Raw genomic sequence first — 72,089 nt, 5'->3', positions numbered from 1 at the left:
ATTTATCAAGGCGGCATTGACATATTTCAATCATTTTCTTAGATATGGGGGGTGGTCCACATTAGACGCCTGGTCCACATTACCCGAAGTTACTCTAAAACCTGAGTAGAAAAAATCTTCTTTTTAACTATACTTTCTCCAGGTGTGGGAATCATTGAACAGCTTAGAGACTCTGTACAATCGATTTTGTTTTTCGTTGCGATAATTTTGGCCGGCCAATTGTGATTAAAACACTTTGATTGTACAACGGAAATTGTAAACTGCAACAGGTTTTCAAGAAAACTTTTATCTCAATATATAAGGGCGCCCAATTCCTTTCGTTATATTTTGTTGGTAGATATCAGAATCTAATTATATAAAATAACAGTTAATTTGGATTTAAAAATATGTCCTATATCCCTATAATGACGAAAATATTATGGCACAGTTATATGAAGGCTAAACCTAAAGGTAGACCAGATTTGCCATTTGAAATATTCACCAGACACCCCAGATTTTCAGATTGTATACGAATAAAATTCTATGCCGATTTACCATTACCTTTTGTCTTTTAAAATCACTATAAAGCTCACAAAATTTAATTTTTGGTACATTTTGCTGAATTTTAATTTGAAATTTAGTATTTGAAAATTCTACAGGAACCCTCAATTTTTAATATTTTTAGAATTTCAAGGACGTTTTTCAACCGAATGGGATGTTATTGTCTCCTTTTGTTTCTCATTGAGTGGAAAATCTTTCTTACTTTAAAATAAAAAAAATTCGGTCCACGATCGCTGTTAGTCCCCAATTCAGTCATATCTTTCATCATTGTTGACTATAATATGATGTATTGTGTTCCGATTTATTTAATATTACAGAGTTGCCCATATTCGATGGACCCATGCTTTTTAAATCAAAGAAAAAATAAAAATTTGGCGGTTGGCAATGTTAATCATTTAATTTGTTCCAAGTAGATTTGTTTACATCAATTTTTGAATATGATATCTCTCAAATGGCCGCCTCTGGCGTTGATGACATATTGTGCCCTTTTTGCTGCATTTTCCATCGTTTTTGCCAACATTTCGGCCGGAATAGCGGCTATTTCTTCACGAATGTTGTCCTTGAGCTCTTCTACTGTCCTTGGCTTGTTAACGTAAACCTTTGACTTCAAATAATCCCACAAGAAGAAGTCAGGTGGCATCAAATCGGGCGAACGCGGTGGCCAGTCCAAATCACCACTTATCGACATCAAATGGCCCGGAAACAAATTTTTCAGAAAATCGATTGTTATGTGACTTGTGTGCGGTGGAGCGCCGTCTTGTTGAAACCAGAACTGCCTCATACGCTTTCGACGAATAATTGGCATTACAAAATTGGTCATCATGTCGCGATAACGCTCCTGATTGATGGTAACAGCATGGACATTTTCATTTTGGAAGAAATACGGCCCAATGACAGTTTTCGCACTAACGCCGCACCAAACTGTGACTTTTTCGTCATGAAGAGGCACTTATTGAATCTCCTGAGGATTTTCAGTGGCGTAAAAATGGCAATTTTGCTTATTTACGTTCCCATTCAATGTGAAATGAGCTTCATCGGACATGTTCCAATGTTTGTTCCAAAATTGCTCGTCATCTTCGGCCATTTCGATGACTCTTTGGGCCCATTCCAATCGACGAGGCTTGTCCGCAGGCAACATTCTTTGCGTCAATTGAATTTTGTACGGGAAAAAATGCAAGTCAATGCGAATAATCCGTTATAAAGTGGACCGAGCCATGCCCAACCGCTGAGAACGGCGTTTTTGGGATGTTCTTGGGGACCTCTCGTACGGCAGCGATATTCTCGGCCGATCGCCTAGGTCGACTTTTATATGGCCTCTTCGGATTAGAAAGAGCCTTACCAGTCGAAAATTGTTCGTATAAACGCTTAATGGTGTTCTTAGAAGGCGCACTTCTCACATTTTTTAATGTTTTAAATGCACGTTGAGTTTTCACAATTGACTTCTTCTGTTGAATGTAAATTTCAACTATTTCAGAGCGCTCGCGTGGCGTGTATTGGTTCATGGTAAAAATTTGCTTGGACTGACGCTTCAAACGCGGTATGTCATTAAGCGATGTGACATCTCTGTCAAAAGTTATGGCGTTGCCAGATGGGTCCGCCGAATATGGGCAACCTTGTATAAATATCGACCTTGGGTGTTACCTCCATATTAAGGTCCTGTAATTTTATAGCCATTTTGATGGGCTTAGGCGCATTTTTCAACCAAAGTGAATGCCAAGTTAATGCCAGTTTATAACGATATTGGTTATTTTTCATAGAACCGACTTGACTGCCTGTAGATTTTCCTGGCAGCTATATGAAACCCTTCACCACTTTGGGTATACCCAACAGATGTATCCAGCAGACATCGCATTTTTTAAAGACCATTAACATGGAATTGGATGAACTAAAATATGTGATCTTTATCTAAATGTGAACCGACTTAGATCAATCCGTAAACATGTCATTCCGCAACCTGTACTAAATTTTTAATTGGGGCAGATATAGATTCGTTTGTTTAAATTATGTAAATTCATTTGAAGCAAATCTCTATGGGAGCACAATTTTGAGGAATCGGCCTATCTTTGGGTCTATGGGAGCTATTATATCCATGAAAAACAACGCACAGTGCCACCATTGCGGCCAAAAATGGTCAGAACCAAGTAGGGGAGACTGGGGCACCTTCGGCAATCGCGTTTTCGATATGAAGCTCTCACCGTACATCACTAGTTTCGATACATAGGTATCGAATATCGAATTAAATAACTGACACAAAGTTTGAAGTTTCTAGCTTATAAGCTTATTTAGATACGTGGGGTTATGTATTTTTATAGGTGTTTCTGTAATATTTCAATTCCATTTCGTAAGTATTTCGTATATAAAACTTTTAAAATTTTTAAGACAATATTATTAAAAAGTGGTTAACTACGATGTGTATTATTATAGAAATATTTAAAAATATAATGTTTTTACAAAACTGATCGAAAAAAATGAAAAAAACTATAAAAGTCCATTCGGGGTACATTCGGCATATTAAAGTGGGGCACATTCGGCCATATACAGATTGTGCAAAATTATTTCCTTAAAATGTTTTTGAGTTTGTCTTTAAAACTAATCCTTTAATATAGGTTGAAATTGCATATATAAGATCGAACGTGCTTGTATTTACCAAAATGCGATAGAAAACCCCTATTTCTGATGGTGTGTGCGACCTTGTGATGTAAACGTCCGCCGCTAGAAATTAAAGCCCTATAATTCAAACATTGTGTGGCGTATTAAAACCAAATAGAGCCTTTAGAGGATCAGAATGTCAACCAGACTGATAGCGATGGCAATTACCCGGCTATGGCTATGGTGCCGAATGTGCCCCATCAAATGCCGAAGCTACCCCGTGATGGGGCACATTCGGCGAATTTGACTTTTTTTACAAAACTGTAAAATTTTTTAACTAATACAATGTTTTTATATCTTTTTGGTACTATTTTTTATAATTAAGTGTCAGAGGACAATAATCAGCCATAAAGTTGCTATATATGTTGAATAAGTACTGAGATATAGAGCTCTAAAAAAAAAGTGCCGAAGGTGCCCCAGTCTCCCCTACTTCCGTGCAAAGACAAAACTCTGCCTAGGTTCAAATCTGATAATGGTTTGCAAACTGATATTCCCAAAAGAACCATGTGTCTATCTCGTTTCCCTTTGCCTGTAAAAAAACTTATGCACAAAGACATAATACCCTGTACCACAGTGTGGTGAAGAGTATAAAACGTAATAATTTGGGGCGGTTTATGGGCTGGTGGTATCATTGGACAGTACATCTCCAAAGATGCTACGAATAGTAACGTAATTGTGAATGGGGATCGCTACCATGAAATGATACCAAAATTGGACTAAGCGTATATGGACCGCATTATCGATTTAAATAAAGATTTTATGAACTTTTCAGAATTTAATTATACCCCACACAACGATGTTGTGAGGATAAGGGTAGCTTTGTGCAGCCCAAGAAATTGAAACGCCGCGAATGTTGATCCTATATGATCATATCTATACATATCACGACTGAGTCGATCTAGACGTATGTGTCACTCCGTCCGTCTGTCCATTATAAATAGTAAACACAATACAGATCACTGTTATGGACCAACCGCTTCGAAATTTTGCTTGTAGGACCGGTCCTGACCAAAGAAGACCCCTATTTCTTATAATGATCGGTTTGTTTTTAGAGTATAAAACTTTAAATTTATCACTTTTTCAGGTCGTTCTAGAGAACCACACCACACTAGAGTGGGGAAATATAGCGCTGATCGCTAGGAAACTTTGCATGAGGTTCAAATTATGGTCAAATAAGACGCCTATAATTGTTGATGATGATCAGATGGTATTTCTGGGGTGAAATAGACCGAAATTTGTTTGTTTGTTTTCTGATCGCTAGACGCCACAATTATAAGTCGAACATCGCACAAATTTTCCATAGGGAAGGCAATCTGACCAACTTATTCCAATGGGATGAACCAACACTTTTTTATTTAAAGCAACAAAATTTCAATCTTATGGAGTAACTTTTTACTTCAGGAAAACATGATTCTGAATTATACCACAGAAGAGCTGAATGATACTAACGACTAGATTTTCAAAAACGGTGTCAAAGGTCTATTTTTTTGTTCTGTGATGCTCAATTGCAGAGCAACTATTTTTGTTCTCGGATATAAAAAAAACCTATTTGCGGAAACTGACATTTTTTGGAGAAAAGGTTCAAGTAAGCGTTTATTATCCTTGAAGGAGTTTATGTTGAATAAAATGCGTTTACTACGATAGCCCGGAAACTGTTCTCAACTATTGTGAAACCTTTGGATAAGGTCTGGCATGGTTCAAACAAGTGGTACATACGGTGAGAAAATGACAATGTGTGGATGTATGTGTGAGACTAGAACACAAAGCTAAATCGGCCCACACGTAAAACATCTACGTTCGATCGGTGTGAATCCAAGACATGTTTTGCGTGTGTGTGCACCGTCCAATCGACGACTTGTGGAATATCTGCCATAGGATTTAAATCTGTACATATTGAATGCTTTTCCTATACAAATCAAAAGTTCTTGACGATTCTTTCTACAGAAGACCCTCCGTTTGTTATACCCTACACAACTATGTTGTCAGGGTATTATAGCTTTGTGTAGCCCCAAGAGTTTGTAACGCCGCGAAATATTGATCCTAGACCCACCATTAAGTATACCGATCGTCATATCTCGACTAGCTGAGTCGATCTATACATGTGTGTCCGTCCGTCCGTCTGTCCATTATAATTTGTAAACACGATACAGGCCACAGTTATGGACCAATCTTCACGAAATTGTTCATGTAGGATGGGGTCTGACTAATGAAGACCCCTATTGTTTTTGGTAAAGATCGGTTAATATTTAGGGGATGAAATGGATCAAATACCTAATTTTTGTCGGGTTTTCTGGTCGCTCCAGAGGCCGCAATTATGGTCCAAACATCTCGAATCTTTCCATGGATAAGGCGATCGGACCAAAGAATAAGCATACTTGTGTTGATAATACCCTGACTATGTTGTCCTAGACCCACCTTTTTTACATGGATTTTACATGGATAATGCGATCGGACCAGAGAATAAGCATACTTGTTTTGATAAAGATCGGTCAATATTTAGCGGGTCAAATGGACCCTGAATTTTGTGTTAAAAATTCCAAAATTTGTATTCTATGGCGTATATATTTACTCCTGGAAGACATAGACCCGAGAAGATGATAATATATCCAAGAGGAGTTGCTGACCTTTAAACTGATATCAATTATATTGCCGTAGGTAATCGGATGCGGGAGTTACACTTAAACATTTACAGGTGCTTACGTATTCATATATTATTTAGTAGCCTTTTACCACACTGAAGGGCGGAAATATAGCGCTTATCGCTTTGAAATGTTCCATGAGATTCCAGTTATGGTCAAGGCCAACGTCTTAAATGTTAGGTGATGATCAGATACTAATTTTTCGGCTGAAGTGGACCAAAAACTTAATTATTTGTACTTTTCGAATCGAAAGCCGAACATCACAACACAACCCACGGTGAAGGGAATCTGGGCAAGTATTTAGAGGGGCTGTACTGATTATTAGTAACATTTGTTGACCTCTAGCCAGTCCAATGCGTGCAAATATCGCGGCCGAACATCACAACACAACCCACGGTGAAGGGAATCTGGACAAGTATTTAGAGGGCCTGTACTGATTATTAGTAACATTTGTTGACCTCTAGCCAGTCAAATGTGTGCAAATATTGCCCAATATGAGAATATAGAACCATAGAAAGTTAGATTTTCATGGAAGTTGTGTAGGGTATCATATGGTCGGCCCCATCCGACTATACTGCTCCGCTCACTGGTTTCCTATCTGTAAAAGGAAAAAGTCTTCTATCCTTAAAAGTCCTTTAGTGTTATTCTATCAATATGTAATTTAAATGGAAATAGTTAATATCTATCAAAGGCAAAAGAAAATAATATGAAATCCAAATTCGAATATTAGCCAATTCTTTGCCAATCGTTACAGACCTTCAGTAAAATTAATGAAAAAATAAAAAAAAAATATTTGTTTTTTTTTGTTTTCAATTTGTTTTTGTTTCTTTTTTATTATTTTTCAATTTGTTTTTTTTTTTTATATGCATGTGAATCATGTTAACGACATCACAACACTTTCGAGATTTCCTTATACACAGAGTTAATTATTTTTTTTTTGTTTTTTTCTTCATATTTTTTTTAATACTAAAATTCATATACATACTTTTGTTTCTACGAATAAAGTCCATTTCATTTTGCTTAAGTTTTCCTTATTTGGTTTCTTGGTTGGTTTGTTTGTTTTGTGCTTTGCTTTGGTTTTTTAACTAAGTTTTTTGTTTTTGGTTTTCCTTGTGCCACTAACAATAAAGTATTTTGTTCTTTTTCAAATTTAATTTATATAATGATAATAATAATTGTAATAATAATAATAATAGGTGGAGCTTAAAAACTAAAAAATGATTTGGTTTTTTGGGCATGTTTTCTTTTCAAATGAGTGAATGAGTGTTTTATCTTATAATAATGTGTAGGTATGTATGTGTGTTTTTATAGTTCAATTAATTAATTTTTTTAGTTTGTTTGACATTCAATTACAGTGTTTTTTATTATAATTTAATATTATTATTATTTTTTATTTATTAAAGGTACCTAATTTACACAGTAGTTCTTTTCCATTTTTCTTTAGCGTTATACTAAAAGTTTTTTTATTTTTTTTAGTTTGGGGTGGAAATAAACAAAGAAAAGAAATAGAAATAAAAATAGAAAGAAAAGGAGAATATACATCATATAACTAAGTTAAAAAGGTAATTATATTTTAAATTAGTTAACAAGTTAGAAAAATTGCATATAGCTGGTGGGGTGGATTGTGTGATAAGTTTATATACAATATTATTTTTAAAAATTTACAGAATTACAATTATAGAATTTAAGCCGTGTTCACGAGTAAATTTTGTGCATCGTTGTCGTTGAAATAAGTCAATTTTGAAAAATTTTGAAAATGATGTGAGGTTAGTGAGAAAATGTTTATATGAAATGGGTATATAATGTGGGTTCCAAGATGATTGGTAGTCATAAAAATGTATGACTACCAAATACGAAAAATGTTCGACTGGTAAGGCTCTTTCTAATCCGAAGAGGCCATATAACCAAGGCGATCAGTGCTGAGAGGTCGCCAAGAACATCCCATAAACGCCGTTCTCAGCAGTTGGGCATGGTTCGGTCCACTTTACAACGGATTAATCGCATTGATTTGCATTTGTTCCCGCACAAAATTCACTTGACGCAAAGAATGTTGCCTGCGGACAAGCCTCGTCGATTGGAATGGGCCCAAAGAGTCATCGAAATGGCCGAAGATAACGAGCAATTTTGGAACAAAATTATCATGTCCGATGAAGCCCATTTCACATTGAATGGGACCGTAAATAAGCAAAATTGCCGTTTTTACGCCACTGAAAATCCTCAGGAGATTCAAGAAGTGCCTCTTCATGACGAAAAAGTCACAGTTTGGTGCGACGTTAGTGAGAAAACAGTCATTGGGCCGATTTTCTTCCAAATAAAAATTGTCATGCTGTTACCATCAATCAGGAGCGTTATCGCGACATGATGACCAATTTTGTGATGCCAATTATTCTTGGATTTTTTTTTTTAAAAACATGGGTCCGTCGAATATGGGCAACCCTGTATATTTGTTGAAAGTCAGTTATTTATTAAAGGTACCTTGTTGAAATATTTCAATTAATTTCTTAATATCGTCTATCAAAGACTAGATGAGGGTCTTTCATTTTAGACGACTTCATACAGGAATTCTATCTGTAGCAGCTCTGAGTATGGTATTCTTTCTATAATACATTTAGATGATCTTCTGTCAAAAGCACCTCTTCTTCTACCCTCCACCTCCGTTTGCAATGCTTCGAAATATTCATCTGAGACCCCACGAATTATATACTATTGGTCAGATTTAGCTATGTTAAAGTCAGGGTAGAGCTCGCAATACTGAAGACAAAACTTTGAAATTGGACACACAAATTGTGATTACTCCTAGCTTGTTTAGTACTGGAAATGGTATATATCTGTACAATTTTTTAGAGTAGCCCAAATATAACGATACTGACAATATTTGAGGTTTTGGAGCTTTTGCGAATTTGATGTTTGGTGTGTTGGGTTCATACTAGGTATACAATTTTCAAACAAAAACTTTTCACTATTGGTCCATTTTTCAGGGTGGCTATCATAGAGTGGTACCTCCCAATATACATTATTTTTAAGCTTTTGGGAACATTTTTCCACTGAATTGGTTCCAATTTAGTATTAGGGTTCTCATAGAGAGGAAAATATTCCTAACAAAAATTATTAAATTACTTGTTACCATATAAATCTTGTTTTCATTTATAGAAACTATATCAAATATATAGGTTTAGTAAAAATTCTGTTTTCTTTTGTTTCTATATAAAACCCATATATCTATAAAAGACCTGAGATCGTCTATCTCCTTCATGAGATCCTCTATACATACAAATAAGACCTATTGTAAGTCTATTATTTGTCTCTTGTTCTTAATACCACTTATAGAATATCTGTTGGAAGTTCTTTATCTATTGGAGACCTATATAAAGTCTTCGTTTTGTATAAGACTTCTTCAAAGACTTTTACAAGACCTGGAGAAGATATTTTATCCGTAGAAACTCTTCTATATATTAATGGGGTATTATTGTTATTTTTGATAGTCTTCTATATATATTAGTGGTCTTCTAACTATAGAGGAAGGACCTGTTGAGATTATTCTTTTATAAAATAATTATTGGCTGTATTCTATCAATAGAAAATCTTTTGCGGATCTTCTATCTACACAAGATCTATTGGATTTCTTTGATGGATGAAAGACTTCTTAAAGGTTTTCTATTAAAATAATTCCCACTTCAAATTTTCCTTCTATAGAGCTAAAGAGAACTATTGTTGAGCCCTGTAGGAACCGACATTAGGTCTGAATGTAAAATATTGTCAATAGAGTGAAATTTCCGGACCTTAGCCAATGTTTTTTTTTATCGCAAAGAATATAATGTTTAATACTGACCCTCGATTTTTTCATTGTCTGAAGGACTTAGCCAAATTTATTAACAAAATTGAACTTTTTCATATGTCAGATACCACCTCCTAAAAATTGTGTTAAAAATAAGACTACAAATTGCGGTTCACCTTATAAATTGTATCTGTGCGATCGTTGCATTTTAGTATTTTAGCATTTTAGGAAGAATCAGCTAAAATTTGGGATTTTGTTCAGGTTCAATACCTGGTGTATATCAAATATAATGAATCCGCCTGTTTTTCGGTAGCCTGAGGTGTGGACAAGGTGTACCTTGTTTATATCTACATCTTTTTTAAACTGTTAATTCCGTTAAAATATATACCAAAACAATCCTTAATAATCTTAATCTACTTTAACTTGGTATAATGTTAGAAAGTATATCCTTATTAAAGTGTTAAAAACGGGACCACTAGTTGGTATATTGGACCACAATTTTAGGTCGAATTACGCTGCTATTTTAATGATGCCGCCAGATTTTTATAGTCTTAAGCTCTTCGCCGTTCGCTATCTTACATGATTATTATTATGAGTCTCGTGTTAGTTTCATTATTCATCGGTTTATTTTAACTAAATAGATGATTGGCCTGCTGTAACCTGTCTCAGCTGATGGTGCTGCCATCTATCACTGCCTAGAAACAATGCATCATTGAATTTTGTACAGCATATTTAGTTTTGACATTTTCCTCTAGGTGGTGCTATCTTCTGGCATTCCTATTTTGTATTGTACGGATGAATTTCATTTGGAGGGGAATGTAAGACTCTTACAAATTTTTGAAAACCACGTTGAACGAATTGATCCTCCTCCACTATACACTGTGCTACGCCACCCCTAGTATAAAGATATCCTTCGATTTTTGTATAGTCTTAACCCAAAAATGTTCATCTAAATGAACTGCGCTAAAGAGGTATAAAAATAAGACCACGTGTTGGGAAGTCCTCTTAAACTAAACATATACGATTTTCTGTATTATCATACTTTGATGTACAATTTCCGATATTGAATTATTGTGGGTTCATGAAGAAAATGCGTTATATGGTTGCTTGCGTTCATTGCAGGTTAATTTTAAAATTATATGACTTCAGTCAATCAAATGAGTATTATTTTTGTAAAACATATCCTCCTTTTGAACCATAGAAAATACCAATAAGATGAGATTTTTGGCCTCCAAATATTCTACAAAAATATCGCTCAGATTTTAAATTGTGTCCTCAAAATCGATTTTCTTATGATTTCATAGACCTTTCCCACTTTCACTCGTTCATTGCTCAGAAAGGCTTATAGCTACGAATACTACTCAATACCCAATATTCACCATTAAAAGTCCTCATTATGCCCAACACATTAATAACATTTTTTCAGTCTTTAAATATAAACAGTTCAGTTCCTGATATTTAAATCGAACTTTTATGTTAGATTCTGATTGTAATTGTATGAATTGTTAGTTAAATCAATTCTGAGTTTTGTCATTTACCACTCTCCTCTCAACATAAACTATAGAAGGTCAGTTAAAATGGACTTAAATAAATAATGACGTACTTTATATTCAAATTGTTTTTATAATTTTTACTCTAAAAATTTTCAAAATTTTCTTTAATATTTAAAATCGATTTATCAGATGTTCCACCTCCCAGCCACTATATGCATTTTTTTGTTTACTTGTTATTTGGTTTTTATAATACAAATTATTATAAATATATAATAATAATAATAAAAAATTTAAAGAAATTTTTCAATATAAATTTTAAATAGTTTCATAGTATCGTTTGTTTTTGTTTTAATTTTTTTTCTTTTGTTGTAAGGCAGTGATTGTATTGATTTTTTGTCTCCATCTTTCTCTAAGTTTCTTGATTTTGCTACGGCTTCTTGATGTTGTTGTTGTTGTTGATGATGTTAATAAAAAAAGTAAAATCCTTTTGCACAAAGTTGTCCTGATGATAATGGTGTTGTTCTTGTTGTTGTTAAAAAAGAAAACACAAAAACTCATAAAACTTATTTTTTTGGTTGTAAAGTAATTTTCTTTGTCTCTACTTCGTCTCGTCTTCCTTGTGGTTGTTGTTGTTTTTGTGTTCGTCTTTTTTTGTTGGTTTTTATAATAAAGTATTTTTGCTCCTTAATACTGATTTGTTGTTTTAAAGTATAATTATTTTACGCTATAAAGAGTTGGTTTTTTGGGGTTTTTTGTTTGTTTGGTTTTCAAGCATTTAGAAAAATTTTGGTTTTGTGGGGAGAATTTCCCTTCCCCCTTAATTTCATCCTGCTGGTCTTCTTCTTGTTCTTATTGTAGTACCAATAATTGCTATTGTGTGTGTGTTTTTTTGTTTTCATTAGTATACAGTAGAGTTGTCTATTTCCATTTTCCACATAACTCCCCGAGATCACTTGCTGTGCTCATGTGTCCTCGCTCTCTCATTTTTTCTCTTTTTAATTAATTTTTTTTATATAGTAGTACCTAGAATTACTAATAAAACAATTCTTCGTCTTTCCATGCTGGCCTCGTTGCTGGCATCACATCACACTGTGGTCTCCCGATCGACATGTATATATTCGACCGGCTGCAGCCCGTGTCAGGAAGACGGATCAATAAAGAGCGAGTCTTTTTTGAAATCCTTTTTCAAAGTACCACCATTAATAATAGATTTTTGTAATACAGTTTTCTTACGTTTTCTCAGTAAGCCAAATATGCAGAATATCAGGCAGGCGGTTATCGCCGCCGCTATACAGCCCAACGCTGCAAATACACCGCCAGGCAGTTCGAGCAGTTTTCGTGCTGTACCACATTCCTCTTCGGATTCATCGAAACCTGAGGGGCAATTGTGATGACCTGGAAAGAGGAAATAGAAGAAAACAACGCAATTAGAAAAAAATTTAACCATATTACAGATTTTTTCAATAAGATGTGTTATTTTGGAATTCTAGCACAATTGTATGCTAGTTGGTTATATAGGCTGAGATAAAATTCAACAATCGAACAACTCGGGTTTTGCTCTCAAAATTATTTCTCATATCTCAACATAGTTTTCAACACACACACGCACACTCCCATCACCATCATTAATTTGCACAATTACAATGCCAACCAACCAGCCTCTCAATGCAATTCATTAAAATCTACTTTTGTGGTTGTGGCAATGCAATGCCAATTCGAAATGTAAAATTTTCATTCTCAATGCCGACGAAAATTTTTATTATTGTCATTCATCGGATTATGTAAATAGAAATATTTTGCAATTCTTAATTTCTTTTCTCACCCATTCGTTCATTCGCTCACTCGTTCGTTTCCTCCCTTTTATTTATATCGCATAGAGAATATTTCCCATTTTGTCGGTTTGAAATATATTTCCACCACAAAGCACAAACTAATTAAAATTAATCTGGAAAGCCACCTTACTTTCGAAATTTCATATATATCTTGCTCAACAAAAATCCTATTATAGCAAGCAGTTTTCAAGTTATTAGATTTGAAGTGTAGTGGTGTTACCTCGTACGTATACGTATATTTATTGTAGTAGGCTTTCATATATAAAAGTGGGAGTAGGCATGGTTGTTTGGGTCTGTTTGTTTTTTCTTACTGAAAGGCAGAGTAATAAGAAGATTTCCGCTGTAGTAACAGGAAAAAGTAAAATTGACATTTAAATTATGTATAGCTTCAGCAAGTGGTAAAATTAATCTGTCGCGGAGGATGAGGATTTATTTTAACAACTTTGGGGAAATATGGAAATAAAAAACGTTAGTAGGTGAATTTTTCAATGAAAAAATAAATGTCATATACTATGGTGGTATCTGTAGTAAAGAAATAAAAAAAATCAATTGGAAAAAGCGTTAAGTTCGGCCGGGCCGAACTTTGCATACCCTACACCATAGGTATACTGACATACCAAAAAGTGGATCTATAGTGATAATTCTACATGTATAATGGTTTACATCAAATACAAAATTTTTATGGGGGATATTTCCCCGTCAAAACGTGGTCTGATACTAACGGAGGACTACTGCTAAAAGGGGCGAATATTAATAATTTTTTGGGTGGGAGAGTTACCACATACGGCACATACGAATTCGGTTAAAACCCCGCTCAATAAGCCCAAATACCGAAAATAATGCCGAAATGATGGGGATACTTTATATGGCGCTACCCGAAAAAATTACCTATATTTATAATTTTTAGTAGGGAGATTTATTACCCAATAAGATCAAAACCCCCAAAATACTGAAAATTGCGGGGTACCCTTACATACGTACCCACAATAAGAGCTCAAAGTACTAAATTACAGCGAATTCGGTTGGAAAAATACTCCAAAAATCCACAAAACACTTAAAATTAGTGGGTACCGTTATATGGGGGGCTATCGTATAATTTTGTATAATTTTTAGTGGAAAATTTTGGTACCCAATAAGAACCCAATGTACCAAATTTCAGCGAATTCGGTTGAAAAAACACTCAAGAATCACAAAATACCGAATATTGGGGGTTCCTAAATGTGGACCGATATAACCCATGTTCGAACATGTCCTGCCTGCAGACAAAAGACAACTCTATGCAAAAATTTGACAATCTATCTCAATTCGGCTAGAGTGATTACAATAGACAGACGAACATGCTTAAATTGCCATGGAGTTTTACGCTGATCAAGAATATATTAGGTTGGGGAAAAATAAATCCATTATACGGAGAGATTTCTCATAAAGTATCGATCAAACAAATTCAGATTTATGCTTGTTGGAAGGCTGATATTTCGCAGTAAAAAACCCAGTAAGGAAAGTTCAAAAGTCGGACGGGGCCGACTATATGATACCCTTCACAAGAAATGATAATGTGTACAACATCCTGTGGATGATGGATGACTATTGACATGGTCTCGGATAAAAAACAAATGTGATCTACATAGATATTTGAACCAATAAAAACCATACACATGACATTCTGAAATCTATTAAAAAATTGCATGTCAATTGGGCAGACTTGATTTTGGTGTAACATTTGTATGAAGACCGGCAAAATTTTGTATGGGAGATATATGTAACTTTGAACAAATTTCAAACCAGTAACGAAAGTAGTAAAGTCGGACGGGGCCGACTATATGATATCCTTCACCACTGTGGGCATATTCAACAGATGAATCCTAACAGACGTCGAATTTTTGAAGGACCTGTAAAATGAAATTGGATCCATAAACATGTTATTATGCAACATATACTAAATTTTTCACTTGGTCAGATACAGGGTTGCTTCAAGCTAGGTTATATTCAGTATGCTGTGCCAAATTTCAGTACGCTGTGCCAAATTTTCTGTAAATCCAAAGATATACAGGGACTTTGGAGACCCATTTACCTTAAATCGGAGGAAAATATATATGCAAATCCAAGGATATATAGGGACTTTTACTTTAAATCGGACGAAACTATATATGGGAGCTATATCTAAATCTGAACCGATTTTCTCGAAACTTGACACACATCATTCTGCACCTAATTCTATACTCTGTGCCAATTTTCATGCAAATCGAATGATATGTAGGGACTTTGGTGCACCATTTACCTTAAATCGGACGAAACTATATATGGGAGCTATATCTAAATCTGAACCGATTTTCTCGAAACTTGACACAAATCATTCTGGACCTAATTCAGTACTCTGTGCCAAATTTCGTGCAAATCGAAAGATATATATGGGAGCTATATCATTCTGGACCTAATTCAGTACTCTGTGCCAAATTTCGTGCAAATCGAAAGATATATATGGGAGCTATATCTATTTTTCCCAATTTCAATATGGTTCGTCCTTGGGCCAAATAAGTGACTTGTGCCAAATTTCATCCAAATCGAATCATAAATGCTACCTGTACTGTGTTTACAATTTAACATCTACAGACGGACGGACGGACAGACATGCATAAATCGACTCAGAAAGTGATTCTATGCTTATTCTCAAAAGGAACCATGTGTCTATCTCGTTTCCTTTTGCCTGTTACAAACATATGCACAAAGACATAATACCCTGTACCACAGTGTGGTGAAGGGTATAAAAAACTTCACACACATCAAACTGGACTTAATTCAGTATGCTGCGCAAAATTTTGTCTCAATCGGACAAATATTGGGAGTTTGGTGCACCATCGGTGCAAATTGGGCGAAAATATATATGGACCTTTATCTAAATCTAGACCGATTTCAAGACAAACTTCATAGATGCCAAACTGGACTGAATTCAGTGCAAAATTTTGTTTAAATCGGACCATTATTGGGAGTTTGGTGCACCATTTACATAAAATCGGACGAAACTATATATGGGAGCTATATATAAATCTGGACCGATTTGAACAAAACTTCACAGATGTCAAACTAGACTAAATTCCGCACTCTGTGTAAAATTTGATCCCAACCGGGCAAACATTTTCAGTTTGGTACACCATTTACCAAAAATCGGAACTATATATGGGAGATATATCTAAATCTGAACCGATTACAACAAAACTTGACACATATCAATCTAGACCTAATTCAATACTCTGAGCTAAATTTTGTCTAAATCGGGCCAATATTGGCAGTGTAAAATTGAAATTGAAGAAAATCGGTTCAGATTTAGATATAGCTCCCATATATATGCACCATATATGCGTCCGTCCGTCTGTTATAATCACGATATCTTCTAAAGGAATTGAGATAGGGAGATGAAATTTTCCATAGAGTTTTTTTTGTCTGCAGGCAGGTCAAGTTCGAAGATGGGATATATCGGTCCACGTTTAGGCATAGCTCCCATATAACAGTACCCCCCAATATTCGGTATTTTTGGGGTTCTGAGCACGTTTTTCAACCGAATACGCTGAAATTTTGTACATTGAGTTCTTATTGGGTTCCAAATGTCTCCACAAAAAATTATAAATATAGGTCCACTTTTTCTGGTTGCACCCATATAACGGTACCTTCTAATTTTCAGTATTTTTGGGGTTTTGATCGTATTTTTCCACCGAATTGGCTGTAATTTAGTATTTAGAGTTCTTAATAGAAACCAAATATCTCCACGAAAAATTATAAATATACGTCCATTTTTTCGGATAGCCCCCATATAAGGGTACCCCCTAATTTTCGGTATTTTGGGGGTTTTGAGTGCGCTTTTCAATCGAATTTGCTGCAATTTGGTATTATGAAGTCGTATATGGTAACAAATCTCTCTACCAAAAATTTTAAATATTCGCCCCCTTTTTGGGGTCCTCCCCATATAACCCCCTTTTTTAGTTAAATAGTTATATGATTTGTTCCGTGTTTGGGTTTGGTTCTAAGGCTCTGTTGTAATCATTTCATCTGCGTAAGATACGAAAAAAACTAGAACATTAACCTAATATATATATGAACCGTAACACGCATTTAGGCCTAGCCCCTGTGTGGGGTCTAGGACCAATATTTAAAACCATAATCGGTTTGTAGAAATGTCGGTATAGGTACACTTTTTGGTATGATCCCTATATTTTTTTCAAGTACCTGTCAGTATATGTATGGTGGACCAAATCCAAGGTTTGGCATGCAATTTTTCAATATATCAGAATGGTATGTGTATAGTTTTTTCATTGGTTCAAATATCTATGTAGATCACACATTTAATTTCGCCCGATTCCAATACAATGGTTCTCCATAGATGCAATGTTTGTTCTATCTACAGGATATTGTATATATTAGCATCTCTTGTATGTATCCAAAGTGGTGAAGGGTATAATATAGTCGGCCCCGTCCGACTTTTGAACTTTCCTTACCGGGTTTTGTTTCCTTACCGGGTTTTGTGCATTCAGTTGTGAGTTACAGGGTGTTAAAAATGGAAGCGAACAAAGAGAAAATTAGGTACATTTTACAGTTTTTTTTTGACAAAGGCGCACTGGTCGTCAAAAATTTCGATAAAATCGGAGAAATAATAGAGAATCATTTAAATTTCCTTTATTGGGAAGATTTACTCGGAGGCATTCAAAATTTATTTATTTGTGATTTGTAACTGGTAACTCTTCAACAATTTTATATTTATCATTTTATAGCAATAAATATCGTCGCAACGCTGTTGAAATTGTTATATATATATATATATATATATTCAATATATATATATATTCAAAGAGGTCTATTGTCTTATATTATCCGCCCATTCCACTCCTTCTTTTTAGTTTTTATCGGACATTTCGACGAAATGTGTCCGATGTCGAATGTGGTCATACCAAATTGAATAACATCAATCGAAACGACTCGATATCAACTGCCATAATTTGACCCAGGCCTTGAAAATACCTTAAATTTTTTGGGATCCTTATGCTTTTATATGGCAACTCCTTTATTCAAGCTCATACGAACGGTTGCTAACGTTTTGTTTTTGAAAGTTGCGAAAAACTACTACAAACAAACATTTTGAAAATAAAACGATTTGACGCATACGAATTAAGTCAAAACACAGTAAAACATCATGGCAGCATCAGTTTCAACAACGCTAACACAGTAAGTAATGATAGCAGAGACATCAGCAAAAACAATAGCAAGAATACCAACAATTGCAGCAATACGTTATCGTAAATTTCATTCACAATGTTTCTCTTTATTTTACAATTCCTGTCTGCAATATGCTCAAGTTCTACGCAGAGTGTTTTTTTTCTCCGTTGCAAATCTTTATGTGGCATTTGCTATTTGTATGTTTGTTTGTATTGTATATGTGTGAGTGTATATGTGTGTTTTGAAAAGTAATAACGTTACCCCAATTTTCCTTCATTCATTTCGTACAATAGAATTGTACGAGATATGGTGAAATGGCGAAAGTACTTCCTAAAAACCGTATTCGAAAGTTTATCGTTAGTGTTGGAAATGCTAAACTTTATCGCTGTCAGTCATGGTGATGAGGTTTTTGTTTTTTTTTTTAGTTTTCTTATTTTGATTATGTTGGTTGTGGAGTTGTGTTATTGGAATACAGTTTTTTTCATTTGTTAGTTTGGATTTAAAATTCAAATTCCAGTAAGGAAGTCGTGAATATTTAATCGTTATTAAATTTATGCTGTATATGATGAATGGCTGGAAAATTCTATTATTAGCGGTTGTGTTATATGACGAGGAAATTTTCGAAAATATCTGAAATAATATGGCAATAGGGAGTGAAGTATAACTCGAGGCACTGCGTTTGTGGAATACCTCTGGGGTCTACATAATTATTATATCGAATATTAACCGAATACATTTCGACCGATAGACATAGCCTTACCTAAGCCTAATGTTTGTGGACAAAAGAGGAATTTGATCCAATATTTTCTTATAGGAGAGCTTAAGCAGTATTAATGCCTTATATTTTATATCGACTAACAATGGGATCCTTTATTTCCTATTTCCTAAAATTTACGAGAAATATGGTCCTATTTATGGGACCTTTGTTAAAAATGGAACCATAACGAAATTTTGAGACTTAGATGAACCGTTTATTAGCCCGGTATCGCAAATTGCTGCCAATTTGTCTGAAAAATGGGGCTAAAAACTTGAGAATACAGAAAATTGGCGGGACCTTTATATGGGGTCATGTTAATACATAGATCTATATTAAAATGCTTCTGCAAATATATTAGGTACCATTCAATAACCCCAAAATGTCCCAAACAGTGTTGCCGTTTAAAAAAAAAAACAATTTCCGCCCAAAAAACAATTTCCCCTAAAAAGTGGCCAAAATTAACAAGTTATGCCCAAAAATTCAAGAGTTGAAAATGTATAAAATGACGTTAAATATTAAAGAAATTCAAATAAAGAAAAGTACACTGTTTTGAAGAATGGAAATGTTGGAAACATAACAACAAAATTGATTTTTATTTCTAAAAGTTTTTTTGTAATCCCTTTGTTTTAAAAATTGTACACTGGAAATGTTGGAAAAATAATAACAAAATTGATTTTTAATTTTAAAAGTTTTTTTGTAATGCCTTTCTTTTAAAAATTGTAAACAAAGTACAGGTCGCTCCGATTTGGCTGAAATTTCTCAGCTCATTTATTTGGCGAAATATTGAAATTGGGAAAAATCGTGATAGGCTGCCATATATATTTTCGTCCGATTTTTGGTAAATGGTGCACCAAAGTCCCTGCAAATCTTTCGATTTTCACGAATTTTGGCATATCAAACTGAATTATGTCTAGAATGATGTGTGCTAAGTTTCGAGAAAATCGGTTCAGATTAAGATATAGCTCCCATATATAGTTTCGCCCCATTTTTGGTAAATGGTGCACCAAAGTCCCTAAAAATCTTTCGATTTATACAAGTTTTGGTATAGCGTACTGAATTAGGTCCACAATGATGTGTGCCAAGTTTGGAGAAAATCGGTTCAGATTTAGATATAGCTCCCATATATAGTTTCGTCTGATTTAAGGTAAATGGTGCACCAAGTCCCTATATATCTTTCGATTTGTACGAAATTTGACATAACGTACTGAATTAGGTCTAGAATGATTTATGCTAAGTTTCATGAAAATCGCCCCAGATTTAGAAATAGCTTCCATATATAGCTTCGTCCGATTTCACATAAATGGTGCACCAACGTCCCTATATATCTTCCCATTTGCACGGAATTTGGCATGACGTATTGGACATACGTTTTTCATGAAAATCAGTTCAGATCTAGATATATATTTTTTTGTCCGATTTAATTTAAATAATATGCCAAAGTTCTTATGTTGCATAACGTATTGAATTTAGTGCAGAATTTTATGTGCCAAGTTTCGCGGTTGAGATTTAGATAATATATATGAATATTATATGGCTGACAGTATAACCGAAATTATTATAACCTAACCTGTGACAAGTTTCGTTTAAATCGTTTCATATTTGGGTATAGCTTCCATATATATTTTCGTCCGATTTTAAGTAAATTGCATTGCCGCAGTTTCTTGGGACCAAATCCGATTCGACAATTTGAAGTCAATTTACAAATGACCGTCTGTTTGACTGGTGCGCACGATACATTACGAAAGAAGTTGCCGATTTCATTCAAACTGAGTACATCGTAACGTAAGTTCGGAGATGGAAAATATCGAACCACTCCTTCTGGTAGCCCTCCCTCTGGCTACGTTGCTGCATAGAGCACAGCTAACCGAGGTTGATGGTTTATATATATGTCGGCAATACGAACTGAATGACCTAAAATAAAACCAGTGAGTGGAGCAGAATATTCAGACGGGCTGATCATACAATACCCTACAAAAATGCGACTGGACATATGATTAATACAGAGAACTATAGGTTTCCGCAGGGACATAAAATATTTTGTAACGTTTGGCGCTATATTTGATAGTGGGAAAAAGTTGGACAATAATTCCCACATTCGAGTATATACATCAATATTCTTTGTATACATTTAAAGATCAATCACTACACTTGGATAAACTGTGACCTTTCGCGCTCTTTTCTGGAGTACATTTTGTCATTTTTCATACAAATGTCCAACCGGCCAAATATTAAATGATATTCATGAAAACATTCATGCTTTTTCCTGAGCAGATACCCTTCCCCGTGTAAAATTTAGTCTTGTTCGGGTCATAATTGCGATCAGATTGGGCGATTGGTCCAAAACTAAAAATTTTAGTGGACAGACGGACGGAGAAACGTGTCTACATCGAATCAGCTAGTCGAAATATATCGGTGGTCTTGAAGCAACATTTTCTTGTTGTACAAACTCTTGGGACTCTAATATTTCTCACAACATAGTTGTGTACAGTAGAAAAAAATGTATTTGTTCCGGAAAAAATGCCCAAAATCCGCCCAAGTCTTAAATTTTACATTTTTTGTGCCCACTTTCGGCAACATTGGTCCCAAAATTCATATAATTTCATTTATTTTTTATTCATCAGGAATCCGATATGTCCAAATATAACCACTCATATGAAGCGGAACTTTATGGTGGGGTTATAAAAAACTTGGACCTATATATACATCGCACAAATTTGTATATTAGCTAAGCCAAATGTCATTGATAATTTTTATGGGAATATTTGACACCCCATTAAAACTTAATAAAACAAATTAGAGCGAATTCGATGGAAAATCATTCCCAAACCACCCAAAATACCGTATAATGGGTGTACCATTATATGGGAGCTCAATATCCCTATAATTCGGAATAATGGGAGCTATATTGCCCGGGGTTGCCCGGAAACATGGGTCAATGTTGATAATTTTTGGTAGGTGTATTTTCTACTCAGCTGCTGCCGAAGTCAAGAAGGAAGAAGTACCCGATGAGTCCGATGACGATATGGAATTTTCTCTCTTCGATTAAACTGGACACAATGGTTAGTTTTGTTTTTACCATCATCAACAACAACATTTGTTGAAAATTCAGCGTAATTTGGAAGCTTCCCTAAAAGGTGCATCAATATTGAGAGTTAATAAGAAGAATTACATTCATACCACAACCCAAAATCACAAATTACAATCAATTAGAAAAAAAACATGTGTCCCTAACAATCAAAATACCGAATATTGGGGCGTACCTTTATAGGAGGGCTACACAGAAACATATGCCAATATTTATTATTTTTCGTCGGCAGATCTGATAGACAAAGGAAATACAAAATACCAATTTACAGTCGATTCTGCGGCAAAACGTCTCTAAACCACCAGAATACGGAACAATGATGTGTGGGTACCTTTATATGGAGGCTACCATAAAAGTGGACCAATATTAATAATTTTCGGTAGGAAGATTTGATACCCAATGAGAAACAAAAGTAGCAAATTACAACAAATTCGGTTGAAAACGTGTCGAAAAAATCCCACAAATATTTGGGGGTACCCTTATTTTGGGGGCTATACCAAAACGTGACCGATATACGCCATTTGCAATCCTAGTGAATTTCAAAGCTCTATCTAAAATACTGCGATCTCTATGATGATTTCAAAACTTGACCTAGGCTTGGTAAAGATAATATGTTGTGTAAACTTTGGTTCAAATTGGGTTCCATTCGCCTGATATTAGTTCTATAAATATTGAAAATGTTGACCATTTGTGGGGGAGGTACCAGAAGGAGTGGTCTAGACTTGGTGAAGATCATAGGTTTAGCAAAGTTTGGTTCAAATCGGATAGTCCGTTCGCATGTTATTATTAAATTAATTTCCAGCAAATTTTTGACAATTCTGTGGGCGAGGTACCAGAGGGAATGGACCGATATTCCCCATCTTCAAACTTGAACTTAGTTTGAGAGAAATATTACGATGTGCAAAGTTTGAATGAAATATATTCCTTTCTTCGAGAGGTATCGGGCGCAAAAGCCGGCCAGACAGACGGACATTTGTAAATCGTTTCCAAATTGTCTGAAACGAATTATGTCCAAAGAAACATGGGGTCTAAAACCAATATTTCGATGAGATACATTGTAGAAAAGTGTATATACGATCAGTAGCCATAAGGCAGAGAGTATAATTAACATGCCCTTCATACTATGGTGGACGGCAAAAGATCGAAAAGAAAAGATAAAACCACAATGCAAATCTGCTTCTGCCTACACACCTGACTTAGCACCCGTGACTTCTTCAAGAAATGACTACATCAAGAACGAATGTTGAAGGTTTTGACCTAGGCCCCATATAAAGGTCCTGGTCCAGCTTCGTTTTATTAAAGGTCCAAACCGAATTTTTCGTCTTCTTAAAGAATATTTCGTTTCAGAATAAAAATCCTACTGGCAGCAATACACGATGGCTTAATCCCCATATAGGTATTGTAAATTTCCTCCTCTAGGTAGATTGTCGGTCCGGTTCGACATTTTTTACTTGTCCTTTTCATCGCTGTCATGTTTACATACAATTCTAACTACTCCAAATAGTCTACTTTTTTTATCCGTATACCAATATCAAAAGGATAACTTAATCCCAATTTCCTTACATTGGAAAATGTATATCCGGCAAAAGGAAATATATTCTAATTGATTGGTTGGTTTTGGTTTAGAAAAAATAAAAAAAAAATCACCAAAAAATAAACAGACAAACTTGCCTATCGCATTGCACATCCTTGCAAAATCCGCATTGCACATCCTTGGAAAAATTACAAAAGGTTTATTTTTTAATACCCTCTTAAAAATGTCCCCCCCCCATATTTTTTCTTGCGATTTTATTTTGGTGAGCTAAAAAACCACAGAACCACGTCGCAAATTGTATTTCTCGGTTGGTTGTTTTTTTTTGCCTTTGCATGGGGATAACTTTAAGAGTTAGCAGCAACGATAACAACAACAACAATACCTAAAAGGCAATATATATTCTGGGCAACAAGACTGCACTACTGCTCTACATGAAATATAAAGTGGAATAGGGTCAAGGGAGCGGCGGGCGGGGCGGTTGATGGAGGGGAAACACATTTGCAAACTGTTATGGCTAAAACGAATAAATGATGCATTGCACTCAAAACGGTTTAAGTTTGAATGACTAAATGAATGAGTCAAGTTGTTGTTGTTGGTGCTGGTTCTGTTGTTGTTACTGCTGCCTTTCCGGTTGTTACTGGCTGACTTTATTGCCATTGTTGTTGCTGTCGTTGTTGTTACCATTGCTGTTGTGGTTGATACTCCATCTCACCAACTATTGCATTAAACATGACTTCTATACCATCCATCTTTCTTTTTTTTATGGGAGGATGTGTTTTCCCACATCTCCCCATCTGTTGGATGGGTGAATGAAATTTGGTACTGGAGCCATGCAAGCGATTTCACATCTATATCTGAAAATCTCCTTGTTTTTGACGTTGTTATTGCAATCGCTTTTTCGTTTTAGTTTGTTCATATCTATATTGGTTTGTTGTTGTTTTCGTATTTTTATTTTTCTATTCCTCTGAAAAAAAATTGGGGATTTTTGGCTTTGACGAGCAATGATACCAAGATTTTTTCTATTTAGAACATTTGGTGTATATGTGTGTGTGTGTGTGTGTGTGTGTGTGTATGCGTGTGTTTTTGTTTATTTTTCCATTCGCATTTGTGTGACCAGAAAAAGAGGAATATTGTTAACGTGTTGTTGTCTTTGTAGTATTTTATAAATTATTCAGTTATAAATATGGTTTAGAGCAATGGCTCTTGTTAGAACGGATGGCTGGCTATTTTTTGTGACGATGAAAAAATATCAAGAATTCGTGGACAAATTTAAATGAATTGTTTGTGGAGTTTGTTATCTCAATGCTTTGCTTCATGGGAAAAATTAAGAAATTGTTCCTTTGGTGAGGATAATACTATAGTTTTGGAAAGGATGAAAAAATTGTGGTGAAATTACTAATTCGCAATGCTAAATGTATTCATTCCACTAATTTAAATATGTTTTATGAAACTCATTGTCGTTTATGGCTTGTCAGTTCTGACCGATTTGAAACCCTATTGATTAAGTCCAACCTCAATAGACAAATTTAATAATCAATATCAATATAGGCTTGGAAATCTGAATGTTCTAATTAAGCTTGGGCTTATTGTGGTATCCTTTAAATATACAACAAATTTGGGGGACCATGTATATGGGGGCTACGTCAAAACATGAACCTATATTAGAATATCTTTGCAGAAATATATATCAATCTTCAAGAACCTGGAAATTCAGTGGGAAAAATCACAAAATACTGAAATTTGGGGGTGACCTTTATATTTTAGCTTGAACTTATATAGAATTTTTTTTGACAAACTACTGTCCATTAGATGAAGATTTTTGTGTTCGCATTTTAAAAAATAACTGTTATTTTTCGGTCCCTGTGATAAACACTTCGAAATACAGAAAATATGATCCCATATCGATCCTCTTCTTCATACATGAATGTTACTATCCAACAAAAAAAAAAAAAAAAAAAAATATGTATTACCATTTTACAGCTCCTTTGATAAGAATGTGTGACTCTATATCAGAACCTAGACCAACGTGGATCATTTTCTACATAGCGTGACAGCCTCCAAAAAGCAGGAGTACTAACTTAAAGGAAAATGCAGCTAAACACTTCAAAATACCGAAAATCGGGCGGAACCTTTATATGAGCGCCAAGTCTAACCAGTAAGGAAAGTAGTAAAGTCGGACTATATAAACGCCTTCACCACATTGGGTATATTCAACAAATGCATTCTAACAGATGTCGCATTTTTGAAGGAATATTGACATGAAGATGGACAAACATAAATCAATACATACACAATACATGTGAAGGGTATTATTGGCCCCCTCTCTGGCTACGTCGCTAATGGTAGCTACATATATAACCAGTGAGAGAAGCAGTATAGTCGGACGAGCCGACCATATGATACCCTACACAACTTCCATGAAAATCTAACTTTCTGTGGTTCTATATTCTGAGATTGGGCAATATTTCTCGATATTTGCACATATTTGACTGGCTAGAGGTCAGAAAATGTTACTAATAATCAGTACAAAGCGATCAGTTATTAAATAATATATGAATACGTAAGCACCTGTAAATATTTAAGTGTAACTCCCGCATCCGAGTACCTACGACAGTATGATTGGTATCAATTTAAAGGTCAACCACTCCTCTTGTATGTACTATCAACTTCTCGGGTCTTTGTCCTTCAGGAGTAAATATATATGCCATAGAATACAAATTTTGTCATTGTTCACACAAAAGTCAGGGTCCATTTGACCCCGCTAAATATTGACCGATCTTTATAAAAACAGGCATGCTTATTCTTTGGCCCGACCCTCTTCTCCCTGTGAAAATTCGCGAAATTTGACAAAAATAAAGTTTTTGGTCCATTTCATCCCCTAAATATTAACCGATCTTTATCAAAAACAATAGGGATCTTCATTGGCCAGAACCCATCCTACATGCAAAAGTTCGTGAATATTGGTCCATAACTGTTGCCCGTATCGTGTTTACAAATTATAATGGACAGACGGACGGACGGACACACATATCTAGATAGACTCAGCTAGTCGAGATATGACGATCGGTATACTTAAAGGTGGGTCTAGGACCAATATTTCGCGGCGTTAAAAACTTTTGGGGCTGCACAAAGCTATAATACCCTGACAACATAGTTGTGTAGGGTATAAAAATGTGGATCGATTTATATAATTTTCAATACAAAACATATTAATAGGTAGTAGCGGTATTTGCGCAAAAATTGTCTGAAATTGGGCTATACAAAAACGTGGACTGATATCGATCATTTGTCATATTGTGAATATACATCACTCCATAAAATACCGAAATTTGGTAGTTACCGTTATGTGGGGGCTTTTTAAAAAGTGGATCTTTATTGATAATTTTTAGTAGAAAGATTTGCTATTAATGACCAAGACAATTACATAAGGTGAAGACATTCAAAATTTAGAAAAGTTAATTTAATTGTTTGGGAAAATTGATTTCTGAAATTACAACCGTATGGTAAAACTAAATGTCAGATATGCCTGTAAGGCTACAGCCATTCCTTTAGTGTAAAATTCTTAGGCTATTTACACAAGTTCAAATTTTTGTTTTTAGTATTTATTTTGTACACGTTTTGCTATAGTGCTTAACTCATACCCAAATAAGCTTTTAGTAGTTTCGTTTAAATATATTTTTGAAGTACATATTTTCTTTACAATACCATTGTCTTCGTTTTCAAATTCTTCAAAATCGTTTTCAAATTCTGTTCATAATTACATTTAAGTGGTAAACAATTACAAAAGGTCATATTGTGTGTGTGTGTGTGTGTTTAAAAAACACAATCATTGGCCAGACAAATTATGATCCTTGAAACAAGCACACATTATTTAAGAGGCTGACCAGCCAAGCAACCAACCGTACTGACCGGACAACCGACAAACCTGACCAACAATCAGGTCAACTAGACCAGAACAAAAAACATATTTAACCGAAATGTGAAAACCTCAAATGGGTCAGCTGGCACACACACATGTGTACGAGTATGTGAGCTTGTGTAAAAAAATGAAATAACTCCGAATTGTAAAACTGACGAAGAAAAGAATTCAAATAACAAAACGCCAGCAACAAAATGCAAATAAGCCAACAAATGAACTAATGTAACTACGTTCTTAATTGGAATATTTTTTATTCACTGAATTTTCGTTTTCTGTTTTTATAAAATCCGTGGAGAATCTAGATCTGTTCCATTTTTTCCATAGCTCTGTTTAAACGAAAAAAAGGAAAACTTCTGCAAATGAAGAAAAGAATATAGCTAACGCAAACGTCATCATCGCCTTCGTCTCATTCTCACTCTGCTGGGCACAGCAACTCAGAAAAAAATATCAACGAAATTTCATTTCATAACAAAAAGTTGGTGTAAAAAACTGAAAAGTTAAAAAGAAATTATATCTCTATGGGAAATGGAAAACAAACACATCTATATACATATATACATTTATAAAGTGGCCGCAAAAACCATATTAAATAGATGACCAAAAGGAGAACAAATAACAGACAGAGAATGTTGATAAGGAAGGTAGGGTCGATAATTCGAGGCGTTGCTGTAGCTTAAAGGTGGAATCGGGAAAACAGTTATACATTTGACATTTTTTAGCATAAACGTACTGATTAGGCTGTACCTTAATACGACCACGTGTTATTTATAGTGACTTGAAAATCAATTTGACTAAAAGTGGAAATAACTCTCGTGAACATTTTGTGCGTCCGCTTTTTGAAGTGGAATATGGCGCACGAACACGATTTAATGGACGACCATGTGCTGTGTTGTTTACAGTGGCCTCTTGCGGTCACTTTCACAAATTTGCCGATGAAGCACTATTCCGTAGAATTTCGAAAAACTGGTTTAATAAATTCAGTCATATCCCGCACTAGCTCTTAGACGAAAGTTGTCCAAATACGAACATTGATGCTGTGCGTGAATTGTTATGCAAGATTGTTATGTTATATCCCGAGATTTAAACAAGTGAAAAACATGAACATATAGGGAAAATACCAAAAAGTGGACCTATATCGACATTTCCACAAACCGGTTATGTAAACCACAATGTAAACTATAAAACAAATTTCAGAAATTTTTAATGGGCAATTATACCCTCAGCTTTATGGATAATGAGGGTGTATACATTTTGACACGGTTAAAATGGTTCTAGACCCCATGTTTTTTTGATTTCATCTAAACTTTGGCCATTTTATTATTTCTTCCATACTTAGTTCAAGTACGAAGATGGGGAATATCGGTCCACTCCTTCTGGTACCTCCCACACAGGGCTAGGTCTAAATACGGGTTATAGTTCATATATAGTTCATTATCGAACCTTACGTTCTAGTTTTTTATCTCGATATCCTCCGAAGGTGATATGATTACAACAGAGTATTAGAACCAAACCCAAAACGCGAACAAATTGCATAACTATTTTAATATACACCAGTAAGGAAAGTAGTAAAGTCGGGCGGGGCCTACTATATGATACCCTTCACCACTATGGGTATATTAAACAGGACTATTAACATGAAATTGGATGAAATAATATATGTGATATTTATCTAAATATGAATCTACCTAGATTTATCCATAAAGTATGTAAATCGACTTCAAACAAATATAAATAGGTCATACGTTTGGCTATGTCTGTACTTCTAGAAAACGCAACTACGTAATTCTATGCTCCATTTTGTACGTTGTGCAAAATTTGATGTCAATCTGACTAACATGAGGAGATTGATGCCCAATTTACTTGAAATCCGGCGAAAATATATATGGAAGCTCTACCCAAATATTAAGCGATTTAAAGCAAACTTGTCACAGGTTAGGTTATACTAATTTCAGAACGTTTTGTTCCTATTGGTTCCTTAGTGCGTCAATTACTTAAAATCAATCTATAATAAAAGGGAGCTATATCTAAATCTGGACCGATTTTCATGAAACAATGCAGACATCACTCTAGGCTCAATTCAGTACGTTACGCCAAATTTCGTGTAAATCGAAGGATATATAGGGACTTTGTGGCACCATTTACATGTATTCGGACGAAACTATATATTGGAGCTATATCTAAATCTGGAACGATTTTCTCGAAACTTGGCAGACATCACTCTAGGCTTAATTCAGAACGTTATGCCAAATTACGTGCAAATCAAAAGATATATAGGGACTTTGGGACACCATTTACATAAAATCGGACGAAACTATATATGGGAGCTATATCTAAATCTGGACCGATTTTCACGAAACTTGGCAGACATCATTCTAGACCTAAATGATTAGGCTGTACCAAATTTCGTGCAAATCGAAAGATATATAGGGACCGTTTACATTAAATCTGTTAAATATATATATATATATATATTGGAGCTATATCTAAATCTCAACCGATTTTTCCCAATTTCATTAGGGTTCATCCTTGGGCCGAATAAGTGACCTATGCCAAATTTCATCCAATTCGTGATTCTATGCATATTCTCAATAGGAACCATGTGTCTATCTCGTTTCCTTTTGCCTGTTACAAACATATACACAAAGACATAATACCCTGTACCACAGTGTGGTGAAGGGTATAAAAAGAAAAATACGGAACATTTTTGGGGGTTACTTCAAAACTTGCACAATTTTTGGTATAAGTCAGTCTTTCAGAATTTTTAATATCAAATTACAGCTTCATCGGTTGTAAAATCGGTTAAAGTTTTCAAAATGCCGAAAATGGGATGGTACCGGTCCATGGCAGCTATACCAAACTGTAAACTGATAGTGATAATTTTTGGTAGGAAGTTTTGACACCCCATAAGAATTATAGCGAATATGCCTAAAGCCCCAAAAATTCTGAATTATGGGTGTACAATTATATGGAGGCTAATTGGAATCTTGGGCCAATGTTGATCATTTTAGATAGGAAGATTTTCTACTCAATGATACTCAATAAAATTACAGCTGATATAATTAAACCAATAGTCCAAGCTCCCCGAAAATTTGGGATGTAGCATAATATGGGGATTCCGTAAAAAGTGAACCGACATTGATCATGTAGGAATATTTGACACAACATCAGAACCTGAAAAATCAAAAATCCACAATACAATATAACAAAATTAATATGTAGGTCCACGTTTACTGGTAGCCGCCATACAAAGTTACCCCTATTTTGAGTATTTACCCAAAAATTGGGTATAAACTCATTAACTGGCGAACCACTTGACATAGTCAGTCAAAATTTGGCTCAGATGGTTTTTATATCAATACAAATACTGGTGTGGAAAAAAGTTTTCATATAGCCCTCATATTGTAAAATGTTTCTAATAGACAAAAAAATACCTTAAATCGGGAGATACGGTTATATGGGGGCTATATCAAAACCCAGGGATCCCATTTTGGATTTCTATATTTGCTTTGACATTAGAAACTTGTGTGCAAAATGTTGGTCGCCTATGTCGAGTGGTTCGGCAGTTAATGAGTTTATACCCAATTTACCCAAGCCTTTATTTACCCACGTCTTTAAAGTATCGTAAAACTATCCATTCTAAATCGATTTGATAACATATACCCGGAAATAGGGTTTAAGATGTTGTATTACCGATTAAATATAGTAAATGCCCAAATAAATACCCGCGAATGGGTATTTACCCACCCCTTGGGTATTTGCCCGGTAAATACCCGGTAAATACCATCTCTAACCATGGGTCAATATTGATCATTTTTCGAAGGCAGATTTAAAAGCCAAAGTCTATTCAAAAACCAAATTACAGCTAATTCTGTTGAAAAAAGTGTCTAAAACTCCCTAAATACCGAATACCCCCCATTATTCGGTATTTTGGTCGTTATATTGATCAACCCTAAAATCTGGACCAACATTGATCATTTTCAGTAAGATCATACCGAATTTTGGTGGTACTGTTATATGGGGACTATACCGAAACGTGGACCGATATACCCCATTTGCAATTCCAACCATCCTAGGAGTAATAACAGTGCCAGTGCAAAATTTCAAAGCTCTATCTCAAATGATTTCTATCCTGATTTCAACAGAAAGGACAGCTATAAATTAACATAGAATTTTATTCTGATCATGAATATTTATATTTTATTGGGTCTCCGGTGAATATTTAGGATATTTAATAGAATATTAATGAATATTTAAGAGGAAATTGTGGTTGGGAAGAGACTGTAGCAGTTAGAAGTATTTGAAGGCCTTTGCACCATCGTTTCTCTCGTCCGCTAAAAATAACGCTCATGTATTGAAAGTATTTCCGAAGACCCGAATGTGTATGTTTTATTTACGTTTACTTTCGAAACCACGAAATGGATATCCTTATATATTGCCTATGTGGTGTAGGTTATACTATAGTCGTCCGACTATGTCAGCAAAGAAATGTTACCGAATAAATTTTCACTGCATAGATAACAGAAACCACTCTTCAATACTAAATCTATACGTTATGGTACCTGTCCCGCAATGATGACAATCCTGGCCTATCTTCGTTGTGTCCAAAAGGGACGAACATCAAAAATAAACTATTAAATGCTCTGTTAATTTTTCTGCACACTACGTGACACGTACACAATGGCCCATTACGTGAATACAAAGTTGATTTAACCTAAATTTGAGCAGAACATGGATGTTAAGTAACCTACCAACAAAAAATAAAAATAAAATTTTTTTATCTGCAAACTCAACGATGAAAGCTAAAAAAGTGAAATCAAATAAATGAAAAAAAAAAAAATAAAATAAAATGGAATGGAATGTGTTTTGAACTCAAATGAGAACAAATTCAAATGCCCGAATCGTGAAATGTCAGGTGGGCAAATGGGAACAAATGTAATTGTATTTGTGGTAGCAGTTTTTAAATTTCTGTAAATATTGGCAAATTGTAATCCATTGTTCTAGAACGAAGACAAAGTATCAATATAGAGTGAAAAATTATGTCGAAATGTGTAATTTTTGAATCGAAACATCTTTCGTGTTGACACAAATTAATTTTTACATTTTAATATTTTTTTCAAAATACCATCATGCATACCAATTGATTTGAATTCTGACATTAAACTTTACATAGATTTGTTTGCAAAAATATAACAATTCTCCCCCAACTTTGACATGAACCAGCATAAATTTTGAAATTCCATTTTCAAATGCTTACAAAATTGTTCAAAATTGCCAAAGACAAAGAACAAAGCTTTTTCTGAAATGTTGTGCATTGTTATACTTACCATCACACCACAATGTGGCAGATATACATGCATCAATTTCAGGACATTTATATTCACAGTCTGACTCTTTTGGATAGAATCCAAAATCACTTAGCGTATCGTTGCCACTGGTGCCGGTTGTGGTAATCACACCACCGCCTCCACCACTACTACTCGTACCGGTACCTCCTGCACCACCACCCACTGTACTGGTGGTTGTTGTATTGCTTTGCAAATCAAATTGTTGTAATAATGCATTTTTCGTACGATAAATCTCCAGCCATGTGAAGGCAATATCTCCGGGTTCCTTTAATATGGGCTCCAATACCAAACTAACCGGCCTGCAAGAGAGAATACAAGAATTGTAGAATATTTAGAAAACACATATACACACACACAGTCAGACAAACAAGCAATAATTGTTAACAGAAAATTGCATAGAAAATTCTGAAAAAATATTAGAAAAAATCTATTTTTCCAAAATATCCTATTTGTAATTGAAATCATATTTAATAATAACACAAGGCATTGGAATCAATTTGTTTTGGGTGTTCAAAACCACATATGTACAGGGGAAGAATTGAAATTGCATTTTCAATTTATTTTTGTTATGATGGAGGAAAGGAATATTTTCTCTCTCCTCACTCACAATTAAAAGGGTTACACAAATTTTTGAAGAGTCTATAATTCGAAATGTTTTTTTGCTGAATGAAAACATTTTGATATTTTATTTTTAAACAGAAAAAAGTTTCTGAAAATAATTTAGTTTTTTTTGGGGAAACGAAATAAACAGCTGTATTCAAAAAGTAGATGCTTGCCGTCGTATTGGTTCTAGTGGCCTTCTATGTAAGAACTATTGGTATACTATGAGATATATATGAGATGTATGATATTAGTTTTAAAGGGAAACCCTATTGGTATTCTATCAAACTTCCAGCCAGGAAAATAACTTATAGTCGTACTTTAAATAACTTTCGGGATTTAATAGATAACGTTATCCTGCTCCACTGTAGAAACAGGTAAATACGGGTTAATTCTCAAACTCGAATTCTCGATCTTTTTATATCACACATGGATACTAACTGTTATTTGTCTTTTCGATTGCAGTACCTTGAAATATTTGTCGAAGATTCCAATAGTATATATGTATTCGTGATCTTAATATCTGAATATAGTTCGTCTGTCCGTCTGTTTTTTGAAAATACGATACAGATCGTTTTGAAATATTGCACAAAGATTACCAGTACCTCTGATATGATCGGGTTTAAAAAATGATATACATCAATCCCCGTTCTTAGATAGGTCCGATATAACGATACCGCCTAATTTTTACACAATCCATCTTAAGGTAGGGTGTATTTTGTGTTTGTCATTCCCTTTGCAACACCTCGAAATATTGTAATATTTTTCAGTATATTTCACTCAAATCTGCTGCAAATCAGCAAGTTTGAAAAGAACGTAGATTCACTTTTTTGGCCTTATAGGTCCATGTTTTGGTATAGCCCCTCTGTATGGCTCCGTTCCATTTTGAGTATTTGAATGGTCCTAGTCCCATTTTCCAATTAAAGCTTTGGTAAACCAATCTTTGTAAGAAGTTTAAATATAATGGGTTCATGTTTTGATATAGCCCTGATGTAATGGTCCTCCCCATTAAGCGTTTTCTAGCCTCATTTTTTGATATATGTTCCAACAGAAGTCGCTCTGAACTGTGCCTTATCGAAATATTAGTTTCATACCCCGTGTTTCTTTGACCCAAATCCATTTCAGAAAATACCGAGTCGATTTACAAATGTCCGTCTGGCTGGTTGTTGCGCCCGATAAGTATCGAATGGAGATTTCAGTTCGAAGTTCCTTCTGGTACCTCCCCCACAAAATGGTCAAAATTTTTCTGAAAAATAATTTTATAATACCATGCGAACGGACTATCCAATTTGAACCAAACAACCTAGTATTATTACCAAGCCTATACCAAGTTCGATGATGGTCCACTCCTTATCATTATTATCATGACAAGTATTCATCAAAGAACATAAATATTTGTATGGCGATGAAGCTTCATCCTTTGGTTCTGTGAAAATCTAGTTTAATGAATTAAATTGTGGATGATGATCGAAGGTCTTTCGAAATCGGACGTTATGCCAATAAACACTCATGTGACATACCGCGAGGTAACGGCATTCATGGGTATTTCCACCACCAGAATACATTCAATATTGCATGAACACTTGACCCGTTGGATCCCGCAAAGTTAGACAATCGCTCAAAAATGTAAAACAATTCAGCAAAAAAACTATCGCAGTGCTTCGAAAGTCATTTATAAGATCATCGCAGGAAATTATTGATAGAAGAAGCACTTCGACCTATTGACAGTTTTTTTTTTTTTTTTTTTTTTTTTTTTTGAGCCTAACATGGAAAAACTGGTTATGGGGCAACAGTTCTGATTGAACAACGTATAATGAAAATTTTTGAATGACACACCAAAATTTGTTTATCTGGTGACCTCGGAAAAATTCTTTGTTTCACCATGGCAATGCGAGCTCTCATGCATTGGCTCAAATAAATACCTTTTGACCGGCTAAAATTGTGGAATTTAGGCATTATCTGCCATTTAGCCGTGTCTTGGCACTAATTCCGCGAGGTGTTTCAATTTAGTTTTTTCTGCTATTACTCGCCTTGGTCGCATAGGACTTCCACAAAGCATATCCATCTTACTCGAGCGGCCCTTCGTCAATGATTGGTCTGCTGTAGCCAGTCCTGGGAAAACATGACCAGTCCTTAGAAAACATGACCCATTAAATGTTGATACTTCTCTTGGGAACATAGGGCTTCCACAAAGCATATTCATTTTACTCGAGTAGCCGTTTCGTCATTTTCATTTATGATTGGTCTGTTTATGCAAGAAGAAGTTCTATAGAAGAAAAGGGGCCTGTTAATATTCTGTAAAATATAACGTCTAGTATTGGCATTTTATTGAAGATGGCTTATTGATATTAAATTGTCTCCTTTTTGATATCGAATAACTTCAATATCCAATATTTTTGTCTAATGCTCCACCTTTGACCTTCAAATTGGAATTTACTATTGTTTTAACCTATTCTATTTCATAACATTCCCCTACATGGAAACCCATTATAATATTCAAATACCATCCCCTCTCCGAAAAAAACATTTTGTCTCACACGCTTCCACCCAACAGGGAAATTAACTTAAATTTTAATCCTAATATATTAAACATTTCTGTCACAATATTAAATGATACTCACGAAACATATGTACATATATATCAGCTTATGCTTTAAATCAGAAAAAAAAACTGTTGGAGATAAAAAATTACAGCAAACATCGAACACAGACATTTTAAATATGGATACCGTTGTCATGTCATTTGAGATTAGTGTTATCCCTTAGAGATATTCTGATGGCTAGTATTACACAATAAGACGCCTCTGGTCAACAGATTGCGGGGGGAAAATACACATGCAGACACAAACATTTTACATACATACTCGCACTCATTTATTATGAGGAGAAAAAAACGAAAACATGAACTCATGATGTTGAAACATAATTTTTTTCGGGTTTACTTCATTCGTTGGTGCAGGTTGGATGTTTGGGGGAGGGATGTTTTTGGTGTCTCAGTGTTGCTATCATTGTTGGTTTATTTTTGGTAACTGGGTCTTGGCACTTTGGAACCAAATCAGACTGCGAGCGACAGAGAAAGAAAGATGAAAAGATGCGAAAAAACGAACTGACAATGAATGGTTTAGGGCGACATAAACACGCATGGACAGTTACCAACCAACGGATGAGTGGACGAAATAACAAACGAACACACACATACACAGCCAAACACGCATGCAAACACAATTTTCCCCAGAACATATTCACTTAAACATGTACCGCTCTTACCAAGTGCCGAATAGAAAGAAGTGAAATGAACTTCCATGAATGTAGAACAACGTCAACAACATATGACTGGCTGTAACCTCAGGCCAAAGATATGCACAAGCAACCAATAGACAGTGTTTTCAAGAGTCTATCTAACTGTGGTAAGGTCAAAATTTACTATGCCAATTTTGTGTCAATAGCTTCTAGGGACATTCTTCTCAATGATATAGCGTTTATAATGACGGTATCCAAAATTCTCGATTAAGGTTCTGTCCTTTATTTGGTATCGCTTACTGCGACCGATTTTCCGGATCCCTTGACCCTCGCTTTAAGCGATTTCGACTGGAATATGGTCACAGCACACGCCATGTAAACATGTAGACCTTCTAAGAAGATTATATATTGGTATTTGGTATATAGAAACCCTCATATTGGACACATTGTTCTTTTAGGAGAAGAACCCCGTTTTTACTTATGTGAGAAGAATACATATTGCTATTCTGCAGGATGAGCAAAAGAGGTCTTCTTTGCAAATACTTCGATGCGAGGATGACCCACTTTATTATACTGAAGAATGGTATTCTAGGAAAGAAACCCTATTCGATTCTTATTCAATAGATCCTATTGACTTTCGATAGATATGAATGCGGAAATAGATATACAGGTCTTCTTTGGGAAGAAGATCTTCTGATCTTCTTTGGGAAGATCTACTGATCTTCTACGGAACGAAGATATTCTGGTCTTATATGGGAAGAAGACCTGTTCCAGAAGACCTTACGTCTAAGAAGACCTTATGGTCTTCTACAGAAGATGACCTCTTGGACTTATATCAATGAAAAACACTTTGACTTCTATCGAAGAAATTCTCTTGGACTTCTATTAAAGAAGGCCTCGTGGACTTCTATCGAAGAAGACCTCTTGAATTTCTATCGAAGAAGACCTACACGACTATCACAGAAGACCTTTTGAACTTCTATCGAAGAAGACTTCATGAAGAAGACCTACACGACTATCACAGAAGACCTCTTGAACTTCTATCGAAGAAGACTTCATGAAAATCTATCGAAGAAAAACATTAAACTATCAAAGAAGACCTTTTCAACTTCTTCTATCGAAGAAGACCTCTGGCACTTCTGACGTAAAAGATCTCATGAACTTCTAAAGAAGACCTTTTGGGCGATAAAGAAGACTAATATCGAAGGTTTCTATCGAAGAAGACCTCTGGGACTATCAAAGAAGACCTATTGACTTTCTATCGAAGAAGTACTGTTGGACAAATATCGAAGAAGACCTCTTGAACTATAAAGAAGACTTCTATCGAAGAATATCGAAAAAGAACTCTTAAACTATCAAAGAATACTTCTATCGAAGAATATATCTTTGACTTCCATCGAAGGAGTCCTCTTGTACTTCTATCGAATATCGGAGAAGATCTCCTGGACTTCTATCGAAGAAGACCTCTTGGACTATCAAAGAAGGCCTATTGGCATTCTATCGAAGAAGTCCTCCTGCACTATCAATGTAGTACTGTTGGACTTCTATCCTCTCGAATTTCTATCAAAGAAGACTTCTTGGACTATCAAAAAAACCCCTTGGACTTTTGTCGAAGAAGACCTCTTGTACTTCTATGGAAGAAGACTTCTCAAAGGATACCTCTTGAACTATCAAAAAAGACCCCTTGCACTTCTATCGAAGATGACCTTCTGTACTTCTATCAAACATGACCTTCTGTACTTCTATCGAAGAAGGCCTATTGGTTTTCTATCAAAGATGGTTTCTTGGTCTTTTATCGAAGAATACCTCTTTGCCTTCTACAGAAGAGGACGTCTTGGAATACCTTTTGTTCTTGTATCGAAGAAGACCCATTTACATTCTATCGAAATAAGACTTGTTGATCTTCCATCGAAGAAAACCTTTGGTCTTCTATTGAATTCCTTATAGAATCCTGAATTGTCTGCCACCTCCGCCTGTGTGGGAACCTCAACAAATCTCAGCTTTTGCTATTTCCCCTTTCTTTAATATTTAACATTCCGATTTACTGTGCTTAACCTGAATAGGACATAATTTACAGACATTGATTCAAATGAACATGGAATTGTTGGATACTGGATATATATCTTCAATTGGACATTGTCGTTACTGTTGTTCTTGTTGTTGTTGTTTTGGTGTGCTGGCTGGCTGTCGTGGCCTGGTGTTGCTGATCCTGGTGTTATAGTTGTATTTTTGGTGTTTTGGAAATTGCTGACATAAACACTTCTCTGGGCAAGAAATTAAAAGTGACACACGCACAGGCACACTCACTCACTCACAAATATACCAACACATAACTTACTACTATCGGACCATCAAACAGTCTTCCTTAGTAGCTAACAATGTTTGTTTGTAAATGTAATTGTGGTCATGTGCTTAAATGGCCGATATTCACTAATACCAAACTAAACTATATAGCTTTGTATGCGATTATAAATTCTCCATTTGCTGAGGAGTGTGTCCAAGTGTGAGTTTGTGCTGTGCATGTGTGTCCCTCTTTTATTTATGTATGTTTGTGCTTTCATTTCGATGTTTGATTGTAAATGTATGTATGTGTATAACTAAATGTGCTACTACTACTGCTGTATAATTCAGGCGACTGCTGTTCGCTCTCTCCAATGTTGCTGTTGATGATGATGCTGATGGTGTCGATGCTGTTGTTGTTGTATACATAAGTAATTGTGCCAAATCTGCAACAAACATATCCATGTATACACACACGCACACATATATAGACAAACAACATACAAATATCAAACAACATAACGAACCAACGACGACGACGAGCAACATGCGTAAGTTGCTGTTGATGATGTGTACACAATAACATGGAAGTAAAATACAGCAACACACACACATGCATATATGAGGGTATGTGATTGTGTGTGAAGAGTACGTGCGTATTTTTGTAATAGTGTGTGTATTCAGTAAATTATCGACTTAACATAACCATTCAATGTATAATAAACATGTGAGTTTCAGGCAATCACACAGGAATATTTTATATCGACAAATGATAGAAACCTAAGGGTGGTGTGAAAGGAATTTAAACTAATATGGGACGTCATGTAGAATCGATGTAGATCATCAATGAGGAATTTTATTGGCCTTCTATGAGACAAAATGAAATTGGTTAGGATTTATATTGAAAGACCAATTGCTTATCGATCAAACGCTAATCTAGTCTATGGCAAGGCCAGTAGATCAATAGGACCAACTGCTATTCGATGAGCAGACCAATTGCTCCTCGATGACTTGATCAAAAGCTCGCGAACTGCTATTTTATAAAGGTACTTATGAAAACCCTCGCAAATATGATACTTATGAGAATATCTGAGACGTTTATTTTACAAAAATCGATTTTAGTATCTAAAAATCCGATTTAAAATTTTGGAATCCATATTTAGTGGCAGATTTAAAGATAATCTTTGCAAAAACTAAGGAAAAGGAGAAATTAGGGAAATCTACCACATTTTATATCGAGCCAATAACCTTAAAAATTATATTCACAAAATTTTTTGATTTTTGTGAAAAGCCATGACATGAATAGAGTCAAGAAAAAATTTTCTAAAAAAATCCCCGCCATTAATGGAGTTTGAAAATATTTTTTAAAAAGTCCACACCTTCCATAAAGTGGATAAATAGTTTTTGTAAAACAGTACGGCCTGAATAGGACCAAGAAAATATGTCGTAAAAATATTTTTTTTACAAAATCCACGACTTCAATTGAGTCGGAAAAATATTTTTTTAAAAATTTACGCATCCAATACAGTAAAGAAAATATATTTTTTTTTTTAAATCCACACCTTCATGAGATTCGGGAAAATATTTTTTAAAAAATACACGCTTTCAATAGAGTCGGAAAACTATTCTTTTTTTAAATCTACTCCTTCAATAGAGTTGAAAACCTTTTTAATCCACGTCTTCAATAGATTGGAGAAAATATATTTGTTTTAATCTACGCCTTCAAAAGAGTCGGGAAAATATTATTTAATGAATTCACAACTTCAATAGAGGCGGTATTTTAAAAAATCCACGCGTTCAATAGAGTCGGTAAAAACTTTGAAAAAATCCACGCCTTCAAAAAGTACCGAAAATTTTTAACCCTTAGCTATATGGCTAATGAGGGTATATATACTCTGATGCGATGCCTCATCGAACTATTGGTTTTAGACCACATGTTTCTTGGAACCAAATCCCTTTCAGAAAATTTGGAGTCGTTTTACAAATGTCCGTACGTCTGTCTGGCCGGCTGGTGCGGACGATAACTCTCAAAGGAAGTAATTGATTTCATCCAAACTTTGTAAATCGTAATATTTCTATCAAAATTATTTAAGGTTCGAAGATGGGGAATATTGGGCCACTCCTTCTGGTATCTACCCCAAAAACTTCTCATGCGAACGAACTATTCGATTTGAACCAAACTTTGTACAACCTATTATATTTACTAAGCCTTGATCAAATAGTAAGATGGGTCCCATTGGCCCACTCCTTTTCATACCTCCCCCACAAAGAGTAAAAATTTGCAATATTTGTAAATCCAATTTCAGGTAAATGTTCGATTTGAAACAAACCGTGCACAACCTATTATATCTACCATGCCTAGAACAAATCCGAAGCTGAGACCCATCGGTCCACTCCTTCTGGTACCTTCCCCACAAAATGGTCAAAATTGTGCATTTGAACCAAATTTTTTTACCACCTATTTCATTTACCATGCGTAGATGGTGTCCAAAGATTGGACCCATTGGTCCACTCTTTCTGGTACCTCCCTCACAAAGGATCAATTTTAAGCAAATCAAGTATAAGTTTGATGACCAAAAATATATTTTCTTTTAATCCACGACTATGCCAAAAAAAAAATGAAAAATAATTTTCAAACTCCACGTAAACATTTTTGTACATTTAGCCCTAAGGCTAATGCTGGTAAATGCCGCTTTTAGAATCAAAGTATCTTTGGACCAAATCTTATTCAGACAATTTTGAGTCCACCAAGAATGTTCGTCAGTGGTCTTTGCTAGTGCACAGGATAATTCACGAAGGGAGTAATCTATTTTTTCCAGGTTTGTTTTCTCAACATAGAGGCTATCTATTCTTTCCACAATATGATTCGAACGAGATATCCAATATTCCAAACAATTCGGTACTCCTACACAAAGAAATAATTTTTCGAAAGAGTAAAAATCTCACACAAGCGGAATTGAGGATCCCCTATGGATTATATATTTTTCTCTCATTTTTTTTAATTGAAATATTATGTTCCGACACACGCATGTCCTTTAAAAGTTTCTCAATCCTTTCACAAATGTCAATAGACTTGGTAAATATTTTTTTTCATTTTCCTGAAGTTTAATCGAACGTAAATGGCCCTGCAACAACAAAATTCACACAAAATAATCATAAAACAATCGTCCCCATTTACGTCGCAACGGTAACATCTCCACACATGGGAGCATCCGCATGCATAATGTCACAGAACATGGGTGCTGCTCATTGGAGAATGGAATGGAAAATGTAGGGCGACATGACCTTTTATATGCCTACCTATGCTTCCTTTACGTTTGATTGTAATGGTAGAGTTTTTCCAACATTTACGAAAGAAAATTGTATCGATATTGTCATAAATAGTATTTGGTACAGAGTAAAATAAAGGCCACGTATGTCGATTGTACGCTGGTGTTGCACTAGCAGGCAATGCCATGTGAGCTGGCTGTTGTAACGCACATGGCCATCCGCATACAGATAAGGGATCACTCACACGTACAGACGACACACACACTCTCACCGGTACTCTGTTGACTATCAATGCTATCGATTTTAATGAGTATCTACCTTTAGGGTTAAGCCAAGCACGGATATGGGATATAATGATTTCGATACACCTATACAGCATGACGGTACATGGGTGACGTTACACAACGAACGGTACACATGTATGTTCGTATGTATGAAATTAAGCACACAATCACGTGATTGTACGCGGTGATAGTGTGGGTGTGAGAGGCGGAGGCTGAATGGCTGTACTTACCCACCTACATACGTAATGAATTACATCGACATGTAACGACTTATTTGTACAGACAATAACCGGCGAAGAGCAGCGGGATAGGATCAAGGACCAATATAAATTGAAGTCTTGTACAGTGGTGTAAAATATAGAGTGCGTGCCCTGATTAAAAAACGAAACGAAATAGACCCATGCAAACGAATATCCTTTAGGGGAATATTGTTTTATATGCGCATATAAGTCTATGTGTGTGTGTGCTGCTGTGCGAACATGTTCTCTACATATAATAAAAATATAATTCCCAGGAAATGTTAAGATATAATCCTTACATTATTTAATATTCAAAAAGGTTGAGGGGGTTTTTTGCTGGTGTAATTACAACATACATATCTATAGAAAAAAGAAGAAGGAAATATAAACAATTGAATAATTCGTTAAGACAGATTAAGGACAATGCATACCTATGAATTTATCGAAAATAAGATTTTTTTTGTTTTTTGGGTTGTGGGTTGGAGGAAAGGAAATTCATCTGTAGAACATTAAGTGTGCTCAAGTAAATCAACAGGACAATTTGGAAGATGACAATCCAAATAAATTATGAAGTAATTATAATTTCTTTGGTTATTGGGGAAAGTGTGGTAATTAATTTTCATTCATAACAGCGTGTAAGAGAATTGATAAGAAAGTATCAGTTGTACTTGTGAGATAACGTGTACACATATGCAATAATGTATAATAATAACTATATTTAATAATAACAATTATATATTAACAAATATAAAAGTTTGATTTTCGAGTTTGGATTTCGCGGAAATAAGTATTTATATCAGATGCAATTTTTTCAAAATTAATTAACATTGAAGGAAATTTTATTAAAGAATAAAAAAAGAAAAAAAAATGACTCATTTTTATACCCTTCACCACACCATAGTATGGTATTTGTACATACGTTTGTAACATGCAAAAGGAAATGAGATAGACCCATGGTTCCTTTGGAGGTTCATGGTTCACTTTCTCAGTTAAACTCCCAACATTTGCCAATTGAGACAACATTTTGGAAAGCATACTGAAATTAGTACAGGTTGACGTACGTGAGGTTTCGTTACAATCGGTTCTTATATATATATATATATATATATACCGTTCACCACACTGCGGTACAGGGTATTATGTCTTTGTTTGTAACAGGTCTAGAATGATGCGTGTTAAGTTTCGCGGAAATAGATTCAGATTTAGATATAGCTCCCATATATAGTTTCGTCCGATTTTATGTAAATTGTATGTCAAAGTCCCTATATATCTTTGGATTAGCACGAAATTTGGCATAGCGTAATAAATTATGTCTTGAATGATAAGTGTTAAGTTTCGCGAAAATCGGTTCAGATTTAGATAAAGCTTCCATATATTTATACCCTTCACCACACTGTGGTACATATGTTTGTAACAGGCATAAGGAAACGAGATAGACACATGGTTCCTTTTGAAAATATGCATAGAATTTTTTTTTGAGTCGATTTACGCATGTCATTCTGTCCGTCCGTCCATGTATTTATGTGAACAAAGTATAGATCGCATTTATGATCCGATTTGGATGAAATTTGGCATAGGTCTCTTATTGGGCTCAAAGACGAACCCTATTGAAATTGCGAAAAATCGGTTCAAATTTAGATATAGCTCCCAATATATATTTTCGTCCGATTTAATGTAAATGTTGTACCACAGTTCCTATATATCTCTCGATTTGCACGAAATTTTGCTCAGCGTAATGAATTAGGTCTAGAATGATGTGTGTTAAGATTCCAGAAAATTGGTTCAGATTTAGATATAGCACCCATATATATTTTCGTCCGATTTAAGGTAAATGGTACACGAAGGTCCCTATATAGCTTTCGATTTACACGAAATTTGGCACTGCGTAATGTATTAGGCCTAGAATGATGTGCGTTAAGTTTCCTGAAAATCGGTCCATATCTAGATATAGCTCCCATATATATTTTCGTCCGATTTAAGGTAAATGGTGTATCAATGTCCCTAGATACCTTTCGATTTGCACACAATTTGGCATAGCGTAATGAATTAGGTCTAGAATGATGCGTGTTAAGTTTCTGTTAGGATTCATCTGTTGAATATACCCAAAGTGGTGAAGGGTATCATATAGTCGGCCCCGTCCGACTTTACTACTTTCCTTACTGGTTTTGTCTGATATTATGTAAATGGAGCACCAAACATCCAAGCATTGTCCAACTGAGAACAAATGTTAAACAGGTCACTAATTTTAGTACAGACTTCACGAAACCTGTCATCACATGAACAGGTTTCGTGAAGTTTTTTGAAATCGATTCAGATTTAGATATAACTATCATATATATTTTCGCCCGATTTTATGTACATGGTGAATGAAAGATTCAAAATTGATCCAACGTCTATTTGGATATCATATAACCCCGTCCGACTATACTATTTTCCTTACTGGTTTTAAATGCTAATGCTTTGTTTTGTTTGATTTGCCGAATCAGTGTCTAATGACCAGATGAAGAAGTTTTTCGATTAAATTTATAATGGTTTAAACTTGTTGAATTTCCTTGGGGAGATGCCGAAAACTATATAATTTGACCATCTGTGGGGAGTTACCAGCAAATGTTGCCTTATATTTCCCATTCTCCCATCATTTGTTTCATATCAAATTTACAATTCTTTTAACGCTGGCCCATTTTTGGACTTAGTCTAGGTTTGGTATAACTAGTACGATGTGTAAATTTCGGATAAAATCGGATTCTACTTCCCTGGATATTGGATCGATCCCATCTTCGGACATGACCTAGGTTTAGTAAACATATTGTGATATTCAAAATCGACAAAAAACAGTTTGTAACGGATTCGGTCCAAAAAATGCCCAATATTTTGATGAGGCACAATTTTTTCGTGCTCTTATTCTTATAGAAGATTTGGAAGTCTTCTTATAGAATAGCTTAAGGTCTCCTTATAGAAGAGCTCTGCTACAAGAAGACTTCCAGGTCTTCGATAAAAAGAGCTCCAGGTCATTGATAAGAATGTCGCATGTTCTTCTATAATAAGACTTCTAGGTCTTCTATAGAAATACCTCCAGCTCTGATATAAGTATATCTCCAGGGTCTTCTATAAGAGCTCTTGGTCTTCTATAAGAAGATCTTCGAAAAGAAGAAGTATATATAGCTTATTTTTGCATAAGGCAAGTAAAAATTTTTTAAAAAAATTTTGAAAAAAATTTTAAAAGTTTTAAAAATGTTAAAACTATTTTTTTTAACATTTCTAGTTCTTTCTTTTAGATGTCCAGAATAATGAGCAACCCATAAGGCCTTTTCAAGGAATATAAATTGAAATCGTAATAAGTAGATTGCGATTGAGTTCTTCGAAGAGTATACAAAATTGGACTAAGCGGATGGACCATTAGAGGAGCAGTCGCGGTCAACATTTCATGAAATAATCTTCTATTTAATTTTCGTGAAATTTCTGCAAAAACTACAGACTACTAAATTGTGGTGTATCACTCAGACTTCACCGTCCTACTTTCCTCAAACCAAACAGACGACATTAATTTTTGAAGAGGTTCTTCCACGAAATACTTTCGTTGGATTTGGCTCGTCTTCGGACGTAAACTAACTCATAAATGTTCCTTTCAATTTTAAAATAATAAACGTTAAAACTCTTGAAGATAAAAATATAAAATCGCCAAACCACTGTGCATTCTGTCGCTAAGCTTACCACCAAAGTTGAAATGCTATACATAACCTTTTGCTTGGCTAGCTATTTAGCCAACTAGCCATTGGCATTTGGTTGCGTTAAAAATCACACCACCACAGCCGCAAAACTTGATTTAGGTCCCCTCCATTTTTCAAAGGTTCTGTTTATCATTTACGCTTGCAAAAACGTATTATGTGGTCAACATGAACAACCTGAGGTAACGCCATTCCAAAATAATTTTCAGACAGAAAAAAATTGAAAATAGGCGCAACTGACAAACTTTTGCATTTATAAATTTTAGGATTTAATATTGTGGATGGTAATTTAGGAACATTTAAAAGTTTGCAAAAGAATGACACTATAGGGGAGGCATTGAATCAGGTATTGACTGTAGCTGGCTATCAGAATAGAATTAAAAATTGAGAAATGCATGTCTGTCCGCCTTTTTGAAAAGGTTTTTTTTATATTAAAGTACAAGTTCTATTGAATATCTCATGTTTGAATTTCAATTATGAAGAATAGTTTTGAGATCAAATTCTGAGACATCAGTTTGTAATTAAATATCCTCAAATGTCTTCTCCATACTTACTTGTTACTGAACAACGGCTGGCCATTCATCCAATCCTCTGAGAATATGTGCAGCGATGTCGGTCGTGGTCCACTTTGTGCCGGACACACCACCCGCATCGGTTTCAACGGACGTCCCGAATAAATCATAAGACGATTTTTCGTATGGCAGCGCATAGCATCTTCTGAGGTGGGATCAACGGGCAGATAAGAGCCCCATGTTTGTACAAACAACGATTTATCTAACGATTGAGCCTCAATATACCACGAGAGGCCTTCACAGCTAGAATCTTGTGATTTCATTGGATATTTAATTTCATCTTCACCACCGGCACCCTTCAATTTCAGACGTTTACGACAATCACTGACACGTTTAAATTCATACGAAGCAAAGAAATTGACATCGGCAAAATCTTCGGAAATATTTAATCTTGTAACGGTAAATGTCAGCTCCATTATTCTTGAATTCGATATGAATGTCAATGGTGCATTATTGTATAATGCTGATGAATTATCACAAAAACAACCCATTTGTATTTTAACATCCCGAAAGGGTACATCGTATAGCTTCAGTTCGGTAATACGTCCATCCGGATCCAATTGATTACATTTTGGTCGTCCGGTATGTAAATCGTTGTCGGTGGTACAAGTTGTACCCTCACCAAAGGATACATTGTGCAAAACGAGACGTACTCTTTCCGATGGGCCAGCTTCGAAACGATATAAACATGTAAGATTTTTCGCACCTCCCCTCCCGTAAAGGAAGACATTGCGCGGTACTTGAATGTTACCCTTACGTTTTCGAAATACTCTTGAACACAATGGTGGTACTGGCTCTTCTCCACGTCGTCCCGGCCATGGTTCACCGCCCTGTTCGGTATCGACAAATTCATAGTTGAGGGAGAATTGTGCTGGAAATAGTGCGGTGCCAGTATGGGTGTGGAATTCCAATTTCTGTAAAGGGATGAATTTAAAAATAATTCTTAATAAAAATATTCAGATTTTTAGGTTTGTTTGAAACAAAAGAACATTAATGTAAAAACCTGTAAGGAAAATTCAAAAGTCGGACGGGGCCGACTATATGATACTCTTCACCACTATGGGTACATACAAGAGGCACTAATATCTTTAGTGGAGCTTTGAAATGGAATCATGCGAAACTAAACGTGTGATCTACATAGGTACTTGAACCTATTACAAAACCCCATAGGCATATCATTCTGAAATCCATGAAAAATTCCATGTCAATCGGGGAGACTTGGATTCTTTGATGTACCATTTGTATGAAACTGAGCAAAATTATGTATGTATGCTACAACACAAAGCGCTATCCACAATTTTATCTTGTGTATATGGAACAGACGTAAGTTCATCTGTGAACCATACACAGTCAATCGAAAATATATATGGAAGATACATCTAAATCTAAACCGATTTTGGCGAAGCTTAACACCCATCATTCTAGACTCAATTCAGTACGCTATACCCAATTTCGTGCAGATCGAAAGAAATATAAGGGATTAATATAAAATCGGACGAAAATATATATTGGAATTATATGTAAATCTGAACAGATTTTCACGAAACTTAACACATATCATTCCAGACATAATTCAGCACGAAAATATATATGGGAGCTATATCTAAATCTGAACTCATTTTTCAATTTCAATTTCAGTAGGGTTCATCCTAGGGTCAAATAAGTGAGCTGAGCCAAATTTCATCCAAATCGGATCATAAATGCGACCTGTACTTTGTTTAAAAGAATACATGCACAGACGGACGGACATGGGTAAATCGTCTCAAAAGGTGATTCTATGCATATTCTCAGAAGTAACCATGTAACTATCTCGTTTCCTTTTGCCTGTTACAAACATATGTACAAAGACATAATACCCTGTACCACAGTGTGGTGACGGGTATAACAAATACTTAGTATTCCCCCTATCCGATACATATATCAATATTATTTATAAATGTTGTGATCTACAGTAAAACTTGAGATATTAGAGAACGAGATCCATTAGGTCCTTTAAACATAGTCGGATCATCGCAATAAACTGTAGGCGTCGTCCTTGGCTAAAACCGTACCTCCGCAATAGCACCCAAACGGTAACCTCACTGTACAATTTATTTCTGCTCAGTAGTATTTGAGGCGGTTTCACCATTCTGAACTTAGATGGAGTAAACCAATAAAATTACTATTGTTTGTTATTCTGCAGTTATATTGATCCCTGAATACAGCATCAAATTTAATCTGCCTGAGAGATCTAAAGGCTCAATTTAGTACCTTCAAATCCATCGTTAGGTAATGAAGTTCCCTTCCCTTCCCTGTGGCTATAATAGAACTCAAACAATTACAACAAAATATAACAGCCGGATTTAAAACTGCGGATTAGTAGATTTAGAGGCGGATACGAGGGCAATTCGGAAAGTTCTTAGCCTAGCACAAAAAGCGCGGTACAAAAAGAAAAAAGTTAAGTGTTTTGGAAACTTCCATTTCTGTTATGAACACATGTTCAATTTTGTTTCGATCTGGCAACTCCTTCATATAGAAACACGTGTTCAAAAAGGCGCATCCGCAATTGCTTGCAATGAAAACCAGTAAGGAAAGTAGTAAAGTCGGACGGGGCCGACTATATGATACCCTTCACCACTTTGGGTATATTCAACAGATAAATCCATGTCATTCTGCAACCTATACTAATTTTTTTTCATTTGGTCAGATAAAGAAGCTATATCTAAATCTGAACCGATTTCAACGATTTCAGGAAATTTAACACACATCATTCTAGACCTAATTAATTGCACTGTGCCATATTTCGTGCAAACCGAAAGATATTAAGGGACTTTGGTACACCATTTACCTTAAATTGGACAAACATATATATGGGAGCCATATCTAAATCTGAACCGATTTTTACGAAACTTAAAAACACATCATTCTAGACCTAATTCATTACGCTGTGCCAAATTTCGTGCAAATCGAAAGCTATATAGGGACTTTGGTCCACCATTTACATAAATCGGACGAAAATATATATGGGAGATATATCTAAATCAGAACCGATTTTCATGAAACTTAGCACACATCATTCTAGGCCTAATTCATTACGCTGTGCTAAATTTCGTGCAAATTGAAAGGTATATATAAATCTGAACCTATATATATATACATATATATCTAAATCTTAGCCGATTTTCAAGAAACTCAGCACACATCATTCTGCACTTAATGCAGAACGCTGTGCCAAATTTCGTGCAAATCGAATGATATATAGGGACTTTGGTGCACCATTTACATAAAATCGGACGAAACTATATGTGGGAGCTATATCTAAATCTGAACTGATTTTTATGAAACTCAGCACACATCATTCTAGGCCTAATTCATTACGCTGTGCCAAATTTCGTGCAAATCGAATGATATATGGGGACTTTGGTGCACCATTTACATAAATCGGACGAAAATATATTTGGGAGCTATATCTAAATCTGAACCGATTTTCACCAAACTCAGCACACATCATTCTGCACTTAATACAGAATGCTCTGTCAAATTTCGTGCAAATCGAATGATATATAGGGACTTTGGTGCACCATTTACGTAAAATCGGCCGAAACTATATATGGGAGCTATATCTAAATCTGAGCTGATTTTAACGAAATTTAGCACAGATCATTCTAGACTTAATTGAATACGATATGCTAAATTTCGTGCAAATCGAAAGATATATAGGGACTTTGGTGCACCATTTACATAAATCGGACGAAAATATATGTGGGACTATATCTAAATCTGAACTGATTTCTACGAAGCTTAAAACACATCATTCTAGGTCTAATTCATTACGCTGTGCCAAATTTCGTGCAACTCGAAAGATATATAGGGACTTTGGTGCACCATTGGACGAAATTGGACGAAAATATATATGGGAGCTATATCTAAATCTGAACCGATTTTCACGAAATTTAGCACACATCATTCTAGACTTAATTTAATACGATATGCTAAATTTCGTGCAAATAGAAAGATAAATAGGGACTTTGGTGGTCCATTTACATTAAATCGGACGAAAATATTTAATGCAAAATTTCAATAGGGTTCGTCCTTGGGCCAAATAAGTGACGTATGCCAAATTTCATCCAAATCGGATCATAAATGCGACCTGTACTTTGTTCACAAAAATACATGGACGATTTACGGACGGACATGCGTAAATCGACTCAGAAAGTGGTTCTATGCATATTCTCAAAAGGAACCATGTGTCTATCTCGTTTCCTTTTGCCTGTTACAAACATATGCACAAAGACATAATACGCTGTACCACAGTGTGGTGAAGGGTATAAAAATTAAGAATTTGCAATACCAATCATCCTAGGGTAATAGCACTGCAATGCTCTATCTCAAATTCTGCGATATCTATCGTGATTTCGCGGTACTTATACCAGAACTGTGAAAACTAAATGATAAAACATCATCCTCATCCGATAGTCGATATGACCTTAAAACGGAACGGATTTCTACAAACTATTTCCGATATCATGCATAGTGCTCTGGTAATTGTGTCAAAAGTTGCCCAGGCCTACGGTATTGATACCAAACCTACAAGGAGTCACAAAGTAACATTAGAACTCAAATATTATTTTAGCAATATTAAATGGGGTAGCTTCGGATTTCTCATTAGATGTTAAATACTTCGGAACAGTAATTGACCACCAATTAGCGTAGAAGGAAGAAAAAGCTGGGGATCCTTATCCAATATACATAGTGTGTAGCTATCGACATTCCCCATTATGACTGGGGCTCTCATCTCAAGCCACTGGTTTTGGTTAAGTTCCAAGCAACAAAATGCAGTTTAAAGGCTAAACGAAACAGAAGCGCTATGAACTTTGAAATCAGGACATATTAGTGTGTAATCTCCACAATCCTCTTATTTTCATTTTCCCTAAGAACATTGAAATTCAGTCATTAAAAAAAACAATTCTCCATTGATACTTTTAGCCAGGCCAATCCCTTATCAATTTTAATTTATTTTGACCCCATTCATACCACAGCAATCACCAAAAAATAGAACATTTCGCCCCTCTATTACAAAACAAACCTTAAAAGTCATTTTAAGCCACATAATCTTCTAAATGTTTTCTGGTTGTTACTCTGTGGTTATTTGTCCGGTAAATGGAGGGGGAGAGACAAATTAGTGGCAACAAATCAATCAAATTATCGAATAAAATTATTTAGCTAAGAGGGTGAAAGTTTTATTTTACCCTATTTTTTAGCCCAAAGTTAGTAACGGGCGCTACCAACCCTCCCTTTCAACTGAGATTAGCACAAGAGACAACTGTTTCAATTTGCAATGAAATCGAAAATTAATATTTTCAATTTTCCGCAAGCTACTAATTTTTCTTCGTCTTCTTCTTCCAACCAAACAAACTCCTCACCTCGAACTTTGTTGCAGTTTTGTTGTGATAAAAAAATGTAAAAAATCTGTCAATATTTACACCCTCTGTCAAAGCTCAAAAGGTGGTAAATACCACTAGGAATGAGGCAAAAGGCAACTGAAATTTGAAGAAGACGATGGAAAAAACGCAACAGCCAACGACAACAAACTGTTATATAAATTGCAATTTAGGTACCCGTATTTACCCACAGCTTGATTCGCAATGTTATTTGGTTTAGTCGTTTTTTTAATTTTTTGTTTCCTTTCGGTTTGAGAGGAGTAGTTCCTTTGCCAGTTTTTCAAATGCTCTGCAGGGGCAAGAAAAATATGCAGGCAAAAGTGAACGATACATTAGAAGAAGTTGAGGTTGTTGTGGTGCTGGTGTTTGAGAGTTGGCAAGAAAATTTAAAAAATTAAATTGGTCGATTTTAGGCTGATTTGGTATTTTTGGATCCCGCACAATTTGGCAATGGTTCAAAAGGAGACTCGCATCAAGTCTTGCAAAAAAATTGACGGACGGTCGGTTCCTCAACCTAGAAGGTCTTCGGAGGAATTCAAATAGCATCGTTCTAGACCTAATGTGCCAAATTTCGTGCAAACCGAAAGATATTAAGAGACTTTGGTACACCATTTACCTTAAATCGGACGAAAAAATATATGGTAGCTATATCTAAATCGGAACCGATTTTCACGAAACTTAACACACATCATTATAGACCTAATCCATTACGCTGTGCAAAATTTCGTGCAAATCGAATGATATATGGGGTGCACCATTTACATTAAATCGGACGAAAATATATATAGGAGCTATATCCAAATCTGAACCGATTTTCAGGAAACTTAACGCACATCATTCTAGACCTAATTCATTACGCTGTGCCAAATTTCGTGGATATCGAGAGATATCTAGGGACTTTGGTGCACCATTTACCTTAAATCGGACGAAAATATATATGGGAGCTATATCTAAATCTGAACACACATCATTCTAGACATAATTCATTACGCTGTGCTAAATTTAACACACATCATTAAATCGGACGAAAATATATATGGGAGCCATATCTAAATTCATTTTCAGGAAACTACGCTGTGCTAAATTTCATTACGCTGTGCCAAATGTGATATCGAGATATGTAGGGACTTTGGTGCACCATTTACACTAAATCGGACGAAAATATGAAATGAAGTATGGAAGCTAAATCTGAATCTGAACAGATTTTTCCCAATTTCAATAGGGTTCGTCATTGGACCAAATAAGTTGCCTACGACAAATTTCATCCAAATCGGATCATAAATGCGACCAGTGCTTTGTTCACAAAAATACATGGACAGACGGATAGACGGGCAGACGGACGGACATGCGTAAATCGACTCAGAAAGTGATTCTATGCATATTCTCAAAAGGAAGCATGGGTCTATATCGTTTTCTTTTGCCTGTTACAAACATATGCACAAAGGCATAATACCCTGTACCACAGTGTGGTGAAGGGTATAAATAGGCTTAAATTTAGTGAAATACGAAATTATATCTTCTTCTGTTGTAAAATGGTGCACATAGCTAAAAAGAGCGGGACCACTGTGCAAAAATTTCATGGTATGGAATTTTATTTTGGGCCAGGCGAGACTTCGACGAATATTTTGACTCCCTCAAAAATAATATGTGCCTTAAACTTCAAAATACCTATAATATGTATTCAGTTGTAAGTGGCAACTCTACATCGCACCATTACATCCATCTCCAAAAGCCACCAACCAACATTCACCAGCACCACCACCATCGCCACTACGCGCTTAATTTAAACACGTAAATCAAATTTAAACACTTGACTTGATTCACGGCCCAAAGCAATATAACGAGTTCGGGGAATTGCATAAACATGCGACATTTTACCTCTTCCACTGCCAAAAAATAAAATAAAAAAATGTTTTTTTGAAGAAAAAAAAAAAACCAAATCAAAATTTTCGTTAGTAAAGTAAATAACCAGAAAAAAATTCTCGCTAACACAAATAAACCAAGAAATTCTGTTGGCAGTTGAAGTAAGTGAGAGAGGTGTATCATGTCCTTGTTGGCAACCATGAATGATATTCGCGACATTTTTTTAATGTTAATGGCAAGGAGGAGTAACAAACGAAGAAATGAAACCGTTGACTCTCTCTGGGAACAAAAATTATTGTAGTTCCTTGTCGTTCAACAAGCCACCACCGCGGTTCGGGTTGTAAGGTCTTAATACGAAACTTTTTGGGGGTAATTCAAATTAGGATGTTTAAGATAAATATGGGGAGTATAGTTAGATAAACTTAACAATGTACCTTTAAATGAGAACCATTTTTTGACAAACCTACTAAATAATAGTACCAATCGTTGATATATTTTAGAAAGAAATACACTTACATACACGTCATCCCGGAGTGAACATATACACCATTATAGGATTTTTGTTTTGTAATTTTTGACACAAAAATTTTGGTCTTGGTGATTTGACCCGCTAAATATTGACCGATGATCACCATCAAAACAGCCATACTTAAGCCAGCTAATGAACAGACAAAAGGACCCCCATAGCTAGGTTGATTTGGTAAGTATTACGATTGGTGGATCTAGGACCAATATTTCATGGCGTTACATACTTTGGGGGCTACCTACAGTATTCCGTTAATTAAAAATTTACAAAACCAAATCGAATAGTGACTGCCTTATGTCGTCGATAGCTTCATTAACATATTTAATAAGAAAAAGTATTTTAATAAAAAAGGTACAAATCGACCCGGTCATTGATCGTAAGGTTAATAAGGAAAAGGAAGCGGAACTCTTATTTGCGGTTATATAAAAACATGGACCTATATACACCGCACAAATTGATATATAAGCCTTTATAACAAGTTACAGCCGCATCGGTGAAAAAATGCGGATTAAGTATTTAAAATACGAATATGTGGTATGTGATAGTATTCTATGGGAGCTATATCAAATTGTAAACTGGCATTAATGTTTTTTGGTACTGTAGTTACTTAAAAAATCAAATTATAACTAATTCGGTTTGCAACTCCGGAGATCCCAAAAAGTACATATATTCTTTATCAGGCTATAATTCTATGTCCGTTTTTCTGTCTGTCCGTCTGTTGAAATCGCGTTAGGGGTAAGATAGATTTTGCATAGGCATTGCTAGTGCTCTTAGGATGTTGGTTATTGCAAATGTTTCGTATTGGATATATCGGTTCACGTTTTGGTGTAACCCCCATTCAACGGTACCACAAATATTCAGTATTTTGAGGACTATGGATACGTTTTGCAATAGAATTGACTGATATTTGGTATTTTTGCTTCTCATTGAATAATACATCTGTACCAAACATGATTAATTTTGATCCAAGTTGCAGGGTAGCCCCCATATAACGGTACTCCCCAATACTCGGTATTTTGGGCAGTTCTTCCAAACGAATTGGCTGTAGTTTGGTACTTTGGGTTCTCGTATAGCACACCTATGTACCAATTATTAATATTGACCCAAATTTCAGCGTGCTCCCAGTATTTGGTATTATGGGGATTTTTGGACACGTTTTTTTTCGAATTGTCTTTAATTTGGTATTTTGAGTTCTCATTGTATAGACCATTTCCTTAATAAGAAATTTTAAAATTGACCCACGTTTAAGGGTAGCCCCCATAATATGGTACCCCCCAATATTGGGATTTTGTACACCTTTTTCAGGTGTAATTTGGTTTTTGTTTTCCATTGGCTGTCAAATCTTACTATCATTGATATCCGTTTTATTATAGCCACATATAACAGTAGCCCCACTATTAGATATTTTGAGAATTTCAATCATCTTTTTTCACATATTTTTCGCTATGTTCAAGGTCCTATAATAACATGAGTTTTCCTTCGGGAGCCCCCATAATTTTAGATATTTAGATATACATATTTTGATTGTCATCCTCATGGTGGAGGGTGGAAGCCGCCTTAACATCGTTGTTACTTGTTTTATTTTTTCTTCGCCGGGAATTCGATATCTCAAATTATTCGATATGTTAAATTCGGTATAAAACCAAAACACCAAGAACCAAAATGTATACGTAGATCAATTCCATTTAAGCATGGATTTAGATACGTATAGATCAATCTACAAAAAAAAGATAAATAAATAAATATTATTTATTTATTTTTTATTTTTAAAATAAAAAAATCTGACCAAATTTTAATGAATTACGGTGATAAATTTTAATAAGTAAAAATTTGCCACGTTTTTGATCTACGTAGGTAATTTAGCATTTTTAATTCAAAAGTTTACAAATGTAACCGGTTATTGATCATATGGTTATCAGCAAAAAGTATTGGAACTGTTATGTGAGGTTATATCACAACTTGGACCTATACCACAAATTTGTATATAAGTCAGCCCATTATACAAATTACAGCCCATCGGTTTGAAAATGCGCCTAAAGTATTCAAAACACTGCGAATGGGATGGAGAAGTTCTATTTTAGCTATACTAAACCGTAAACTCACATTGAAAATTTTTGGGATGCATAAATCCGCCAAAATACCGAATAATGGGTGTATAATTATATGAGGGCAACCCCTGAAACTTGGGCAAATCCTGATAATTTTTGGTAATATGGGGAATTTTCCTAAAAAGTGAATAAATACTGATCATAAATACAGAACCTTAAAAATTAAATTAGTGCCAATTCGTAAAAACCGTGTCCAAAAGCCCCAAGGATTTATCTACTCAATGAGAATCCAAAATATAAAATTGTTCCCGAATTGGGTGAGAAAGCTCCCCAAAATACCGATCTTAGGGGTGTGAGCTTTCCTAAAACGTGGACCAGTATTGAGAATTTTTAGTATGAAGTTTTACTACCATACCATAACGAATTAGGTAGAAACATATTCCTAGGTAGATTTTGAGTTTATCATATTTTAAACCACCGGACCACGTTACGTCCAACCTATTTAATCTGGTTATAAGAATGTTTTCTTTTGTCTGGCCGGAGTATTGGTGGCATATGTGTCTTCTTCTATTTACATTTTGAATATATCACTCCCTATAATATATATGTACAAATATAACCCATGATTAAATTGAGTCATTTCATCCTGCGAATAAATTCACTACAGTATATCCCACTACATTTTAATTCCCTCCCACCACAATTTTTTACCACCGACGACATCTCTATTGGCATACAACTGATTTATAACTTAACTATAATCTTTTGCTTGAAAACTAAAGTTTTGTGATGTGTTCGTTGCCAGCAATACGAAATTTATATTTATGTTTTTCTAACTCTATAGTTTGTCACTTTTGGTGGAGGGCCAGGCAAGCAAACACCCAAACCAAAGCCAACCATTTCGTGTATTTGTAGCGCCCGTTAACTGAAGTTCTATGCCACATTTTACGTTGTCGCTGTGTACACTTTTTAAACAACATTATTTGCATTTCAATCTTCTTTATATTTAGAGTTTCCACTCTCCTTTTTTGTTTTTATTTTCTTATTTTTCATGGTTGGCAGAAAACTTAAAGGAGTACAAAATGAAGCTCTTTAGATTGCAATGTGTAATAAGTGTGGGGACAACAGTGGGATAAAAATATGATTTTTAACAAGAAAGATCCCTAAAAAATTAAAATTTTTGCCACTTCGGTATGATGGAACCGAACTTATATAAGGTGTTATATTCAAATCACTCTAGAAGTGCAACATTAGAGATAGAGACACAACTTATCGAGATCCATAGCTTTGCATAGTCCCCACATTGGGTATTTTGTCCATGTTGGGTATTTTCATATATGAAATAGCCTTTGGTTTTGATGGGAATAATATTTATTTGCTGTAATGTTTGGACATGGACTTCATTTGTTGGTCTTAGGCTCATTTAAAAACCGAAGTTGGCATTTCCCAGAGGATGAATTATCTACTAGCAGATAATTGACTTCATTCTGCCTGCAATCGATTTTATCCCACATGTATTTACTATACACAATTTAAAGTTAATATGTCCTTCTATTGCTCCACGGTAACTGTTCCCCCTCCGTTTTTTTTGGTTATGGTGCCAAACAACAAATATCCAAGTCTATCGTTTCTAGCTTGTCATTGTTGCCGTCTGCAGACTCCTTCGTGTAATTTAATTAGAATTTTCAGTGTGACTCTTGAGCTTTATGCAGTGTCGATGGAACAAACAGTGGCTTTTTGGTTGGTGGGTAGGTTGGTTGGTTGCCTCGCTGGCTGGTTGTTGGTTTGCTGTTCTTTGGCAAATACCTACCTACATACCTACCTAACTACCTAGTCAAATCCAAAAAGCTCTTGGCACACTTGGCTACTTGCGTTAGACGTGCGACAATGACAACCAACTAGCTAGCAATACGGTGACGACCACATCATGATTATGTATGAGCGTGTGTATGTGTGTGAGGTTTTATGTTTCGAACTCTCTCTCTGTATGTGTCCTGGTTAGAAAAATTCAGCTTGCCAACCTCTTTAATTTTTTGTGTTAGCAAAGAAAAGAAGAAAAAACCCATGAAGCAAAAATAAATACTACGACAAGAGGTTTCTTTGCTGTTATTCCTGGTCCATTCCCTCTTTGGCTTGCTTGGATGGTGTTGTTGATCTTGTATATATTTTATTTTGAAATGAGTATTTGCATATTTACTACTCGTTATTACCACCACCACCATAGCGTTGCGTTGCATTTGTTGTGGGAATGACAACGACAACGGTGTGTATCACCAGTAGCAAAGGCAGCAGGACTTGCTGATGCTAACTTGAAGGATAACGAGCCAAGAAATTGAAATGTTTTGTAGACATAAGAAATTGTACGTCGAAATGGCATAGAAGAGACCATTCGTTAAATTATACAATCAGCGTAGCTGACGGTAGCTGGCTATTTGGCTGGCTGCTGATGTTCCTTATAAGCTGGATAGTTTGTTTATTTTGTAAATATTTTATTATAAAATGATGCTTATATTATTTACACAGAGTGCAATGTAAAGAGAACATCAACAGTAAATTGATGATTGCATTGGGATTTAAATTCAGGAATATACATTTAGAAAAAGGTGTTTATAGAGGGATTTTTACGAAAAGTTAATTTTGCAAGGATCTTGAGAGACACAATCATGAATTTATTAAAATGTTTTTTTTAGTGGAAAAGTTCGATAATTTGCATGTCCAAAAATCTGCGTTTCAAGAAAATAAGGACAAAATGACGCGAAAGGACTCAAGATAGAATGAGGATAGAATAGAATGAGGATTAGGGACTCAAGATAGAATGAGCCTCTCGAATGAACTTGGATGAATGCCCACACTAACCTGTTGATAGAACAGATATAGCATCTTTGGGGGACCATTGATATTAAACTATACACAGACATCTATCAATCCATTCTAATGTCACTCTGTCATCTATGCAAAAGTATATGTCAATTTGTGTTAATTCCGAAAACACTATGTACTTGTAAACTGTGATGTGTTTTTCCGCCCAAAATTTCCCCTAAAAAATGCCTAAAATCAGAAAGTGAGGCCCACAAAGTCAAGATTTGAAAAATTATACCCAACATCTTTATCTTAAATTTTATGAGGTCAATTTTGACGTAGCAAAGTGTATAAGCCATAAGGCTGAGTGTGTATTAGTACAAATTCTTAATACAAATATATTAAAAAGAAAAATTTTTTAAAATATTTTTTTTTTACTTTTCCAACATCTTCATGAAGAAAAGCAGTAAGGAAAGTAAAAAGTCGGACGGGGCCGACTATATGATACCCTTCACCACTATGGGTATATAGTACACATATATCCTTACAATTGTATGTCAATGTTCCCTCGAAGGAACATGAGTATGGTCTTTCTGCAACCTATGATAAATTTAATTTCATTCGGGCAGATTTAGAGTCGTCTGCGTACCAATGGACAAATTTATAGAAAACGATTTATAGCAAAAAAAAAAAAAAAAATTAATTTCAATCAGACACCCGTTCGAAATAAATATGGAAGCAATGGCTGTCATTGATACGTAAAATCGTGTTAATCAGACAAAAATTGATTTGTGCACCATTTATGTTTAATCGGACAAACATTAGGACTTTTCAGTACTGCATTTCGTGCCATTTATGTAAATCGGACGAAAATATATATATGGGAGCTATATCTAAATCTGACCAGATTTTCACGAAACTAAGCACATCATTATCTAGACTGATTTCAGTTCGCTGTGCCAAATTTCGTGCAAATCGAAAGACACTTAGGGACTTTGGTGCACCATTTACCTTAAATCGGACGGAAATATATATGGAAGCTATATCTAAATCTGAACCGATTTTGGGCCAAATGAATGAGCTGTGCCAAATTTCATATCAATTCGAATCATAAATGCGACCTGTACTTTGTTTACAATTTAACATGGACAGACGGACGGACAGACGGACATGCGTAAATCGACTCAGAAAGTGATTCTATGCATATTCTCAAAAGGAACCATGTGTCTATCACGTTTGCTTAGGCCTGTTACAAACATATGCACAAAGACATAATACCCTGTACCACAGTGTGGTGAAGGGTATAATAAGGACAAAAAGATCTTCCGATTTCATCCAAACTTTGGAAATCGTAATGTTTTTTCCAATTAAATAAAATTCAGAAATGGGGAATATCAAACCATATTTTGAAAATTGAAGCGAACGGAATATCTATTTATACCCTTCACCACACTGTGGTGAATTACAGGGTATTATGTCTTTGTGCATATGTTTGTAACAGGCAAAAATAATCGAGATAGACCCATGGTTCCTTTTGAGAATATACATAGAATCACTTTCTAAGTCGATTTATGCATGTCCGTCCGTCTCTCCGTCTGTCCGTCTGTCTGTCCATGTTAAATTGTAAACAAAGTACAGGTCGCATTTATGATCCGAATTGGATGAAATTTGGCATAGGTCACATATTCGGCCCAAGGACGAACCCTATTGAAATTGGGAAAAATCGGTTCAGATTTAGATATAGCTCCCATATATATATTTAACCGATTTAATGTAAACGGTCCCTATATATCTTTCGATTTCACGAAATTTGGTACAGCCTAATCATTTAGGTCTAGAATGATGTCTGCCAAGTTTCATAAAAATCGGTCCAGATTTAGATATAGCTCCCATATATAGTTTCGTCCGATTTCATGTAAATGGTGCCCCAAAGTCCTTATATATCTTTCGATTTGCACGAAATTTGGTACAGCCTAATCACATAGGTCTAGAATGATGTCTGCCAAGTTTCGAGGAAATCGGTCCAGATTTAGATATAGCTCCCATATATAGTTTCGTCCGATTTCATGTAAATGGTGCCCCAAAGTCCCTATATATCGTTCGATTTGCACGAAATTTGGTATAACGTACTGAATTGAGCCTAGAATGCTGTCTGCCAACTTTCGAGAAAATCGGTCCAGATTTAGATATAGCTCCCATATATAGTTTCGTCCGATTTCATGTAAATGGTGCACCAAAGTCTCTATATATCTTTCGATTTGCACGAAATTGTGGTACAGCCTAATCACTTAGGTCTAGAATGTTGTCTGCAAAGTTTCGAGAAAATCGGTCCAGATTTAGAAATAGCTCTTGTATATAGTTTCGTCCGATTTCATGTAAATGGTGCCCTAAAGTCCCTATATATCTTTTGATTTGCACGAAATTTAGCATAACGTACTGAATTAAGCCTAGAGTGATGTCTGCCAAGTTTCGAGAAAATCGGTCCAGATTTAGATATAGCTCCTGTTTAATATACTCATAGTGGTGAAGGGTATCATATAGTCGGCCCCGTCCGACTTTACTACTTTCCTTACTGGTTTTATGCAAACTTTGTCCATCGTAATATTTTTAAAGTGGGATGCGAATGGAATGTCCGATTTGAACAAGGTAAATTTAGGACAAATTATCGGCTATCCTCATCTGATGTATCTCCCCCACAAACAGTCACAATTTAATAATGAGTACAAAATGATCCACCTAGAGAGTAATTCCTTAGACCTCCGCAAACCAAAGGTTGAGGGTATATATTTGTCGGAAATACCAACTGACAGTTTTTTACTTGTTTACCCAAATTAGAACAAGTAAGTGGAGCAGTCGGATGGGGCCATATGGTTCCCTACCCAAATGCCACTGGATTTAAATTTTCAGTGATAATTGCATTTTGTGCCTCTAATAATAATAATAATAATAATTTAGAATGTCTTGTTTGTTCGTTGTCCAGATCAACTTTCATCTTAAATTTCATGGACTTCGGATCATAAACATGGTCTTTTATCCCATAGAAATTAACCAGTCATATATGGGAGCTACATCAAAATCGGAACTGATTTTCATCGGTGTCAATAGTGTTTGTTCATGGAATGTAAGTGTCACCTATACATTGTTTACAATGTTACATCAATAGACGGACGAACATGCACAAAACGACTCAAAACCAGTAAGAAAAGTTCGAGCAAAATTATATATGGAAGCTATGGATCCGAATTCGACAAAACTCCATAGACATCAAACAGGACTTAATTCAGTATGCTGTGCAAAATTGTGTTTCAATGCAACAAATATTTACATAAAATCGGACAAAGTTATATATGGCAGCCATATCTAAATCAGAATAGATTTCAACAAAACTTCGCAAACGTCTATTTGGGCCTAACTTAGTACGATGCGCAAAAAATGTTTTCAATCGCACCAACCTCGGGGTATAACTCAAAATATATATTTGAGCTATATCTGAATCTTAACCAATTTTCACAAAACTTCGCACACATCAACCTGAACTTAACTCAGTATGCTGTGTGGAATTCTGTCACAGTCGGATAAACCTTAGGAGTTTGGTGCACCATTTACTTAGATATCTAATTCATTTACTTACAATCGGACGAAAATATCTATGGGAGATATATCTAAAACTGAACCGATTTCTAAAAAACTCGACACGCATTAGAATAGAATACTACTCGACCCGCATTAGAATATACATTACGTTCTGTAAAATTTTGTTCCAATCGGCCAAATTTTGGTTCTTTGGCGGACCATTTACTTAATATAGGAGCTATTTCTAAAAATGAATCGATTTTCACCAACTTGCATAGGGTTCGCTGATGGGCAAAAGAAGTGAACTGTACCAATTTTCATCCAATTCGGATAATAAATGCGACCTGTACTTTGTTTAAAATTTAACATGGACAGACGTACATGCATAAATCGACTCAGAAAGTTATTCTATGCATATTCTCAAAACGAACTATGGGTCTATCTCGTTTCCTTTTGCCTGTAGTATAGTGTGGTAAAGGTTATAAACATAGAAAATTGTTAAAAAATATATAGGCCGGTTATATATTTAAACTTGAGTGAAAACGTGTCAAAATACTGAAAATCCAGAAGTGCTGTTTTATAATAGCTATACCTAAATATCGCAAACATAGTCTATAGTATCTATAAAGTTGACCACACTGCAGACAATATACAAACGTGTATTATATTTATCAGACAAATTTTGGTGCGCTCGAATGGTTTTTTGAAAGTGCCGAAATCGTTGATTTCATCTTCAATCTCAGAGCCCTCAGATTGCTAGTTTTCGTCATCGACAAGTGAATGTAGTGTGGAAAGTACCATTGAAGGGGAAAAAAAAGTTATTTCATGTCGAACATTTCCTTAGGTCTGAGTGAGGGACACCAAATAACAATAGTGTGGGCTTGGTTCTTTTCACTTCTAAAGGAATTTGATCCGATTTCTAAAAAACTAGATCAAGTTTTCACAGTTGTCATTTAGGGGGGAGGTATCAGAAGAAATTGACCGATAAGCTGCATTTGAGGAATTGATATAGGTTTAGTAAATATAATTCTTTGGATCCATTCGGCTATTCCATTCGTTGTATATGAAATTTATTTGTTTTCAAAATTTTACACATTGTGAGCATATACCAGGAATACTGAACTGATAGGCTGTATCTTCGAACTTTATTGAGGTATAATAAATAACGTTTATTCTTCTTTAAAATGTTGACAATTTTCTGAGTGGGACATCAAAAATAATAATCCGATATTCTCCATATTCGAAATTGATTTAAACTTGGGCTTTAAAAATAATGATCCGATATTCTTCATATTCGAAATTGAAATATTACGATGTGGAAATCGACTCCAAGTTATCTGAAATTTATTTGGTCCAGAGGCACTTATGGTGTAAGACAGTCATCTCCATAATGCATATTTGTGAACCTATCGTAGTATAAATGAAGAAAGTGGGATGAGTAAAGAAAATGGGTTTTCCGAATCCTTCATTTACTAATTTAATATTTTCTCAAATTACTTCATACTTTTTTCAAAACATAGAAGTGATATCAGGAGATAATGTCACCCTAACTGATATTTTCCTCAAAGGTGTATACCACGCAGGACTGTCACTTCCATGACCTATACGTTATTCTGTCACCACTCTCACATAATTACACATTATTTTTCAAGCGATGTCTACCAATACCGTGGATGCCTTGCCAGCTAGCTGACAGGCTGATGCACCATTAGTCGAAACAATTGAGTGATGTGGTAGTGGTGTTGGTGTTGGCCATCAACGTCATAGTCATCAACAGCATCAATGTTTGCAAAACACCAAAATGACCATCCACAGCATTGCAACATGGTCAAAAATTTGATGGCATTTATATGGAGTGTTGCGTTGTTGTTTCTCCCACAACACAGCACAATCAGCAGTAGGAGCAGCATCATCATCTAAGTATGCTGTGACTGCCTGCCTGCATACATAAAATCCAATCTAAAGCCTCATCTATATATGCATGTATGTATGATTGTACGAGTATGTATGTTTGTATGTATGCAATGAAAACCTCAAATTGTGTTGTGAACCACAAAAAATTCTATTAAAATTTTATGGCTTAATTTTACAATATTTCTCTTTTGTAGTCATTCCACTTATTTGATGATGATGATGGTGGCACATGTACCACCAACCCAGGACATAGTCATGACCATCATCATAATGGTCAGACATTGGCGTCTATGTTGCTTTCATATTTCTATATGTATATATTGGAATATTTCAAATGGAACAAAAGGAACACCAACAAAAATAAATTGGGAAAATAAACCTCAACAAAAATTTTGCGGATACCGACAATGTCCAATTGGTGGTAAAAACTTTGGCAGGACATATTTTTGTCCAATACTGATATTTGGATCTAATGAAAAATTTATATATTAAGTAAGTAATACAGCGGAGACCTTTTTCCGCAAAACAACAATGACGGCAATACCGTTAATGTTTAATGCAATAAAATAAAAACATATATATTTATATTTTATTGTGGTTTAATTTGTTATCGCCATACGCATACATACACAGCGAACCATCATGGGAAATTACAGAAATCAATGCTGTTAACTTTATATCACAAAAAGTTACTAATGGGTAGAGAGAGAGTGGGAAAACAAAATACCACGTCACGGTAATGTTAACCATTATTGTAAATTTTTTATGAGCTCCAAAAATCTGGGTACCGCAAAAATCATATTAAATCATATCGTATGTAAATTGCGGGGGAAAAAACGATCCTGCGTTACTGCCTGCCGCAACAATATTCTGGGAATTAATGGATTTTGGTTGATTTATGAATAGTTTATGTAAATGATTGGTTTTTACGGCAAAGTCATCGAAAAACTATTGAAATCTGTTGTGGGGGATTTGCAGTTGACTACAAAAGTGACAACCACAACATCAGCAACAACAACTCATTGAAATTAAACAAAAACGGACAAAAGGTACGTATGATTAATATAAATAGAAATAAATTCAGTAATCAATGACTGAACGTACGATATGTGGAATATTAATGACATTTTTAATGAAGCCGGAAAGAATATTTAATATTAATTGAAAAAAATATTGTTATTATGAACTGTTTACAAAATATTGTAAATGAACCCATTGATATGGTTAATTGTGGCTGTTAAAATATTTATGTAAAATTATTGGCACTAGATATATACATCCGCGGCTATTGCAGGATATTTTGGAGACGACTTTTCTGCAGTCAAAAAAAAATTTGTAAAACATATGCTCCTTCTACCTCGAGTTTTTGTGCATCATTTCATAATCTACAATTCATATATGATACCCTTTACCACTTCGGGTATATTTAACAGTTGAATCCTAACAAACGTCGCATTTTTTGAAGGACCATTAACATGAAAATGGATCCACACATCATTCTATAACTAATTCATTACGCTGTGCCAAATTTTGTGCAAATCGAAAGGTATATAGGGATTTTGGTACACCATTTACATTAAATCGGTCGAAAATATATATATGGGAGCTATATCTGAATCTGAACCGATTTCTCCAAATTTCAATAGGGTTCGTCCTTGGGCCAAATAAGTGACTTGTGTCAAATTTCATCCAAATCGGATCATAAATGCGATCTGTACTTTCTTTACAATTTAACATCTACAGACGGACGGACATGCATAAATCGACAAAAAAGGGGATTATATGCATATTCTCAAAAGAAACCATGTGCCTATCTAGTTTCCTTTTGCCTGTTAAAAACATACGCACAAAGACACAATACCCTGTACCACAGTGTGGTGAAGGGTATAAAAAGGTAAAAATGTGTCAATCGATATTGCCAACTGATATAAAACCTTAGGCTATTGTTTGCAGAAATCTACGGAATTACTGCCTAGGGTGGAGGTATTTTTATATCCTTCACCACAGCGGGATATAGGGTATTATGTCATTGTACATGTGTTTGTACCAGGCAATAGGAAACGACATAGATACATGGTTCCTTTTGAAATAAGCTTAGAATCATTTTCTGAGTTGATCTATGCATATCCGTCTGTCCATGTATTCTTGTGAACAAAGTGTAGGTCGGAATTTAGCACAACCATATATTAGGTTGGGGAAAATTTTACATGAAGCTGGATTCAAAAACAGGCTAAATGTTTGCGTGCCACACCAATTAACAGAAACAAACTAGGATGTTAGCAGTCGTAACATCGACCATAAAACAGTTTTAAACCATTTACACAAAGCTAGATTCAAAAGCAAACTCAATGTTTGAGTACCACACCAATTAACAGAAACAAATAGGATGGATGGTATTTCCATCAGCGAAGCCATGGCCATACGGAATGAAATAGAAACATATCTTAAACGGATGGTGACTGGAGATGAGAAATTGATCACATACGATAAGGCCAGGTAAGGCTAGGTCACACACATCTACAGTGACTCTTCAGAAACTTCGGCAGCTTGGTTGGAAAGTTTTAATGCATTTGCCATGCAGTCCGGACTTGGAACCAAGCGTTTAGCTCCCATATGTAGTCTCGTTCGATTTTATCTAAATGGTGCACCAAACTCCAATGGTGGTGAGACAAAATTTAGCACAGCATCTCGAATTAAGTCCAGTTTGATGTCTATGATGTTTTGTTGAAATCAGTTTAGATTTAAATATAGCTTCCGTATATAGTTTTGTCCGATTTTATTTAAATTGTGCACCAAAATCTCAATATTTGTCCGATTGGGACAAAATTTTGCACAGCGTGCTGAATAAATTCCAGCTTGGTGCCTGATGTTTTGTTGAAATTGGTTAAGATTCACATATAGTTCCCTCGATTTCTTACAAATCGTAAACGAAAAAATCCAAATATGCATGCATTTTTTCATATATTTCATATATAGATTGGTATATGTATGATTTTTTATTCACCCGATTTCATCTCAATGGTCTTCCAATGATGCCATGTCTACAGGATATTGTACAAATTATCATCTCTTGTATCTACCAAAAATGGTGAAGGGTATTATATAGTCGGTCCTGTCCGACTTTTTATCTTTCCTTACTTGTTTTATATTATTGTCGTACCTTGTTCTTTATCCTCCTAGCTCCGTTCTTTAACTGAATCTTACTCAAAAATATTTATCTATTAAGAACGTATTTAAGTTATAAAATTAAATTGAAGATTTCCAAGAAAAAATCCCTGAAGTTATCTGGTTTAAGTAAAAAAAGAAACTGCAACATCTTTAAACCTGTACAAAAATCCATTATCTATCAAAAAACTGGCACACTATTTCATTTATCTTCATTGAAAGACAAAACTTTCCAATGGACCAGAATAACGTTATCAATCAGTTGGAATTTACGACCAACGTTGATTGACATGTCAAGCTAGTATGTCACTGACAAAGATCCATTTTTTTTTGTGTTTTTATTCAAACCTGTATATCAATTAGTTATGGAGTTTTTGCAGTTTTTTCTTCTTGGGCAATTTATGCAACTTCATATATTTTTCAGTATGGTATGCCATCACAACGTGTGCCTGTTCTTTTTTTGTATTTATAAAGATTAACCTCAAAGAGCTTTAGTCCCCTTTACCTTGCTGACTTTTAATAAATATGTTTATGTTGTGTATATTTACACATATTTTTATTTAACTTACCAAATCTCTGCCGGTGCTAACATAACTTTCCAAAGGACTACACGGACGCAGACGATTAAGACCCAATGTATTGCCTGTACTGCTAATTGCCGTATGATCGCATAGTTTAGGTGTCCAATAATCGTAAATTTCCAACATTAAACGCCGTTTTCCCTTGGTGCTCATCAGGGCCATGGCATTACCAACGCCACCACCACCGCCACTACTTTGACCGGAATCTTTGCCACTCTTGCTGCTTGAAATATAATTTAAGCTTTCCTTTACCGCATTTATGCCATTACCACCAGATTGCTTGCCGCCACTACCACCGCCGCCGCCTTGCTGCTGATAACCACTGTATTTATTCTCTTGATTAAAGACACTCGACTGTGTCGGTCCATAGATGTAGGTATCCACCGGATTCCAGGCATTATCAATGTTGACACGTACATTTTTTCCCAGCTTGGGATTTTGTGGACTGTAATAGTAACTGTTGCCGTAAGTGGCCGGATCCAACAATGTCGGTTTACCACCATCTGCCGATGAAGCAACAGGCGGCGGCGGAGGTGGCTGACCTGTTGTAACACTTGTTTGTTTGTTGATCGGCACATATGTGCCATAGCTGTCCCACATACGCATACGTATGATAAAGGGTGGCAAATCCGTCTGTAAATATATGAAACAAAAACAACAACAATATGTAAGAAAACCATGTACAAGCATAAAGGATATGTTAAAATAACAATGACGTTTTCAACAAAGAGAAGGGCTCTGATAGAAACTAGGGATGAGATATAAGAATGTTGATGGATGTAGGTTACTGTTATAGAAATTATTTATATTTGTGGCCATTGTTGGAATTAAAATATACAGATGTTATGTGTGAGGAAATAGAATTGATGTATATACCAATGCGTTAAAATATTCAGTTATCGTATAGGAATTTAAAAAAAAAATGTGTAAGAGTGGCTGGAAACACTTCACATATGAGTAAAAAATAACGTAGCATTTTTCAAAAAGGTATGTTTTTTTATAAAATCGTTTGACAAGATCTTTTAAAAACTTAGGATAAACAGGTATTTTTTGGAATTGTTAAAAAAAAAACAAATATTATTGTTATTGTATTGTAAGTTGTTAATAACATAATTACATTCCTAATTTAAAGCAAGAACTTTTTATTCAAACGAAATATATTTTGCTAAACATTCATTGACTTTGTAGCGTATAATTTACGACAATATTTAAACGTATACATATACATATACGAGATTAATAACTTTTCAAATGTTGCCCTTTGTGTGATTGGTACAAAACGTAGTGGACCCATATCCCATCTTCAAACATTAAAAAAATAATTTTAAGCAAAATTGTTACGATTTGTTACTAGAAGGACATGTATTTCTTATCTTCGAATCCAATCTATGTTCGGAAGAAATCCCTTCGAAAGTTATCGTGGAAAGTTATTGAGTACTTTGTGAAGTGGATCCGATATGCGAAATTACAGCCCGTCTGTATAGAAAATGTGGGTCAAACGTTTAAACACACACACGCACTGAAAATCGGCTGCCACTCTTTTACGGTCCTTGGCTTGTTAACGTAAACCTTTGACTTCAAATATCCCCACAAGAAGAAGTCAGGCGGCGTCAAATCGGGCAAACGCGGTGGCCAGTCCAAATCACCACTTTTCGACATCAAACGGCCCGGAAACAAATTCTTCAGAAAATTGTCGATTGTTATGCGACTTGTGTGCGGTGAAGCGCCGACTTGTTGAAACCAGAACTGCCTCATACGCTTTCGACGAATAATTGGCATCACAAAATTGGGCATTATGTCGCGATAACGCTCCTGATTGATGGTAACAGCATGGCCATTTTCATTTTGGAAGAAAAACGGCCCAATGACTGTTTTCGCACTAACGTCGAACAAACTGTGACTTTTTCGTCATGAAGATGCACTTCTTGAATCTCCTGAGGATTTTCAGTGGCGTAAAAACGGAAATTTTGCTTATTTACGGTCCCATTCAATATGATCGATCGCCTTGGTCGACTTTTATATGGCCTCTTCGGATTAGAAAGAGCCTTACCAGTCGAAAATTTTCGTATAAACGCTTAATGGTGTTCTTAGAAGGCTCCCTTCTCACATTTTTTTAAAGTTTTAAAAGCACGTTGAGTTTTCACAATTGACTTGTAATGTAAAATTTAACTATTTCAGAGCGCTCGCGTGGCGTGTATTGGTTCATGGTAAAAATCTGTTTGGACTGACGCTTCAAACGCGGTATGCCATTAAGCGATGTGACATCTATGTCAAAAGTTATGGCGTCGCCAGATGGGTCCGTCGAATATGGGCAACCCTGTAAGTTATTGAAACCGGTTTTGTTATCTGAATATCCAGTTAAAAATTTACAAAACCCGTTCTTTTTTCTCCTCATACTAGATCTCCCAACATTTTAGTTGCTCAAAAATTGCCAACACTATATGTCATGTCATTAGAAATCTAGAAATTGAATCGAATTTATTGAACCGGGTTATAATCGATTTTATTGTTTGAATATCCGGTTGAAAAATTTAGAAATCCTGTTCTACTCTTACCTAAAACCTTCTAAGCAACATTTTTGTAGAATATTGCGAGGATGAAAAATCTCATCGTGAGATAATTGGAGTCCTATTCAATAAACTTAGGACGTAAAAGACACACAAGGAATCCGGTTAGAAGGACGAAATGTTCTGCAAAAAATTCTTCACTCAATTTTACTGCAGAGATGTAATCCCAAAAATACATACAGTAGCTACCAATGAAGATATCGCTATTCTAATTTGATAGTCGTAGACGTTTTTTGCGTCTTGTTCGTAAAAAATAATGTATTGTCTTAGACCCCTTATATAGGTCCAGTTTCATTATAGGTATAGATCTTTCCAAATGGTAGAAGTGGCAATAATTTGACATTTCTGGTTTTTGGTGGGTAAAAAATGGTTTATAGACCATAGACGTGGGACCAAATGTTGACATAGCCCTTTAAATATTTGTAAATCGAAGATTTTGGCATTCTTCCCACCATGTAACTTTATCTCCAAATATTTGTAGATTTTTAGTTCATATTGAGTAGCAAATTTCCAAAACCAAAACCAGTAAGGAAAGTTCAATAGTCGGAAGGGGCCGACTATATGATACCCTCTACACCTTTGGATATATACAGAGGTGCTCAAACATACAATATTCTTCCCATAGAACAAACATTGCATATTTTCATGACCAC

General features: G+C 35.2%; 1 protein-coding gene across 1 annotated transcript; it reads right to left on the bottom strand.

Annotated features, from left to right (window-relative positions):
• Nucleotides 1-12,088: 12,088 nt before the first annotated feature.
• Nucleotides 12,089-69,502, bottom strand: LOC133337366 (uncharacterized; the record flags this gene model as incomplete). The annotated part of the gene is made up of 4 exons (XM_061545595.1): nt 12,089-12,491; nt 32,750-33,069; nt 46,963-47,894; nt 68,858-69,502. Coding segments are annotated over 4 exons (2,154 nt in total), but the record flags the coding sequence as incomplete, so codon positions are not given.
• Nucleotides 69,503-72,089: the final 2,587 nt, after the last annotated feature.

The sequence above is a fragment of the Musca vetustissima genome, unplaced genomic scaffold (genome assembly GCF_032173495.1).
Source record: "Musca vetustissima isolate MV318-11 ecotype Yass unplaced genomic scaffold, APGP_CSIRO_Mvet_v1 utg11286, whole genome shotgun sequence".
Classification (NCBI taxonomy): Eukaryota; Metazoa; Arthropoda; class Insecta; order Diptera; family Muscidae; genus Musca; species Musca vetustissima.
Note: the sequence above shows the minus strand (reverse complement) of the source record. Positions and strands in the feature narration are given on the sequence as shown.